The following is a 68182-nucleotide window of genomic DNA, read 5'->3' as shown; positions in this document are numbered from 1 at the left end:
GATAGCGTGTCTCTCTTTATCTCTATCTTAGTCTTCTATCTTTGTAGGGTTACAGAGGATAAGCATACACAAGCACAAAGGATCAATCAATCACGTAGCATCCACAGAAAATACATAATACATAAGTCACAAAAGTGCAAATGCGCAACCAATATAATGCATGCCTATTTCTAGTGTAGGCCATGAGTTCATGCGTCGATTGACTACTCGCAACCCGACGTTACTTGAAAAAACCCACAATATAGCTTCTCACTGAATCAGTCAGCATAGGTATCACATGGGCAGACCCATGTCAAGTCAGATACTGAGGCCACATGGGCGCACTGTGTCAATTAGGCCCAAAATAGTAATAATAAGGCTATAACATAAGTGTGCATTCAGTGAGAAATGGATACCATATGGGCAAACCCATGTCAGTCAGATACTGAATTATTCTTAAAGTGGACATCCCCACACTGGCAAACTCTGTCCGCTCTGTCCGTTTTTCCAAGCTGTATAAGCATCTTAGGACTTAGCTCTATTCTCTGAAAGCATTTCAGCTCTATCTCTTCATTACTCTTTGAGGGACCATTGTCCTCAGTCTTTGGTAAGCTTATGAACCTTTTTATTTTCTATCATCTTTGTCCTTTGTATTCTTTGTGTTCATCCTTTAAGTTCTTTGTCTGTTCATCAATACTACTCCTCCCTTGGCGATTCTCAATTTTTACATTAGGTTTCTTATTCTCTTTTCTCATGATCGTCATGGCGTTCCTTTCTCCCTTCCTACTGTTATGGTTTTTTTAATCTTAATTTATATCTTATTTTCTCTTGACATCCTTCGTCTCTTATTTCCAGTTTCTTTGAAGAATTATGTGCTCTACTTTCTCTCTAACTTCTCTAAAGAGTCTTTTAATCTTTTCTCTTGAAATATTTAGGTTGTCTTTATTCATAATTACTATTTTATCCCTAATTTTTTACTTTCACTATTTTAACTCTAGATTTTCATTAGAATAAGCATTTTCTCCTTAGTTGTTACACCTAATTATTTTTATGCTTATCTCTTACCTAAATCCTAACCTCCCAATTTATTTTCCATCTTAAAAATATCAAACAACTTTGGAATTGTATAAACTTTATATCCACGCAATCACGTCTCGGACTAAGATTTCTAACAACTAATCCCAACTCAAAACTCATTCAGAATTGGAAGTTATGTACATGGGAAGTAATCTATAAACTTCAATTATATTTAGATATTTTAAAAATTTTGGCAGAGTTTCATTTATAAATAGAATGTGCCACAAACTTTATCCCTCAACAATAAACCCTAAACAATTCCCAAACAAGTAGTATGCATATAAAACTAAATATCTTAACAACCTAAATCCACTAACCTATATCTAACCTATCTTAACAACCTAAATTCACTAAAACTAGAAAATTGAGTGTAACTAAATTAAACTAACTAACTAAAATAGTATGCATATAAAAGACTTAAAAATAGTACTCACGCTGTCAAACCATCAGGCCAAATCGTCATCCATACGATGGGAGCTGGTGGAGGGCCATCTAGCTAGGATCCGTGAGAGGATTCCGGTACCGCGTGTCTATCGCTGGAGGCATTATCGTCGTTGAAACAGTGGGTTGCTGAGCAGACAGAGGTGGTGGAGGAGTCCACTCTAGTGAAGCGGCCGGACGACTTCCTGGTTATGAGGGTGGTGCAGCAGAAGGAGCCACGTAGTTGAGGTTAGGGACCATGATGAATGGCTGATCCTCTGGACCCATTTCCTGTGATGTTCCAGGGGTAGTCGGAGTAGAGGATGATAACCGAGAAGTCCCAGGAGTACCAGTAGACACCCTCCCTCTACCACAACCACGAGGCTAATTCGTGACATCTCTACCTGTCGTCATGTCTTCAAAGAGCATACGAATTAAATTTAAATTTGCAACAATTAAATTTCGCTAAAACTTCCAAAAACATAATTCTTTTACTTATAATTAATCAAATTAAAATCTTATAACATTCAAATTTGCAACAACAATTCCCATCATTCTTATTTTTCAATTTCATTGAAAATCTTATAAAAATTTCAAGAAAACCTCCTTTAAAATTCGAAATTCTCCACCTTTCAAGAATTCCATCCAAACCAAATATCTCTCAACCCTACTCAACTTTTCAAATGACAAACAATTTTACTCAACTTAAATTTTCTTGGTTTGTTATCTTTAATTGTCTTTAAGTTATCAATTTTTTCAATTATTAAAGCAACAAACAAGGATTCAAATCCTAATCCACCCACTAAGAAACTTCAGCATGTTACTAATAAATTTTATTAGTAGATCTATTAATCCCTTTTAATCTTTAATTAACTTTCACTCAATCGTTTAAATAAACTTCAAAAACATAAATCATAATACCTAAAGCGGCAATCAACTCGAAAACCTAAATCATAATACTAATTAACGTCTTTTGGATTAAGTGTTTTATTGTTCGATAATAATATCGAAGCCAATCACATTAATCCAAGGGGCAATTTGTTGATCGAAGAAGTATTTTCGATAAAAGTGGGTTGAATCGAAATGAGTTAAGTGTGGTCTCTCGAGAAGACGCGTGTGCGCAGGTTTGAAGTTGAAAGTAATCGGTGCTGAAATAGATTTCGTTTATTTTGTTAATCGAGTAAGCCAAATCGAGCAGAAGATTCGATTCGAAGAGATGAATAAGACCTTCGAAAGAGTTGATTGATTAGTTGTGAAAGTGGAAAGTTAATAGCTTTAATTGCACGAGGAGATCATAGGGAATATCTACAATCATACGGCGGAAACGATTACCAAGGGAGACTGCACTTCAAATTTGAAATGTTGTATTTAATTTTAATTAATTACCAATTAATCGTCAGTTATGTAAAATTAGCCTATAAATATTAGAAAATCTTAGTGAAGAGGGGTTGGAACTTTTCCACAGAAAAAACACTCTAGCACTCTCACATCCCATCAAATTCCTGAGTTTGCAATCGAGTTACATTTTTTGTAAGGTTCCTTCCATCTTCTTCTTTCTTTCATTTCATTTTTCTTGTAAACTTAGCATTTCAATTAATTTTATTTATCAAGTGCTCTTTACTCTCTTTAATTAATTTATCCTTCTGCCTTAAGTCTTTTATGTTGAAGTCCTTAGATCAAATCGAAGGCATTTTATCGTTTTCCTTTAATTTCACTGTAAACTTTTCTTTTTGTTATCTATTTGTTTTCCAAAACTTCAATTTCTAAGTTTTAATTATTAATTTATAGATTTACTATATTTTTATTTTCAAATTTGGTCTAATCGAAGACGCTTTTGATGCACTTTTAGAAAACTGGTACTCGCACAGAGGAGTAGGTTTCGCTCCTAGATCATTAGATATCGAACCACCATCGATTTGCAAAAAATCGACAAAACAAATTGGCACGCCTGGTGGGACAGTTTTAAATCGAAGTGTGTCAAATAAATATTTTTTCAGTAATTTTTAGTGTATGCGATTACGAAGTGGGAAAATCATTCACATGGCTGATGAATTATCGAATGTGAATGGTGGTTCATCCACCAATGATAGCATACCAGTGTCCATACAACAAGCTGGTGTGTCTTCACGTTCAGAAGGTGCAATTGGAATTGAAAGTATAGTCGTTACGACTATTCAAACTGAAAATGTTGGACGTAATACTCGTCCACGTGGTCCTGTGCCACCATATCAACCTCCATTAACTGCTGGTTGGCCCCCTTATGGTCTTCCTCCTGGTTTTATGCCGCCTGTCCGTTTTGAGAATGTAAATGGAGCGAATAATGTTCAAAACCCAGAACATTCCGAGTATTCTCGTGATTATCATGTGGGCTCCACTTCGAATGCTGTGAATTTGATGGCAGTATATCGACAACAAGTGGAGGTAAGTCACAATGACTTGGTCAATTTATTGACTAAGCAAATGACTACAATTTTGAATCCCTTAATAGCTAATCATGAATCGAGATTCGAGCGTCTTACTAGACAAGTCGAGAAGATTGCTCGAATTGTCGATTATGATGAAGGTGAGAGGCATAATGCCCGAGGAAATAACGAGGGGATGGAAAATATTTTTCAAAATGAAAATGATATTCCAAATCGAGAAAATCCCCGCGTGGTCCTCCGAGGTCAAAATGATGATGACGTTATAGCCGGATTGCGTGGTGATCGTTATCAGGTCACTAGAATTATAGAAGAAGTTTTAAATCGGGTTGGGCTGAATGTTGGTTTTATGAATCAACCACATTTTGTGTCTGCATTTTCCCAAGTAGTTCAAATGGCTGAAGTACCTAGAGGGGTAAAGAATCCAAAAATAACCACAAAATTTGCTGGAGAAGTTGGAGAATTAACTACTGAACATGTTGCTCGTTATTTGGTCGAGATCGAGAATTTAGCCAATGATGAAAATTTAAAAATAAAATTCTTTCCTTCGTCATTGACGAAGAATACATTTACTTGGTTCTCGAATCTTAGACCAAATTCGATCACAACATGGAATCAGTTAGAAACTGCTTTTCACGCTCAATTCTATCGAGGTGAAATGAATATAGCAGTTACTGATTTAGTGGCTTTGAAACGTGAAGATGGTGAAACCATTGATGATTACTTAATACATTTCAAAAATGCTAGAAGTTGATGCTATGTGTCATTACCTGAAAATGAGATAGTGAAAATAGCAACTATGGGGTTGGAATTCTATATGCGTAGAAAACTACTTAATGTGCATATTCCTGATTTAGCCCATCTGGCTGAAAAAGTTCGACAGACCGAACTTATGAAAAAAGAAAAAGAAAAATATAGGAGTGAGCAAAGGTCAAAAAGTAAACCGTTCACTCGTACGGAAAAGGTTGCATATGTAACCATGGAATCCTCAGAAGAGGAACTTGATTTTGAAACAGAAGTCGATTTGGCTTAACGTAAGAAAGGTCCTCCATATGTTTTCTCTTTACCGAAAAAGCCTCCTAGTAATGAAAAGTCGAATGATTCAAAACTTAAAAATAGAAAGAAGTATAGTTTTGATATCTTGAAATCTGATCAGATTTTTGATGTGTTGCTTAAGGATAAACAATTGGTTTTACCTGAGGGTAGAATTTTACTTTCCATAAAAGATTTGAAAGGAAAGCCTTATTGTAAATTTCATCAAGCAACTAGTCATTCGACTAACAGTTGTGTACGTTTCAGGGATTTGATTCAAGAGGCAATCATGGAAGGACGTTTGAAATTTGATGATGGCAAAAATGAGATGAAGGTTGATGTAGATCCTTTTGAGGTTGATGCCAGTTGTGTCGAACCCTACTTGGGGGTGAATATGGTCAGCATGGCTTATGATTTCGATGTGGCTCTTGATGATTTTGAGTCACAGGTAAGGTCTGTATACCCTAGAACGGGAGATGGCTTGTTGGATTTCTTGGTTCAGCAGAAGATAAAAGATCAGGATGTATCTCTGTGTCCGCGGTGTAATGCTGTATTTGATGCTGAAGTGGCAGCAATATTTGAAAAAGAAAGGATGAAAAAAGAATTGGCTCATAGGGAGGAGCAAGCACGCCAGAGACAGCCAATTCGACGTATGGAGGGTTCTAGTTCAAAAATCCCTCAGCATGATGTGACTGCACCTTTAAGTCGATCCCAGGCTGTAGGTGTCCAGTGGATTAGAAACTGTTAAGAACTCCAAAGGCGTGATCATCTGTATCGACGTAACCCTCAGTGGGGGGCATCAGGCACCTTCTCAGAATCAGTATGCCTTCAATAGGGTCAAGCCAGAGGTTATCCAAGAGGCAGAGGTGGAGGAAGAAGTTTCAATCGGAATAAGAAACTTCAAATGGAGACAAAAAAAGAGGTGAGCAAGGGGGCAACGCCTTTTGTGCATTCTCGGATTATTTTTTCTTCTGATGGAGAGACTTACCCTAAGAAAATTCCATCACCTGCAAAGATGGAAAAGGGTAAGGTAGTGGCTCAATCTTCTGGGGTCGACAAGCATAAGGATGTTGATGTTGATGAGGAGTATTTTGATGAAGGAGATGATGACATGGTAGGAACGATCTCGATAATTCCCACTGAGTACCTTGGGGAATGCGAGAGTAATCCGGGTGAGGATTATGATCAAGAAGATGAAGGGGCTTTTTCTTTCATTCGCATAGAAGATGAGCCACGTTTCTTTCCTCATCCTACTGAAAGACAAATGTCTCATTTGCGTCCCTTTCATATTATTGTTGTTTTAAACGGGTTCAAAATAAATAAGGTGTTGATTGATGGTGGGGCAGCAATTAGTATTCTACCTGAGAGGATGTTAGAAAAAGTAGGAAAGCATCTTGATGATCTGGTCCCTACAAATATTGCTGTGACTGATTTCAGTGGAACCTCTACACCAGCGAGGGGACTAGTTACTCTGACTATGAAAGTAGGGTCTTCGGAGAGACACTCTGTGTTTGTGGTAGTGCCATCGAAGCTAGTTATAATGCCTTATTGGGGAGAGATTGGATCCGTGGTGTAGGTGCTGTACCCTCAACAGTGCATCAGAGCATGCTTCTATGGACTAAGGAAGGCAAACCTGAAATTGTCAAAGCAGATTTGAGTCTGTATATCGAATAGATGCATGTTGATTTTAGGATTTATAATTGAAAATTGAAGCCTTTAAATGTTGATCGATCTCTAAATCCTTATAATTGTGAAGGTTGTTATTTGACTTCAGAAAGCCTTTCGATAAAGTTGCATTATCCAGACGTGAGTTTCGAACTGACTGGTTGGGACTGTTTCTCTTAAAGACTTTGAAGACTGCACCATGAGTCAGGTTGATGGGGTTCCTGATTACCTGGTAACATTACATAATTATTTAAATAACTTTCAGCTTTTAGAAAATAAAGATGATTCTTCTGATGAAGTTGAATCGGATAGGGTTAGTAAAATTGTTAATGGTAGTGATGAGCGGATATTTTATACGCTTTTTGGGGTTAATTTCATATAGCTTTTAGTATGTTTTAGTTAGTTTTTAGTTTATTTTCATTAGTTTCTAGGCAAAATTCATATTTCTAGATTTTACTATGAGTTTGTGTGTTTTTCTGTAATTTCAGGTATTTTCTGGCTGAAATTGAGGGAGCTGAGTAAAAATCTGATTCAGGCTGAAAAAGGACTGCTGATGCTGTTGGATTCTAACCTCTCTGCACTCGGAATGGAATTTCTGGAGCTACAGAAGCTCAATTGATGCACTTCCAATTGCGTTGGAAAGTAGACATCCAGGGCGTTCCAGAAATATATAATAGTCCATACTTTGCTCAAGGATAGACGATGTAAAATGGCGTTCAACGCCAGTTTCATGTTGCTGTCTGGCGTCCAGCGCCAGAAACACATTACAAGTTGGAGTTCAACGCCAGAATTACGTTACAGCCTGGCGTTGAATACCCAAAACAGCCCAGGCACGTGAGAAGCTTTAGTCTCAGCCCCAGCACACACCAAGTGGGCCCCAGAAGTGGATTTCTGCACTATCATAGTTTACTCATTTTCTGTAAACCTAGGTTACTAGTTTAGTATTTAAACAACTTTTAGAGATTTATTTTGTATCTCATGACATTTTAGATCTGAACTTTGTAATCTCTGACGGCATGAGTCTCTAAACTCCATTGTTGGGGTGAGGAGCTCTGCTGTGTCCTGATGAATTAATGCAAGTATTTCTGTTTTCTATTCAAACATGTGTGTTCCTATCTAAGATATCCATTTGCACTTCAACATGAATGTGATGAACGTGACAATCATCATCATTCCCCCACGAACGCGTGCCTCACAACCACTTCCGTTCACCGTAGAATGAATGAATATCTCTTGGATCTCTTAATCAGAATCTTCGTGGTATAAGCTAGATTGATGGCAGCATTCAAGAGAATCCAGAAAGTCTAAACCTTGTCTATGGTATTCCGAGTAGGATTCAGGGATTGAATGACTGTGACAAGCTTCAAACTCGCGAGTGCTGGGCGTAGTGACAGACGCAAAAGGATAGTAAATCCTATTCCGGGAAGATCGAGAACCTGCAGATGATTAGCCGTGCGGTGACAGCGCACCTGGACCCTTTTCACGGGAAGGATGGATGGTAGCCATTGACAACGGTGATCCACCAACACACAGCTTGCCATAGGAGAACGTGCGTGCGTGAATCAGAAACAGAGGAAAGCAGAATTTCAGAAGACAAAGCATCTCCAAAATTCCAACATATTCTCCATCATTGCATACAAGTATAATTTGTGTTCTGCCCTTCTTACTTTTCACAATTCAAATTAAGAATTATTATTGATATTATATCCTGACTAAGAGTTACGAGATAACCATAGCTTGCTTCAAGCCAACAATCTCCGTGGGATCGACCCTTACTCACGTAAGGTATTACTTGAACGACCCAGTGCACTTGCTGGTTAGTTGTACGAAATTGTAAGAGAGTAATGTGAACATTGACATTACAATTTCGTGCACCAAGTTTTTTGCGCCGTTGCCGGGGATTGTTTGAGTTTGAACAACTGACGGTGAATCCTGTTGCTTAGATTAGGAAAATTTTGTCTTTTGGGTCAGAGTCTTTTATATTCTTTTCAAAAAAAATAATAAAATAAAATAAAAATAAAAATAATATTTTTTCTTAGTTATTAAAAATATTTTTCAAAACAAGTGTTACATTTACTGCCCATTTGGCTAGAGCGTTGGTCTGTGTTCTTGGTAAATTGGGTACCTTCTTTTTAAAATTCTTTTTCAAAAATAATTTTTACATTAAATCTTGTGCCAAACTTCAAGTTTGGTGTTTTCTTGTTGGTTTTTCTTTGGTTTTCAAAAAATCTTATTTTGGTTTTCTAAAAATTTTAAGTTTGGTGTTCTTTCTTCATGTTCTTGTGTTCTTGTGAATCTTCAAAGTGTTCTTGAGTTTTCCTTGTGTCTTATCTTAAAATTTTTAAGTTTGGTGTTCCTTGGTATTTTTCCTCCAAAATTTTCGAAAACAAGGAGCATTAGATCTAAAAATTTTAAATCTTGTACTATCTTATTGTTTTTCTCTCTCCTCTTTAAATTCAAAAATATCTTTTCTCTCTATTTTAAAGCAAATTTTCGAAATTTACCTTTAAAATTCAGATTTTTATTTCAAAATTTAAAACCTTTTTCAAAAATCATCATATCCTTTTCAAAACTTCCTAACCACTTTCTCTCTCCTCATTTTTTTTTGAAAATCTTCACCCATTTTTATTTATTTTAATTTAATTTATTTTATTTTCGAAATAAATAAATAAATAAATAAATAAATAAAAATAATTTTTTTTTACATCATCTCCCTTTCTCCATCATGGATCTAAGTGGAAATGAACAGTCCAGAAGGACTCTGGGGTCATATGCTAACCCCTCTATTGCTTCATATGGGAGTAGTATCTGCATACCCTCCATTGGAGTCAGTAGCTTTGAGTTGAATCCTCAGCTCATTATCATGGTGCAGCAAAGCTGCCAGTATTTCGGTCTTCCACAGGAAGAACCTACAGAGTTTCTGGCACAGTTTTTACAAATTGCTGACACAGTACATGATAAGGAAGTAGATCAGGATGTCTACAGATTATTACTGTTTCCATTTACTATAAAAGACCAAGCCAAGAGGTGGTTAAATAACCAACCTAAGGCTAGCATAAGGACATGGAAACAGCTGACAGAAAAATTCCTGAATCAATACTTTCCTCCAAAACGGATGACACAGCTAAGGCTGGACATCCAAGGCTTTAAACAAGGAGATAATGAATCTCTTTATGATGCCTGGGAGAGATACAGAGAGATGCTACAAAAATTCCCCTCTAAAATGTTTTCAGAGTGGGTTCAGTTAGACATCTTCTATTATGGGCTTACAGAAAGAGCTCAGATCTCTCTAGATTACTCAGCTGGTGGATCTATCCACATGAGAAAGACAATTGAAGAAGCTCAAGAGCTCATTGATATAGTTGCCAGAAATCAGCATCTGTACCTAAGCAGTGACCCTTCCATGAAAGAAGAGGTTAAAACAGTAACTGCTGAACTCAGTCCTGTAGAACAAGCTGCTGAATTCAATCAGCAATTGGACTTTCTAACACAACAGTTAGCCGAATTCAAAGATAGACTACAAGAGACAAGGATGGCTAATATAAATATTGAAGAACAATTGAAGCAAACAAAACAGCAGCTGTCAAAACAAATAACAGAAGAATGCCAAGCAGTTCAATTAAGAAGTGGGAAAACATTAAATACCCCACCTCAAGGCAGCAGGAAGCCAAGAAATGAGCAAACCACCCAAAATCCATCTGAGGCAGTAAGAGCCCAGAAAAAAATAATTCTGGCGTTAAAACGCCAGAATTTGGGTGGAAGGCTGGCACTGAACGCCCAGACCATGCTCAGGACTGGCGTTCAACGCCAGAAACAAGCAAGGAACTGGCGTTGAACGCCCAAAGGAAGCACAGTTCTGGCATTCAGACGCCAGGAACAGCTGAGGAGTTGGCATCTAACGTCACTCCAACTTCCAACCCTAGCATTCAAATGCCAGTGAGGGATCAGACACACACAAGTACTGATGACAACCCCTCTAAAAAGGCTTCTTCAACCACTTCTGTAGGAAATAAACCTACAGCAACCAAGGTTGAGGAATATAAAGCCAAGATACCTTATCCTCAAAAACTCCGCCAAGAGGAGCAAGATAAGCAATTTGCTCGCTTTGCAGATTATCTCAGGACTCTTGAAATTAAGATTCCGTTTGCAGAGGCACTTGAGCAAATACCTTCTTATGCCAAGTTCATGAAAGAGATTTTGAGTCATAAGAAGGATTGGAGAGAAACTGAAAGAGTTTTCCTCACTGAAGAATGCAGTGCAGTCATTCTGAAAAGCTTTCCTGAAAAGCTTAAAGATCCCGGAAGCTTTCTAATACCATGCACATTAGAGGGAAATTGCACCAGGACAGCTTTATGCGATCTTGGGGCAAGCATCAACCTAATTCCTGCATCCACTATCAGAAAGCTTGGTTTAACTGAAGAAGTTAAACCAACCCGAATATGTCTCCAACTTGCTGATGGCTCCATTAAATACCCATCAGGCGTGATTGAGGACATGATTGTCAGGGTTGGGCCATTCGCCTTTCCCACTGACTTTGTAGTGCTGGAGATGGAGGAGCACAAGAGTGCTACTCTCATTCTAGGAAGACCTTTCCTAGCAACTGGACGAACCCTCATTGATGTCCAAAAGGGGGAAGTCACCCTGAGAGTCAATGAAGATGAGTTTAAGTTGAATGCTGTCAATGCCATGCAGCACCCAGACACACCAAATGACTGCATGAAAGTTAATCTTATTGACTCTTTGGTAGAAGAGATCAACATGGCTGAGAGTCTCGAATCAGAGCTGAAAAACATCTTTAAAGATGTTCCACCTGATCTAAAAGATTCAGAGGAATTGAAAGAATCTCTGAAATTTCCTCATGAAGAGGAAAAAGCTCCTAAATCCGAGCTCAAACCATTACCACCATCCCTGAAATATGCATTTCTGGGAGAGGGTGATACTTTTCCAGTGATCATAAACTCTGCTTTAAATCCACAGGAAGAGGAAGCACTAATTCAAGTGCTAAGGACACACAAGACAGCTCTTGGGTGGTCCATAAGTGACCTTAAAGGCATAAGCCCAGCTAGATGCATGCACAAGATCTTATTGGAGGACAATGCTAAGCCAGTGGTTCAACCACAGAGGTGGCTAAATCCAACCATGAAGGAAGTGGTGCAGAAAGAGGTCACTAAATTACTGGAGGCTGGGATTATTTATCCTATTTCAGATAGCCCCTGGGTGAGTCCTGTTCAAGTTGTCCCAAAAAAGGGAGGCATGACAGTGGTTCATAATGAAAAAAATGAACTGGTTCCTACAAGAACAGTTACAGGGTGGCGTATGTGTATTGATTACAGAAGGCTCAATACAGCCACCAGAAAGGATCATTTTCCTTTACCATTCATAGACCAGATGCTAGAAAGACTAGCAGGTTATAATTATTACTGCTTTTTGGATGGCTATTCAGGCTACAACCAAATTGCAGTAGATCCCCAGGATCAAGAGAAAACAGTATTCACATGTCCATCTGGAGTATTTGCTTACAGAAGGATGCCTTTTGGGCTGTGTAATGCGCCTGCAACCTTTCAGAGATGCATGCTCTCTATTTTCTCTGATATGGTGGAAAATTTTCTGGAAGTCTTCATGGATGACTTCTCAGTATATGGAGACTCATTCAGCTCCTGTCTTGATCACCTGACACTGGTTTTGAAAAGATGCCAAGAGACCAACCTGGTTTTAAATTGGGAAAAATGTCACTTTATGGTGACTGAAGGGATTGTCCTTGGGCATAAAATTTCAAACAAGGGAATAGAGGTGGATCAAGCTAAAATAGAGGTAATTGAAAAATTACCACCACCTGCCAATGTTAAGGCAATCAGAAGCTTTCTGGGGCATGCAGGATTCTATAGGAGGTTTATAAAGGATTTTTCAAAAATTGCAAAACCTCTAAGCAACATGCTAGCTGCTGACACGCCATTTGTGTTTGACACAGAATGCCTACAGGCGTTTGAAACTCTGAAAGCTAAGCTGGTCACAGCACCAGTTATCTCTGCACCAGACTGGACATTACCATTCGAATTAATGTGTGATGCCAGTGATCATGCCATTGGTGCAGTACTGGGGCAGAGGCATGACAAGCTTCTGCATGTCATTTATTATGCTAGCCGTGTTTTGAATGATGCCCAAAAAAATTACACAACCACAGAAAAAGAATTGCTTGCAGTGGTTTATGCCATTGACAAGTTTAGATCATACTTAGTAGGATCAAAAGTGATTGTGTACACAGATCATGCTGCTCTTAAATATCTACTCACAAAGCAGGATTCAAAACCCAGACTCATAAGATGGGTGTTGCTTCTGCAAGAGTTTGATATAGAAATAAGAGACAGAAAAAGGACAGAGAACCAAGTGGCTGACCATCTGTCCCGGATAGAACCAGTGGAAGGGGCGTCCTCCCCCTCTATTGAGATCTCTGAAACTTTTCTGGATGAGCATTTGTTCGCCATTCAGGAATTACCATGGTTTGCAGATATTGCAAACTACAAAGCTGCAAGGTTCATTCCCAAGGAGTACAGCAGGCAACAAAAGAAAAAATTAATTACTGATGTAAAGTACTACTTGTGGGATGAACCCTATCTCTTTAAGAGATGTGCAGACGACATAATCCGTAGGTGTGTGCCTAAGGAAGAAGCACAAAGGATCTTATGGCATTGCCATGGATCACAATATGGAGGTCATTTCGGAGGTGAGCGAACAACCACCAAGGTCCTCCAATGTGGTTTCTACTGGCCTACACTTTACAGAGATTCCAGAGAGTTTGTACGTAACTGTGACAGTTGCCAGAGAGCTGGTAATTTGCCTCACAGTTACGCCATGCCTCAACAAGGAATCTTGGAGATTGAGTTGTTTGACGTATAGGGTATTGATTTCATGGGGCCTTTCCCACCATCATACTCAAACACTTATATTCTGGTGGCGGTTGACTATGTATCAAAGTGGGTAGAGGCCATTGCCACACCTACCAATGATACTAAAACAGTACTGAAATTCCTCCAGAAACATATATTCAGCAGGTTTGGTGTCCCTAGGGTACTAATCAGTGATGGGGCACTCACTTCTGCAACAAACAGCTTTACTCTGCCATGGTCCGGTATGGGATTCGCCATAAGGTGGCAACTCCATATCATCCACAGACAAATGAGCAAGCTGAAGTCTCTAACAGAGAACTAAAAAAAATCCTGGAACGGACTGTAAGTACTCGTAGAAAGGATTGGGCACGAAGCTTGGATGATGCTTTGTGGGCTTACAGAACAGCATTCAAGACTCCCATAGGGACCTCTCCTTACCAACTTGTGTATGGTAAGGCTTGTCACCTGCCCATGGAACTGGAACATAAGGCCTACTGGGTAACCAGATTCCTTAACTTTGATGCCAAATTAGCTGGAGAGAAAAGATTGCTCCAGCTGAATGAGCTAGAGAAATTCAGATTCACTGCTTTCAAAAATGCCAAGCTTTACAAAGAGAAATAAAAAAGGTGGCATGACAGAAAGCTGTCATCTAGAATCTTTGAACCAGGACAAAAGGTTCTGTTGTTTAACTCTAGGCTCAAGCTATTTCTCGGGAAACTGAAGTCCCGGAGGAGAGGACCATATGTGATTACAAGTGTATCACCATATGGTTATGTGGAGCTTCAAGATATTGATTCTGATAAGAAGTTCATTGTTAATGGACAGAGAATCAAGCACTATCTTGAAGGCAATGTTGAGCAAGTATGCTCAAGGCTGAGGCTAGATTAAAAACTCAGCAAGGTCCAGCTAAAGACAATAAAGAAGCGCTTGCTGGGAGGCAACCCAGCCAGGGGGCATCACTTCCTCTAAGCATTTTTCCCTATTATTGATTTTATTTGTTTACATAAAGTTCATTGATACTAAGGTAAAGAGTCAATTGTATAAGTTTACAGGGTTACAGAAGGATTCTGCACACAAAACAGAGAAAAAGAGCTCACTGGCAAGAAAATGCCAGTAAAAGTCTGTTTTGGGCATTCAACGCCCAAAAGAAGCATCCACTGGGCGTTGAACGCCAGTAAGGATAGCCATCTGAGCGTTAAACGCCAGAAAGAAGCATCTTCTGGGCGTTGAACGCCAGAAAGAAGCTCCTTCTGGGCGTTTAACGCCAGATTTACAGCGTCCTGGGCGTTCAGAAAAACGCCCAGTGACAAAGGAGTTCCTGGCGTTTAACGCCAGAAAGAAGCAACAGCTGGGCGTTGAACGCCCAGGAGAAGCAGCAGTTGGGCGTTGAACGCCCAAAACATGCAGCGTTTGGGCGTTCAAACGCCAGGATGGTGGGGAGGAGGTAAATTCAATTTTTCTTCATATTTTTCATTTTAATCTTAATTTTCATGTTTCAATTCATGATTTCTTGCATAAACATGTTACAAACCCTGATTTCTAAAATCCCTAATTTCAAAAAAAATCCCACTTTAAAAATATCAAATGTATCTTAATCCATAAGCACAAATCCTTTTTTTTATCCAATTCAACTCTTTTTCAAAAATTTTCAAAACAAATCTATCTCTTTTCACTCAAAAATCTTTTCAACTAATCAATATCTTTTTCAAATCTCCATATTATCTTTTTCAAAAATCCAATTTTATCTTTTTCAAATATCCTTCATATCTTTTCAATTTTAAATTATATCTTTTCTTATCATACTTATCTTTTTTTTTTTAAATCATATCTTCTATCTTATCTTTATCCCTATTTTCGAAAACCCTCCCTCCCTTTTAAAAACCCATTCGGCCTCCTTCCTCTCATCCACCATTCAACACTAGCTCTCTTTCTATCCCTCTCATTTCTTTTCTTTTGCTTGAGGACAAGCAAACCTCTAAGTTTGGTGTGTTTATCCGTGATCACTAAACCATACCCACTAAGATCATGGCTCCTAAAGGAAAACAACCCACTCCAAGAGGCAAGAAAGAGAGTGTTCCAAAACCACTTTGGAATCAAGGGAGGTTCTTAACCAAAGAACATTCAGACCATTACTACAAAATAATGGGTCTAAGATCTGTGATCCCGGAAGTCAAGTTCGATCTGAAAGAAGATGAATATCCGGAGATCCAAGAGCAGATTCGAAACAGGAACTGGGAAGTCCTAGCTAATTCTGAAACGAAAGTGGGAAGGAATATGGTTCAAGAATTCTACGCTAATCTGTGGCAAACAGACAGGCAAAGAATATCTGGAGCTGCCCTCTATGACTACAGGACTGTGGTCAGAGGAAAGATTGTTCACATCCACCCTGACAAAATCAGGGAGATCTTTAAGCTACCTCAGCTGAAAGATGACCCAGACTCCTTCAATAAGAGAATGATGAGAACAAACAAGGGCCTGGATAAGATTCTAGAGGATATATGCATCCCTGGAGCCAGGTGGACCACCAGCACGAAGGGTGCCCCAAGTCAACTCAAGAGAGAAGATCTCAAACCAGTCGCCAGAGGATGGCTGGACTTCATTGGGCGTTCTATATTGCCCACCAGCAACCGTTCTGAAGTCAATATTAGAAGAGCAGTGATGATCCATTACATTATGTTGGGAAAAGAAGTAGAAGTTCATCAATTGATCCCATCTGAATTCTACATACTTGCCAACAAGAACTCCAAGGATGCCAGGTTGGCTTATCCAAGCCTAATCTCTATGCTCTGCAAAGATGCTGGAATAAAGATGGGAATAACAGAGTATATCTCAGTGGAGCAACCAATCACTAAAATCACAATGGAAAAACAACAAATGCAGGATGACCTCATCAAGAGGAGGGCGCAAGAATTCCTACCAGAACTTTCTCAATTTGAATACTGGGAGCATCTTGAGGCATCTGTCACTAAGTTGCAAGAAACCATGGACCAATTAAAGGAAGAACAGCAAAATCAAAACAGCATGCTTTGCAAACTGCTAAGAGAACAAGAGGTGCAAGGGCGTGAATTAAGAGAACTAAAGCATCAGAAACTATCTCTTGAAGGGCGAAGCACCCCACAGACTAAAGAGGCATCTACTTCCCAAAGTCAAGGTTGTTGAGTTTTGATCTTAACCTTAACCCTGTGATAACTTTCTTTTCTATTATTTGAGTTTCACCTTAGGAGTCATATAATGGTAATAAGTATTTATATTTTGATTTTATCCCCAATTAAGCTATAATTTATTTTTCTCATCATCATTAAACATGAATAAAATAGAAAATTTTCTTTAACAAGGAGGCAATAATTTTCGAGTTTTTAATAAAACAAATTCTAATTGTTTACATGTGGTGGCAATGCTTTCTGCCTTCTGAATGAATGCTTGAACAGTGCATATGTCTTTGGAATTTGATGTTCTTGAATGTTAAATATGTTGGCTCTTGAAAGAATGATAAACATGAGACATGTTATTGGTAATCTAAAAAATCATAAAAATAATTCTTGAAGCAAGAAAAAGTAGTGAATACAAAGCTTGCAAAAAAAAAAAAGGATCCAAGGGTAAGTGGCTAAACCAAGCTATCCAAGGAAATCAAAAGGCAAGGGTAATAAAAAGGATCCAAAGCTTTGAGCATCAGTGGATAGGAGGGCCTAAGGAAATCAAATCCTGGTCTAAGCGGCTAAACCAAGCTGTCCCTAACCATGTGCTTGTGGCGTGAAGGTGTCAAGTGAAAACTTGAGACTGAGCGGTTAAAGTCAAGGTCCGAAGCAAAGAGAAGAGTGTGCTTAAGAACCCTGGACACCTCTAATTGGGGGCTTTAGCAAAGCTGAGTCACAATCTGAAAAGGTTCACCCAGTTATGTGTCTGTGGCATTTATGTATCCGGTGGTAATACTGGAAAACAAAGTGCTTAGGGCCACGACCAACACTCATAAAAGTAGCTGTGTTCAAGAATCAACATACTGAACCAGGAGAATCAATAACACTATCTGAATTTTGAGTTCCTATAGATGCCAATCATTCTGAGCTTCAATGGATAAGGTGAGATGCCAAAACTGTTCGGAAGCAAAAAGCTACTAGCCCCGCTCATTTAATTAGAATATGAGCTTCACTCAAAAACTCTGAGATATTATTGTTTCTTGACTCATTTGTATTCTATTTTATTTATCTAGTTGCTTGAGGACAAGACAACAATTTAAGTTTGGTGTTGTGATGAGCGGATATTTTATACGCTTTTTGGGGTTAATTTCATATAGCTTTTAGTATGTTTTAGTTAGTTTTTAGTTTATTTTCATTAGTTTCTAGGCAAAATTCATATTTCTGGACTTTACTATGAGTTTGTATGTTTTTCTGTAATTTCAGGTATTTTCTGGCTGAAATTGAGGGAGATGAGTAAAAATCTGATTCAGGCTGAAAAAGGACTGCTGATGCTGTTGGATCCTGACCTATTTGCACTCGGAATGGAATTTCTGGAGCTACAGAAGTCCACTTGATGCGCTTTCAATTGCGTTGGAAAGTAGACATCTAGGGCTTTCCAGAAATATATAATAGTCCATACTTTGCTCAAGGATAGACGATGTAAAATGGCATTCAACGCCAGTTCCATGTTGCTGTCTGGCGTCCAGCGCCAGAAACACGTTACAAGTTGGAGTTCAACGCCAGAATTACGTTACAGCCTGGCGTTGAACGCCCAAAACAGCCCAGGCACGTGAAAAGCTTTAGTCTCAGCCCCAGCACACACCAAGTGGGTCCCAGAAGTGGATTTCTGCACTATCTATCATAGTTTACTCATTTTCTGTAAACCTAGGTTACTAGTCTAGTATTTAAACAACTTTTAGAGATTTATTTTGTATCTCATGACATTTTAGATCTGAACTTTGTAATCTCTGATGGCATGAGTCTCTAAACTCTATTATTGGGGGTGAGGAGCTCTGCTGTGTCCTGATGAATTAATGCAAGTATTTCTGTTTTCTATTCAAACATGTGTGTTCCTATCTAAGATATCCATTCGCACTTCAACATGAATGTGATGAACGTGACAATCATCATCATTCCCCCACGAACGCGTGCCTCACAACCACTTCCGTTCACCGTAGAATGAATGAATATCTCTTGGATCTCTTAATCAAAATCTTCGTGGTATAAGCTAGATTGATGGCAGCATTCAAGAGAATTCGGAAAGTCTAAACCTTGTCTATGGTATTCCGAGTAGGATTCAGGGATTGAATGACTGTGACAAGCTTCAAACTCGCGAGTGCTGGCCGTAGTGACAGACGCAAAAGGATAGTAAATCCTATTCCGGGACGATCGAGAACCTGCAGATGATTAGACGTGCGGTGACAGCGCACATGGACCCTTTTCACTGGAAGGATGGATGGTAGCCATTGACAACGGTGATCCACCAACACACAGCTTGCCATAGGAGGACGTGCGTGCGTGAATCAGAAACAGAGGAAAGTAGAATTTCAGAAGACAAAGCATCTCCAAAATTCCAACATATTCTCCATCATTACATACAAGTATAATTTGTGTTCTGCCCTTCTTACTTTTCACAATTCAAATTAAGAATTATTATTGATATTATATCCTGACTAAGAGTTACGAGATAACCATAGCTTGCTTCAAGCCAACAATCTCCGTGGGATCGACCCTTACTCACGTAAGGTATTACTTGAACGACCCAGTGCACTTGCTGGTTAGTTGTACGAAATTGTAAGAGAGTAATGTGAACATTGACATTACAATTTCGTGCACCAGGTAGTATGTTTGATTCGATGCTTCCAGTCGAATTTAGTTATGATTTCCCTACTTCTTGTAATGAAACTAATGATGTGAGCCGAACTGCCGATTTAATAGCAGAGGCCCATTGTGTAGAAAATAAAAATAATAATGATTTAGTCGAAAGTCAAGTTTCTTCTATTTCTCATGATTCTATTGATTTTACTTTCGATTGTATTTATGATTTGGAGCCTTTGGGATTTGAAAAATATTCAATTAAAGAGGATGATCACTATAAAGGGTTCGAATCTCAGGATCCTTTAGAAGAAATTAATTTGGGGACTCATGATGACGTTCGAATTACATATATATATATATATATATATATATATATAAAGATCTTATTGATCCTTTTCGAACTGACCTTTTCAATTTGTTGCATGAGTTTAAAGATTGCTTTGCATGGGATTACCATGAGATGTCTGGTCTCGATCGTTCATTAATAGAACATCGATTAGCATTAAAGCCCAATGCTCGACCTGTGAAGCAAACCCCAAGACATTTTGCTCCTGAAATCAATGTGAAAATAAAAGAAGAAATAGAACGCTTGATTAAAGCAAAATTTATTCGAACTGCACATTATGTGGAGTGGGTATCGAATATTGTCCCTGTGATGAAGAAAAATGGGAAGTTAAGGGTGTGTATCGATTTTCGAAATTTAAATAATGCCACCCCAAAGGATGAATATTTTATGCCGATTGCAGACATGTTAATCGATTCTGTAGCAAGAAATGAAATTCTTAGTTTCATGGATGGTTATTTTGGATATAACCAAATCTTTATTGTGGAGGATGACGTAGCTAAGACTGCCTTTCGTTGTCCTGGGTCGTTAGGTACGTATGAGTAGGTGGTTATGCCTTTCGGTTTGAAGAATGCTGGGGCAATATACCAACGTGCCATGAATGCCATTTTTCATGAGTTTATTGGGAAGTTTATGGAGGTGTATATCGGTGATGTAATGGTAAAATCGATTTCTGTGAGTTGGCATATAGACCATTTAAGAAAAGCATTCCTTACTATGAGGAAGAAAGGATTAAAAATGAATCCTTTGAAATGTGCTTTCGGGGTATCGGCTGGAAACTTCTTAGGCTTTGTTGTTAATAAAAAGGGGATAGCTATTGATAAAAATAAAGTAGATGCGATATTAGCATTGTCTGCACCCAAATCAAAGAAAGAAGTGCAATTGTTTTTGGGAAAAGTAAATTACCTTCGGAGATTCATCTCGAATCTTTCGGATCGAACTAGGGTATTCGCGCCTTTGGTGAAATTAAAAAGTGGTTCAAAATTCAAATGGACCACAGAACATCAATTGGCGTTTGATTCGATTAAGTCATATTTATCAAAAGCTCCAATTATAGCGAATGTACGTCCATCTGAACATCTAAAATTATATATTGCAGCATCTGAAAACACTATAGGGTGTATGTTATCCCAAGATGATGAAAATGGGCACGAACGGGCGGTTTATTACCTTAGTCGAGTTCTAACTGATATCGAGACAAGATATTCCCCGATTGAAAAATAATGCTTGTCACTATATCATGCTTGTATGAAGTTAAAATGTTACATGGTGGCTAAATCGGTGAAAGTAATAGCACAAACTGATCTTATTAAATATATGCTAAGTTTCCCTATGTTAAGAGGACGGTTGGGAAAATGGATGCTATCATTAACGGAATTTGATTTACAATATGTTCCGGCTAAGGCTATGAAAGGACAGGTGGTGCACGAAATTGTGATCATCAACAATGGCGCCAAAGACTTGGAGCTCTCAAACATGAATCACACTTTGTCACAATTCCGCACAACTAACCAGCAAGTGCACTGGGTCGTCCAAGTAATACCTTACGTGAGTAAGGGTCGATCCCACGGAGACTGTCGGTTTGAAGCAAGCTATGGTCATCTTGTAAATCTCAGTCAGCCAGATTCAAATGGTTATGTAGGATTGATAATTAAAGATAAATAAAACATAAAATAAAGATAGAGATAGAGATACTTATGTAATTCATTGGTAGGAATTTCAGATAAGCGTATGAAGATACTTTGCTCCTCCTGAACCTCTGCTTTCCTATTGCCTTCTTCCAATCATTCATACTCCTTTCCATGGTAAGCTTTATGTTGGGCATCACCGTTGTCAATGGCTACTTCCCGTCCTCTCAGTGAAAATGTTCTACGCACGCTGTCACCGCACGGCTAATCATCTGTCGGTTCTCGATCATGTTGGAATAGGATCCATTGATCCTTTTACGTCTGTCACACGCCCAACACTCGCGAGTTTGAAGCTCGTCACAGTCATCCCTTCCTAGATCCTACTCAGAATACCACAGACAATGTTTAGATATTTTGGATCTCAAGAATGGCAGCCAATAATTCTAGCCTATACCACGAAGGTTCTAATCTTAGATTAGAAACCCAAGAGATACACATTCAAGCTTGTTTGCATGTAGAACGAAAATGGTTGTCAGCCACGCGTTCATAGGTGAGAATGGTGATGAGTGTCACATAATCATCACATTCATCATGTTCTTGGGTGCGAATGAATATCTTGGAGAAGAAATAGACTTGAGTTGAATAGAAAAACAATAGTACTTTGCATTAATTCATGAAGAACAGCAAAGCTCCACACCTTAATCTATGGTGTGTAGAAACTCCACCGTTGAAAATATATAAGAACAAGGTCTAGGCATGGTCGTGAGGCCAGCCTCCAAAAGCGTCTAAGATAGCATAAGACTTATCAAAGATTCAAAATACAATAGTAAAAAGTCCTATTTATAGAGAACTAGTAGCCTAGGGTTTACAGAAATAAGTAATTAATGCAGAAATCTTCTTCCGGGCCCACTTGGTGTGTGCTTGGGCTGAGCATTGAAGCTTCCATGTATAGAGACTTTTCTTGGAGTTAAACACCAGCTTTTGTGCCAGTTTGGGCGTTTAACTCCAGCTTTTGTGCCAGTTCTGGCGCTTTGACGCCAGAATTCTTAAGCTGACTTGGAACGCCGGTTTGGGCCATCAAATCTTAGGCAAAGTATGAACTATTATATATTGCTGGAAAGCCCAGGATGTCTACTTTCCAATGCAATTGAGAGCGCGCCAATTGAGCTTCTGTAGCTCCAGAAAATCCACTTTGAGTGCAGGGAGGTCAGAATCCAACAGCATCTGCAGTCCTTTTTCAGCCTCTGAATCAGATTTTTGCTCAGGTCCCTCAATTTCAGCCAGAAAATACCTGAAATTACAGAAAATCACACAAACTCATAGTAAAGTCCAGAAATGTGATTTTTATTTAAAAACTAATAAAAACATAATAAAAACTAACTAAAATATACTAAAAACATACTAAAAACAATGCCAAAAAGCGTATAAATTATCCGCTCATCACAACACCAAACTTAAATTGTTGCTTGTCCCCAAGCAACTAAAAATCAAATAGGATAAAAAGAATAGAATATACAATGAATTATAAAAACATCTATGAAGATCAATATTAATTAGATGAGCGGGGCTTTTAGCTTTTTGCTTCTGAACAGTTTTGGCATCTCACTTTATCCTTTTGAAGTTCAGAATGATTGGCTTCTATAGGAACTCAGAATCCAGATAGTGTTATTGATTCTCCTAGTTAAGTATGTTGATTCTTGAACACAGCTACTTTATGAGTCTTGGCCGTGACCCAAAGCATTTTGTTTTCCAGTATTACCACCGGATACATAAATGCCACAGACACATAACTGGGTGAACCTTTTCAGATTGTGACTCAGCTTTGCTAGAGTCCCCAATTAGAGGTGTCCAGAGCTCTTAAGCACACTCTTTTTGCTTTTGGACCACGACTTTAATCGCTCAATCTCAAGTTTTCACTTGACACCTTCACGCCACAAGCACATGGTTAGGGACAGCTTGGTTTAGCCGCTTAGGCCAGGATTTTATTCCTGTGGGCCCTCCTATCCACTGATGCTCAAAGCCTTGGATCCTTTTTATTTTATCCTTTCCTTTTGGTTTAAAGGGTTACTGACTTTTTCTGCTTGCTTTTCTTTCTTTTTCTCTTTTTTTTCTTTTTTCGCATATATATTTTTTTCTGCAAGCTTTTCACTGCTTTTTCTTGCTTCAAGAATCAATTTTATGATTTTTCAGATTATCAAATAACATTTCTCCTTTTCCATCATTCTTTCAAGAGCCAACAATTTTAACTTTCATGAATCAACAAATTCAAAAAATATGCACTGTTCAAGCATTCATTCAGAAAAACAATAGTATTGCCACCACATCAAAATAACTAAACTATTTTAAAATTCGAAATTCATGCACTTCTTTTTCTTTTTCAATTAAAAACATTTTTCATTTAAGAAAAGTGATGGATTCATTTTCATTGCTTTAAGGCATAGACATTTAGACACTAGTGATCATGTAATAAAGACACAAACATAAATAAACATAAAGCATAAAAATTTGAAAAACAGAAAATAAAGAACAAGGAGATTAAAGAATGGGTCCACCTTAGTGATGGCGGCTTGTTCTTCCTTTTAAAGATCTAATGGAGTGCTTGAGCTGCTCAATGTCTCTTCCTTGCCTTTGTTGCTCCTCTCTCATGACTCTTTGGTCTTCTCTAATTTTATGGAGGAGGATGGAATACTTTTGGTGCTCCACCCTTAGTTGTCCCATGTTGGAACTTAATTCTCCTAGGGAGGTGTTGATTTGCTCCCAATAGTTTTGTGGAGGAAAATGCATCCCTTGAGGCATCTCAGGGATTTCGTGGTGAGGAATTTCCTCATGTCCATGAGTGGGATCTCTTGTTTGCTCCATCCTTTTCTTAGTGATGGGCTTATCCTTATCAATGAGGATGTCTTCCTCTATGTCAATTCCAGCTGAATTGCAGAGGTGACAAATGAGATGAGGGAAGGCTAACCTTGCCAAAGTAGAAGACTTGTCCGTCACCTTGTAGAGTTCTTGGGATATAACTTCATGAACTTCTACTTCCTCCCTAATCATGATGCTATGGATCATGATAGCCAGGTCTATAGTAACTTCAGACCGGTTGCTAATGAGAATGATTGAGCGTTGGATGAACTCCAACCATCCCCTAGCCACGGGCTTGAGGTCATGCCTTCTTAGTTAAACCGGCTTCCCTCTTGAATCTCTCTTCCATTGAGCGCCCTCTTCACAGATGTCTATTAGGACTTGGTCCAACCTTTGATCAAAGTTGACCGTTCTAGTGTAGGGGTGTGCATCTCCTTGCATCATGGGCAAGTTGAATGCCAACCTTACATTCTCTGGACTAAAATCTAAGCATTTCCTCCGAACCATTGTAAGCCAATTCTTTGGGTCCGGGTTCACAATTTGATCATGGTTCTTGGTGATCCATGCATTGGCATAGAACTCTTGAACTATTAAGATTCCGACTTGTTGAATAGGGTTGGTGAGAACTTTCCAACCTCTTCTTCGAATCTCATGTCAGATCTCCAAATATTCACCATTTTTGAGTTTGAAAGGGACCTCGGGGATCACCTTCTTCTTGGCCACAACTTCATAGAAGTGGTTTTGGTGCACCCTTGAGTTGAATCTCTCCATCTCCCATGACTCGGAGGTGGAATCTTTTGCCTTCCCTTTCCTCTTTCTAGAGGTTTCTCCGGCCTTAGGTGCCATAAATGGTTATGGAAAAACAAAAAGCAACACTTTTACCACACCAAACTTAGAAGGTTTGCTCGTCCTCGAGCAAAAGAAGAAAGAAGAGAGTAGAAGAAGAAGAAATAGAGGAGATGGAGGGGGCTTATTGTTTCGGCCAAGGGGGAGAAGTAGTGTGTATGTTGTGTGAAAATGAAGGAGTGAAGATGGGTTTATATAAGAGTGGAAAGGGGGGTATGGTTTGGCCATTATGGGTGGGTTTGGGAGAGAAAGTGGTTTGAATTTGAATCGTGAGGTAGGTGGGGTTTTATGAAGGATGGATGTGAGTGGTGAAGAGAATGGTGGGATTTGATAGGTGAGGGGTTTTTGGGGAAGAGGTATTGAGGTGAATGGGTGAAGAAGAGAGAGAGAGAGAGAGAGGTGGGGTAGGTGGGGATCCTATGGGGTCCACAGATCCTGAGGTATCAAGGATATCTCATCCCTGCACCAAGTGGCGTGTAAAAATGCCCCTTTCTGCCAATCCTGGCGTTTAACGCCAGGTTCTTGCCCATTCCTGGCGTTAAACGCCAGTCTGGTGCCCATTTCTAGCGTTAAACGCCCAGAATGGTGCCAGACTGGGCGTTTAACGCCCATTCTGCTACCCTTACTGGCGTTTAAACGCCAGTAAGTGTCTCCTCCAGGGTGTTCTATTTTTCATTCTATTTTTCAGTCTGTTTTTGATTTTTCAATTGTTTTTGTGACTTCACATGATCATCAACCTACAGAAAACATAAAATAACAATGGAAAATAACATAGATAAGTAAAATTGGGTTGCCTCCCAACAAGCGCTTCTTTAATGTCAATAGCTTGACAGTGGGCTCTCATGGAGCCTCACAGATATTTAGAGCAATGTTGGAACCTCCCAACACCAAACTTTAGAGTTTGAATGTGGGGGTTCAACACCAAACTTAAAGTTTGATTGTGGCCTCCCAACACCAAACTTAGAGTTTGACTTTGGGGGCTCTGTTTGTCTCTGTATTGAGAGAAGCTCTTCATGCTTCCTCTCCATGGTTACAGAGGGACATCCTTGAGCTTTAAACACAAGGGAGTCTTCATTCACTTGAATGATCAATTCTCCTCTGTCAACATCAATTACAGCTTTTGCTGTGGTTAGGAAGGGTCTGCCAAGGATGATGGATTCATCCATACACTTCCCAGTCTCTAGGATTATAAAATCAGCAGGGATGTAGTGGCCTTCAACCTTTACCAAGACATCCTCTACAAGTCCATAAGCCTGTTTCTTTGAATTATCTGCCATCTCCAGTGAGATTCTTGCAGCTTGTACCTCAATGATCCCTAGCTTCTCCATTACAGAGAGAGGCATGAGGTTTATGCTTAACCCTAGGTCACACAGAGCCTTCTCAAAGGTCATGGTGCCTATGGTACAAGGTATTGAGAACTTTCCAGGATCTTGTCTCTTTAGAGGTAATTTCTGCCTAGTCAAGTCATCCAGTTCTTTAGTGATCAATGGAGGTTCATTCTCCTAAGTCTCATTACCAAATAACTTGGCGTTTAGCTTCATGATTGCTCCAAGGTACTTAGCAACTTGCTCTTCAGTAACATCTTCATCCTCTTCAGAGGAAGAATACTCATCAGAGCTCATGAATGGCAGGAGTAAATTCAATGAAATCTCTATGATCTCTGTGTGAGCCTCAGATTCCCATGGTTTCTCATCAGGGAATTCCATGAAAGCCAGTGGACGTCCATTGAGGTCTTCCTCAGTGGAGATCACTGCCTCTTCCTCCTCTCCAGGTTCGGCCATGTGAGACGTGTTTATGGCCTTGCACTCTCTCTTTGGATTCTCTTCTGTATTGCTTGGGATAGTACTAGGAGGGAGTTCAGTAACTTTCTTACTCAGCTGACCCACTTGTGCCTCCAAATTTCTAATGGAGGACCTTGTTTCAGTCATGAAACTTTGAGTGGTTTTAATTAGATGAGAGACTATGGGTGCTAAGTCAGAGTGACTTTGCTTAGAATTCTCTGTCTGTTGCTGAGAAGATGATGGAAAAGGTTTGCTATTGCTAAACCTATTTCTTCCACCATTATTGTTATTGAAGCCTTGTTGAGGCCTCTGTTGGTCCTTCCATGAGAGATTTGGATGATTTCTCCATGAAGGATTATAGGTGTTTCCATAGGGTTCTCCCATGTAATTCACCTCTTCCATTGCTGGGTTCTCAGGATCATAAGCTTCTTCTTCAGGGGAAGCTTCCTTAGTACTGCCTGGTGTAGCTTGCATTCCAGACAGACTTTGAGAAATCATATTGACTTGCTGAGTCAATATTTTATTCTGAGCTAGTATGGCATTCAGAGTATCAATCTCAAGAACTCCTTTCTTCTGATTTGTCCCATTATTCACAGGGTTCCTTTCAGAAGTGTACATGAATTGGTTATTTGCAACCATCTCAATGAATTCCTGAGCTTCTGCAGGCGTCTTCTTCAGATGAAGAGATCCTCCAGCAGAGCTGTCCAATGACATCTTGGACAGTTCAGACAGACCATCATAGAAGATACCTATGATGCTCCATTCTGAAAGCATGTCAGAAGGACACCTTCTGATCAATTGCTTGTATCTTTCCCAAGCTTCATAGAGGGATTCTCCTTCCTTCTGTCTGAAGGTTTGGACTTCCACTCTAAGCTTGCTCAATTTTTGAGGTGGAAAGAACTTTGCCAAGAAGGCATTGACTAGCTTTTTCCAAGAGTTCAAGCTTTCTTTGGGCTGTGAATCTAACCATGTCCTAGCTCTGTCTCTTACAGCAAAAGGGAAGAGCATAAGTCTGTAAACCTCAGGATCAACTCTATTGGTCTTGACAGTGTCACAGATTTGCAAGAATTCAGCTAAGAACTGATGAGGATCTTCCAATGGAAGTCCATGAAACTTGCAATTCTGTTGCATTAGAGAAACTAATTGAGGCTTAAGCTCAAAGTTGTTTTCTCCAATGGCAGAGATTGAGATGCTTCTCCCATAGAAGTCGGGAGTAGGTGCAATAAAGTCACCAAGCACCTTCCTTGCATTGTTGGCATTGTTGTTGTTTTCGGCTGCCATGGCTTCTTCTTGTTTGAAAAGCTCTGTTAGGTCCTCTACAGAGAGTTGTACTTTAGCTTTTCTTAGCTTTTGCTTCAAGGTTCTTTCAGGTTCAGGATCAGCCTCAACAAGAATGCTTTTGTCCTTGCTCCTGCTCATATGAAAGAGAAGAGAACAAGAAAGTATGGAATCCTCTATGTTACAGTATAGAGATTCCTTGAAGTGTCAAAGGAAAAGAAGAATAGAAGGAGAAGGTAGAAAGAGAAGAATTTGAACTTATCAAGAGGGATAGAGTTCGAATTGTTGATAGTGGAGGAGTGTTAGTCCTTGAATAAAAGAATGTAAGAAGAGGGGAATAATTTTCGAAATTGAAGTAAAAGATTTTGAAATAATTAAAAGAAATTTTGAAAATTTGATTGATGATTTTCGAAAACTAAGATTGGGAAAGAAATTAAGTGATTTTTGAAAAGATTTTGAAATTAGAAATAAAAAAGATATGATTGAAAATTAATTTTGAAAAAAGATGTGATTGAAAAGATATGATTGAGAAGATATGATTGAAAGTCAAATTAAAAAGAGAAAGTTTTAAAATTAAAGTTGATTACTTGACTAACAAGAAATTAAAAGATATTATTCTAAAATTTAAAATTTGATCCTTCCTTAATAGGCAAGTAACAACTTGAAAATTTTGAATTAAATTACTAATTATAGCAAGGATTTTCGAAAATAGTAAAAAAAATAAAAAAATGGAAAGAAATTGATTTTGAAGAGATATGATAGAAAAGATATGATTTGAAAAAAAATTGGATTAAAACAAAATCTTCCCTCTAGTGTCATCCTGGCGTTAAACGCCTAGAATGGCATCCATTCTGGCGTTTAATGCCCAAAATGCTACCTTTTTGGGCGTTAAACGCCCAGCCAGGTACCCTGGCTGGCGTTTAAACGCCAGTTTTTCTTCTTCACTGGGCGTTTTGAACGCCCAGCTTTTTCTGTTTAATTCCTCTGCTGAATGTTCTGAATCTTCAATTCTCTGTATTATTGACTTGAAAAGACACAATTTTGAAAATATTTTTGAATTTTTTAATGATGAGAAACAATAAAAATGCAACTAAGATCAAATAAACAATGCATGCAAGACACCAAACTTAAAAATTAGACACTAGACTCAAACAAGAGACATAAAAATATTTTTGATTTTAAGATTTTATAAATTTTTTTTTATTTTTCAAAAATTATATTGAAAAGAGAATAAAGAGATTCAAAACTTTTAATAAGAATTTCAGGAATCATGCAATGTTAGTCTAAAGTTTCAGTCTAAAAAGATTAGACATGGCTGGCCAAGTTTCAGCAGGACATTACATTCAGCAGCTAAATTGATGAGAATCAATCAGCTTTTATGATGATAAGAACATCACCTTGAAACTCTAGAATTCATTCTTAAAAATTTTAAAAAAAATAAAAAGAAAAGTACCTAATCTAAGCAACAAGATGAACCGTCAGTTGTCCAAACTCGAACAATCCCCGGCAACGGCGCCAAAAACTTAGTGCATGAAATTGTGATCATCAACAATGGCGCCAAAGACTTGGAGCTCTCAAACGTGAATCACACTTTGTCACAATTCCGCACAACTAACCAGCAAGTGCACTGGGTCGTCCAAGTAATACCTTACGTGAGTAAGGGTCGATCCCACGGAGACTGTCGGTTTGAAGCAAGCTATGGTCATCTTGTAAATCTCAGTCAGGCAGATTCAAATGGTTATGGAGGATTGATAATTAAAGATAAATAAAACATAAAATAAAGATAGAGATAGAGATACTTATGTAATTCATTGGTAGGAATTTCAGATAAGCGTATGAAGATGCTTTGCTCCTCCTGAACCTCTGCTTTCCTATTGCCTTCTTCCAATCATTCATACTCCTTTCCATGGCAAGCTTTATGTTGGGAATCACCGTTGTCAATGGCTACTTCCCGTCCTCTCAGTGAAAATGTTCTACGCACGCTGTCACCGCACGGCTAATCATCTGTCGGTTCTCGATCATGTTGGAATAGGATCCATTGATCCTTTTGCGTCTGTCACACGCCCAACACTCGCGAGTTTGAAGCTCGTTATAGTCATCCCTTCCCAGATCCTACTCAGAATACCACAGACAAGGTTTAGACGTTCTGGATCTTAGGAATGGCCGCCAATAATTCTAGCCTATACCACGAAGATTCTAATCTTAGATTAGAAACACAAGAGATACACATTCAAGCTTGTTTGCATGTAGAACGGAAGTGGTTGTCAGTCACGCGTTCATAGGTGAGAATGGTGATGAGTGTCACATAATCATCACATTCATCATGTTCTTGGGTACGAATGAATATCTTGGAGAAGAAATAGACTTGAGTTGAATATAAAAACAATAGTACTTTGCATTAATTCATGAAGAACAGCAGAGCTCCACACCTTAATCTATGGTGTGTAGAAACTCCACCGTTGAAAATACATAAGAACAAGGTCTAGGCATGGCCGTGAGGCTAGCCTCCAAAAGTGTCTAAGATAGCATAAGACTTATCAAAGATTCAAAATACAATAGTAAAAGGTCCTATTTATAGAGAACTAGTAGCCTAGGATTTACAGAAATAAGTAATTAATGCAGAAATCTTCTTTCGGGCCCACTTGGTGTGTGCTTGGGCTGAGCATTGAAGCTTCCATGTGTAGAGACTTTTCTTAGAGTTAAACACCAGCTTTTGTGCCAGTTTGGGTGTTTAACTGCAGCTTTTGTGCCAGTTCTGGCGCTTTGACGCCAGAATTCTTAAGCTGACTTGAAACACCAGTTTGGGCCATCAAATCTTGGGCAAAGTATAGACTATTATATATTGCTGGAAAGCCCAGGATGTCTACTTTCCAACGCAATTGAGAACGTGCCAATTGGGCTTCTTTAGCTCCAGAAAATCCACTTCGAGTGCAGGGAGGTCAGAATCCAACAGCATCTGCAGTCCTTTTTCAGCATCTGAATCAGATTTTTGCTCAGGTCCCTCAATTTCAGCCAGAAAATACCTGAAATCACAGAAAAATACACAAACTCATAGTAAAGTCCAGAAATGTGATTTTTATTTAAAAACTAATAAAAATATAATAAAAACTAACTAAAACATACTAAAAATAATGTCAAAAAGCGTATAAATTATCCGCTCATCAACAGGTCATTGCAGATTTTTTTGTAGACAATTCGAAAGATCTGAATGACTAGGGGGCAAATATAGTTGATGTAGAAGTCAATTATTGTAAATTGTATTTTGATGAATCTAAACATAAAGATAGCACGGGGGTTGGAATCCTCATTATCTCACCAGAGGGTATTACATCAGAATTCTTGTTCGAATTAAAGTATCCTTGTTCCAATAATGTAGCCGAATATGAGGCTTTGATTTTAGGTTTAGAAATTTTAATCGACAAAGGAGCTTTAGAAGTTCAAATTCTGTGGGATTCACAATTAGTTTTAAAGCAGTTGTCGAAGGAGTTTAAGTGTAATAATGAGACGTTACAAAAATATTTAGTAACTGCTTGGGAGTTATTGACGTCTTTTCGGAAAGTTTCTTTGGTGCATATTCCTCCAATTCATAATGAGATTGCTAATGAGTTAGCCCAAATTGCTTCGAAGTATCAGATTGGTCCGGAAAATATTAAGAAATTATCTAGTATATATCCATCAAATTTTAATACCAACAAATGAGAGAGAGGTGTTATGCATGGATGAATGGGAGGATTTCGATTGGAGAAAACCTATTGCTCGGTATTTGAAAGATCACAATATTGCAGTTGATAGAAAACTAAAGCTATGAGCAATGGACTTCGTTTTATTGGCCGATGAGTTATACAAAAAACGGATCGATAGAAGTTTGTTGAGATGTTTGAGTCGAGAAGATCAAAACATTGCTTTGGGTGAAGTTCATAATGGAATATGTGGTGTTCATCAGGCAGGAAAGAAAATGAGATGGGTGTTATATCGCAATCATGTATTTTGGCCATCTATGATAAAAGATTGTATCGTTTATGCAAAAGCATGTCAAGAATGTCAGAAACATGGTTCGATACAACAGATTCCCGCGGCTGAATTGCATTCGATAATAAAGCCATGGCCATTTAGAGGTTGGGAATTAGATCTAATTGGATTGATTCACCCCCCTTCATCGAAGCAGCACAAATTTATTTTAGTGGCTATTGATTATTTCACGAAATAGGTTGAAGCAGTTCCTTTGTTAGAAGTTGGTCAAACAGAAATAATTGATTTTGTCGAGGAAAATATCATTCATCGATTTGGAATTCCTCAAACGTTAAGTAATGACCAAGGAACTATGTTTACTGGCCAGCAAATTAAAATTTTTGCGGCTTCAAGGAACATTAGTATGGTTACTTCAACTCCTTATTATGCACAGGCTAATGGGCAAGTAGAGGCAGCAAATAAGATATTGATTGGCTTGATTAAAAAGCATATCGGGAATAGGCCTCGAATGTGGCATGAGACTTTAAGTCAAGTGTTATGGGCTTATCGGAATTCACCAAGAGGTTCAACAGGAACCTCACCTTATAAGTTGGTGTATGGTCATGATGCAGTATTACCATTGGAAATTAATTTGAATACCCTAAGAGTATCGAAGCAGAGTGAGTTGCCAGTTGATGACTATTGGAATGCAATGTTTGTTAAATAAATGAGCTAGATTCATAGTGAATCCTGGCACTTGATAATGTAATTCAACAAAAAGAAAGTATTGCTCAAAGTTATAATCGTCGAGTTAAGGAGAAATCTTTTAAGATAGGTGAGTTAGTTTTGAAAGTTATTTTACCAATGGAAAAGAAATCAAAATTTCTTAGTAAATGGTCCCATAACTGGGAAGGTCCCTTTCAAGTGATAGGGGTATTTTCTGGAAATACCTATCAGATTAAAGACATCGAGTCAGGAAAAATGGTTAATTCGATTAATGGGAAATATCTGAAATATTTCTATTGCTGGCAAATATAGAAATTCAACAGGCATAAGTTCAGAAAAGGAGGAAATCATTACAAAAGTAAAATAAAAAATAAAAAGGAGTTCAAGATGCCAATAGTTTTGCCAAATCAGAGCGCAGCTTTGTCCTTTTATTTTCCAGAATCGTAAGCATTTCAATATGCTTGAACTTGTCAGTTTGAATTTTCTTGAGTTATTTTTCATATTCTCCCCACTCGGTATCGATTAAGATAAGTTTCTGGATAAGGAGATGTTGCTCTTGTTGTGCTGCAGCCAGAGGTTTGGCTAGGGTGGCTCGATCTTGGCGTATGGTGGTAAGTTGTTTTTGAAGTTGAGCCAATTCTGCTTCGAGTCTTGCTTCTTCTTGATCATGAAAAGCCTGAACGGAAATAGCATGAGAGATTCTCACATCAAATTCCTCACGAGAGGATTGGATTGGTTGAACAGTTACAAGACAGTTTTCTATTTTAGATTTGGTTGTATCTTCTTCATTTTCAGTTTCCTGAAGCTGAAACTGAGATGCAACGCTATCATTGAGAAGTTGTTTGAATTCTTGGATTGAAGCAGAATATGGTGTGTTGGTTGGGAATTCAAGAGAAGAATTCAAGCAGTCCTCCAGGAGTTTGTTGAGGATTGGATCATTAACCCATGAAGTAGGTGGATGATCCAAAAGTTTGATGAGTGATCGAAGTTGTTCCCGAGTGTCAGGTTCTAATTCGATTGGAGGTCTTAATGTGGCAAGCCTTGAAATTGCTGGAATAGGAACTGGTACTTTGTTTTCTTGGATAATTTTATTTAGAAAAGAAATCAGGTCATCCAAGGTAGCACTAGTTGGAGTGGTAGGAACATTCGATGTCCCTGGTCTTGGTCCCGAAAGGGTTTGGAGTGAAGGATCAGGTTGTAATTCTGGAGGGGTCTCAAAAACCTTAGATCGAGAGGAATCTGAATTGGTAGTGTCAGTGGCTTTAGAAGCAGAATCGGAGTCTGGAACCGTTTGGTTCTCTTCAATTAGTGCAGCTTGATTGTTTGGTGAAATTGATTCAAGTCTATGTGTCTCTTCTGGAGAATGATGCAGAGGATTTTCTGTCAGATCAATCACTTGTGTTGTGTGAAGAAGAGGTGGACAAGTAGCAGGAATTGATTACAGGGATCCTATGAATTGAATTGAATCATGTGATGTGGAGTGCTCTGGGTCATTTTGTTGTTGAGGTATTAGTTGATCGAGAGCTCCAGTGAAAGAAGCCGCCTGGGCAACATTAATGGGCTAATATAAAATGTACACAATTATGAGTTTAAGATTTATTTTTAAACTAAGTAAGAGGTATATAGTGATGGATGTGTTACCTGAGGAATTCTGGACCTTAGTATTAGCTGAGAGCCAGGATCAGAATCGGCTGCATCTTCCGATTGAGAGGAAGCAACGAGAGAATCCTTGTTGGTTAGTTCACTTTCATCATCACTTTCGCTTGATGATTTCAAAACTAGCTGTTAAAAGTTCAGGATCAAACAGTTTTAAAAAATGTATAATAGTAATATTCGAAGGACATTTCGAATTTGAAAGTGGAGTTATGAATAGAAGAATTACTCTGCGAGAAGTTTTAGTATGAGTCCTTCTGATCTTAGGTGGTGGTGGCCGAGCAGCTTCAGCTTTCCTTTTGTGTGTCCTTTTTGGAGAGTTTTCAGTAACAGTTGCTCGAATAGCAGTTTGCTGGATGTCTTCAAAGGTACGGGTATACCTTGAGTAATAAGCGGTCCACCATTCAAGGCAGGATTTGGTGATAAATGAACTGCGTTCATAAATCAAGAAGTTGAAGCGGTCTCTTCATTTTTGATTTTTTAAGAGACAAGTGTTGAAATCTTCCTGAGAGGTCAGAGTAATTTGACAGAACGGTTCACTGTGTCGAGGTTGAGGGGTTGGGATAGCCTGAGTGAATCCCAACTGTCTTGCGATCAAATGAGGAGCGTATAAGGTTATTTTGAACCTTTCCTTCTTGTACTGTGGTAGCCCTATTGGTATTACTTGAACAGCCAATAGATGTGCCCAAGTTCGATTTGCAAGTTTGCTTTTCTCATTAGTGTTTGGAAAGAGGAAACCATCGAGCCAGACAGGACCGCAGTTGCGACGCAAAAAAGGAGTGAAATTGAGTTGATCATTATCAAAATTTCTGCAAGAATGGAAAAGAGAGAAAATAGCCCAAAATTTGTCTTCGTCCGATTGGGCGTTTGGAAAATTGGGTTTGTAATCAGACAAATGAAAACCTTCGATGTGTTATTTTTCGGTGTTGCCCCCTACAGGTTTTATCATGTAGTTTTTGAAAATGGCATTCAGCCATAATTGAAGAAGCCAAAGTGGACCTCCTGTGTTGATTATTTTTTTGTCCTGGAGGTCACAAACAAGTAGGCTAAGTTCTTCGAAAATGTGTCCGAAAAGAAGATTGGCCAAATTGAGAGCTTTTCCTTCATGTAAAAGAGCTGCTAGAGGAAGGAAAAGTTTCGACATTTAAACACTTCGAGAGCAGAACAAAATTGCATTTAGCCAGTAGAATAAAAAGGCTACATGTTCATCATTAGTGATTTCTGTACCATCCTCACCCATATTATGAGCGATGAAGTCACTGTAAGGGGTCTTGAAAGTGACGTTGTATTGATGTTGAGGTTGCATGTCAGGAATGCAGTCTGGAGAATTTATCGGGAGTCCTGTAATAACGGCTACATCAAGGAGAGACATTCCGATCATTCCACAAGGAAGGTGGAAATTATTGGTAGTTCTGTTCCAGAAACATGTCACTGCTCCAATCATCCAAGGATGTGTAGTGAGTGAAAAGTGAGAAAGCCTTAACAGTTCTTGTATTCCTAGGGCTCCCCAGGTAGCACCCTTTGTGGGTTCGAGGCATTGATACCAAGTTATAAAATTGAACCTTCGAGGTTTAATTTTTGGGTTGTTTTGAAAAGGCTTCTGATTAATGAAGTGAGAAATGTTAAAAGCTTGGTTTATCAGTAAATCTTCTCCTTCAACATTAGGGAAGAACGAAAGCTTTTTCTTTGCCTTTTCAAGAGTTTCAATCGGTCCGAGGAAGCAGTGTGTATCTGAACCGATTGTGAAGGGGATTAGAATTCTGGTATCATTGACTTTTAGATGGGGGTCATCAATGATTTTATCGTTGATTTGATTAAGGATGCGAAGGGCTGGCAGAGATGGCGGTACTGTTGCATGGCCTTTACCCTTATCTTGAGTAGCGGCACGAGAGGAAGAACCAGCCATTGTCAAGGAGAATTGAAGGTTGGAGATTTTGTGAGAAAGTTTGGATGCGAAGGAAGTTCAGAGAATAATGAATTCAAGAGATTCAAATAAAGAAGGAAGGGTGAAATTTAATAGTATCACTGTAGCCGTTACTGTAGAAGAAATGCAGATAGAGGTAACTTCGTGAAGAAGATGAAGTGGTGGAAATAGAAAGCGCAAGCCTCGGGAGACGTGTCGAGTGGATCAGTAGTAATGGGGAGTTTAAATGACAATTATTATTGGTTTGAAAATTAACGTCTTTTGGATTAAGTGTTTTATTGTTCGATAATAATATCGAAGCCAACCACATTAATCCAAGGGGGCAATTTGTTGATCGAAGAAGTATTTTCGATAAAAGTGGGTTGAATCGAAATTAGTTAAGTGTGGTCTCTCGAGAAGACGCGTATGCGCAGGTTTGAAGTTTGAAGTAATCGGTGCTGAAATAGATTTCGTTTATTTTGTTAATCGAGTAAGCCAAATCGAGCAGAAGATTCGATTCGAAGAGATGAATAAGGCCTTCGAAAGAGTTGATCGATTAGTTGTGAAAGTGGAAAGTTAATAGCTTTTATTGCACGAGGAGATCATGGGGAATATCTACAATCATACGGCGGAAACGATTACCAAGGAAGACTGCATTGTATTTAATTTTAATTAATTACCAATTAATCGTCAGTTATGTAAAATTAGCCTATAAATATTAGAAAATCTTAGTGAAGAGGGGTTGGAACTTTTACTTAGAAAAAACACTCTAGCACTCTCACATCCCAACGAATTCTTGAGTTTGCAATCGAGTTACATTTTCTATAGGATTCCTTCCATCTTCTTCTTTCTTTCATTTCATTTTTCTTGTAAACTTAGCATTTCAATTAATTTTATTTATCAAGTGTTCTTTACTCTCTTTAATTAATTTATCCTTCTGCCTTAAGTCTTTTATGTTGAAGTCTTTAGATCAAATCGAAGGCATTTGATCGTTTTCCTTTAATTTCACTGCAAACCTTTCTTTTTGTTATCTATTTGTTTTTCGAAACTTCAATTTCTAAGTTTTAATTATTAATTTACAGATTTACTATATCTTTATTTTTAAATTTGGTCTAATCGAAGACGCTTTTGATGCACTTTTAGAAAATTGGTACTCGCACAGAGGAGTAGGTTTCGCTCCTAGATCATTAGATATCAAACCACCATCGATTTGTAAAAAATCGACAAAACAAATACTATGTAATTAAAAATACGTGTAAAATTTTATATTTGATATGCATCAAAATTAAATTAAAAAAAAAAAACAAATGAAAAAGAGAAATGTTGCCCATTTGATGGAGAGGTGGTATTTCCGATGGAGACATACGTGCTTGCCAATAAAGGCCAAAGCAGTCACGCAGCCACACCATACACATACAGCATAAATTCAAACTAACACCTCCTCAGCTTGGCCACCAAATTCCTAATAATATTGTAGAATTATACCTCCATAAATACAGCACCTATAAGCTGGTCCCCCATGCTTCAAACCTCTTCATTCCAAATTCCAAATTCCAATTATGGCCAATTATCATTAGTTGCTTTCTTTAAGACTTGCCTTTCTTGTTCTTTTTCCAGAGCTCGTTGGCTCTGTCTTTAGCTCACTGTTACCCAACCAAGTGCAGCTTTGAGAAACTAGGGGCACTCGAACCCACCAAACAGGTTGAGTCTGAGAGTGGTTTTGCTGAGTACTGGGACTCCAAGAATGACCAGTTTTGTTTTGTGCTGGATAATACATATATTAATTTTATTCTATTCTCGTCACTGAATTTTTTATTCTCAAGGCTTCCTATTTTCTAATTTTCACTGTTTTGTTGACGAGAATTTAAAATAAGAAAGCAATACAAAAATGATATTTCCTTTATGAAACTGGCACAATACCCATCGAATTCTCATGGATGGTTGAAAGAAAAGAGTGAAATGTGAATAGTCATGGCAAAAGTTGCTCAAATCAAGGAAGAATTCTCTACTATCTAACACTCAATAAAATAAAAGGATTTTGTTCTAATGGTTTTAAATAAACACTTAATCGCTGAAAGTTTTCAAATGAGTAAAATATTGTTTTGGTTCTTAAAATTTTTGCCAAAAATCAAAATCATCTCCAACATTTTTTAAAAATTCATAACATCCATTAAAATTTTCAAATGGTTCATTCCATTAAAAATAATCAACTTTTAGACGAATTTGCTCCTCAAACTCACTGCCAACCCCCCTTCTCCTGGACCCATCACTGCCACCCCAGAACTCTCCCGTCGCACCTCTCACTATCCAAGACGACAATAAGCACTCACATCAACAATAAATGAATGTTCATGTGAATGATGCTGCTATATGGCCTAATTCTGGATAAAAACCATTTAGGTCAAAGTAGCCTTTCCTTTTTCACTGTCCATTTCTTTCGGCTTAATGTCCATATTCAAAAAAGAGAGGACTTACCAAAGATATTGATAGAGACAGAATAGATGAGTGCAAAAGATATATTTTAAATATGAGGATTTGGTGGGAATAAAGTAATAATTTGAGAAATATTGAATTTCTCTTGCATAAAGTTTTTCAAGAGGAGAATGCTAAGGGCCAACATCTTAATAGGGAAAAATAAGAGTTCCAAATTCAAGTCAAATCCAAGCAAATATAATGCAAAATTCAATGGAAAACTACATGTAAATTATTAAGAACTAATCTTACTTGCGATTAATTCTTATGGAGAGAGCCAATGTCTTATGAGATATAATATGGTTTGGATTTTCTAGATTTCAAGTTCAAAATTGACATAATATCAAAACTAATTGGGCTCAAATTGCAGACTCACATTATTTGTAATTTGCATAATGATGATATGCTTGAGTGATAATATGAATTTGCATTAATTTTATGAGTATTCTAAAGACGTTGGATAAAAGAATATACATTTATGTTTACTTGCATTTCATTCAGTGTTTTGCCTATGATTCGGATTAAGTATGAGAATTTGAATATAATGTACTTTTAGCAACACAATAGAATATCATGTACTCAACATAATTTAAGATGCAAATTATAATTAATTATATTTTTTATTTTAAAACATTTAAAATTAATCTTAATATAAATAAAAATAATTTAATATATTGAATAAATTAATAAAATAATATAAGTTAACTATTTTTTTTTTATCAATTTCGTTGTGTTTTTCTGATTATCTTTAAAATCACAACTTTTTTTTAGTTTGATCATGAAATAAAATTAGAGTCATTGGTATATACTATTAAAAAAAATTAACACTATGCAATTATATTTGTATATATAACATGTTCCTAAAATTTTATATGCAAAACTTAAGACTCTGTATTTCTTTGTTTATGCCATAAAAAAACATTGTTATTACTTATCATGATCCGTATTGATTTAAAAATTTGAAAATTTTTGTATGTATTAATTTTATATTTAATATTAAAACATGATATATAATTTACTATATTATTTTGCTATTAATGTATGTATGTAGTATTACATTATAAAATATAAAAATTAAAGTAATTATTATATAGCTTAAATGGATGGAACTAAATATAAAAATATATCATAGAATTATATTATTAAATTTTATTAATTTTAATTAGTTATAATAATATAAAATAAGATAGAACTGACTATTCATAATTGAATAGTTTAGGTTGATTAGACTAAAAATAGAAAAACACTCTAAATAAAAAGTTAAATTAACTTTAATATTAAATTCATTAATACGATTTTAATTTTATATAATAGTTAGATAATAGATTGAAAGTAATTTTACACTACAATATACCACACAAACAAGTAAATGACTTAAATTTAAATAAGAAACTTTTTTTATTTATGCATGCATGATAACTCCATGGTCTATAAATGCTTCATGGATAACATATTATACATAGCTCCGAATGATGAGCACTGGAGTTGGAGAGTATGGTAGTTTGTGTCCACAATAGTTGCCTTCTTGCAACGACGCTTCATAGGAAGAAAAAGAATTGTTGTAAAAGCTATCCAATGAAAGAATAATTGATAAACAAATGATATTTTCTTCTAACATATATGGTCTTTTATAGTAGTAAAATAAAAATGGAAAAAATAAAATTTTATATTTTTATATTAGAAATAGAATTTGATATTTATCCTAATAAAATTATTATTATTATTATTATTATTATTATTATTATTATTATTATTATTATTATTATAAATGGGTTACCATTAAAGTAACAACTTGCTATTAATAAAATTAGTGGATAGTGAATAAGAATTAAAATTGTATCAATATAATTAAAATGATTAAAAATACTTTTGATTGATAATTAGCATTAAATATTAATTTTATATAATTATAATAAATATATATTTTTAAATTAGTATAATTATGCATTATTCATTAAAATGATTAAAAATATTTTTGATTGATAATTGATAAGTAATTTAATAATGCATTAAATATTGATTTTATATAATTATAATAAATACATTTTTCTAAATTAGTATAATTATACATTATTCATTAAATGCATTCATTTTGGAGGGAAAATGAATTCATGAGGAATTGACATTTCACTTTCATTAGTTAGGAAAAAACCCTGTTTTAGTATATTAAGTAGATAGATGTTAAATTGAATAAGTCATAATTATTTTTTATTTGGAATTAAATGAGAATAAAATCAGATATTATCTTTTGTTCTTTAGATAATTATCTTTTGGATTTTAGATATATTATCTTTTAGACTTTAGATACTATTTTATTTGAATTTTAAGGTTTAATGAGTGTCACGCTCAAATATAAGTACTACTTTCAGAGTTGAATTTAGCTCAATATATATGATTTGATTTGATTTGATTATTAGTTGAAAATATCATAGTTGCCTATTTTATTCATAAGTTTATTATTTTAATAACTAATAAATTAATCAAATTAATTAATTAGTACACACAATAAATTTGATTTAATAAATTAAAAGAAATAAATTAAAAAATACTAACAGAATATTAAAATAAATAAATTAGGAAATACTACCAAATCAAATTGATATAAATTATAATAAATTATATAATATTTAAATATCTAATCAAATCAATTAGTTGATATAGTTTGTTTATCGTAATAACTTGTATTTCATGCGTTAAAATAAGTAAATTGGGAAACACTCTCAAAAGCATGCCACGTCAGCTCCATCATTAAGTGCAGAAATCCAATTTTTATATAATAAAATAGAATAGATAGAATAGATAGATTAGGCCGAATTTATGAATTGGTGTAAAATTTTTTTGGATTAATCTCTACATACAAGTGTTTTGCATTTACAAGTTTTACAAGTTTGAACGAAACCTACCCATTAAACGCGCTGCTTATGTTACGTGCCTTTTTAACAGAATTTTAAATCAATTCAAATCAATTAAAGCGCAAATATATAACTTACATTTTTCAAAAGATTTCGTTTCTTTTTCCGAGTTTCTTGCCAAATTTGTTGGATATCCTTCGTGCGTTCTCTCTTTGTTTCGTTTTTTTCGATTTTCATGGTTTCTGAAATCAAGCTTTGAAATCGTTTTGAAGATAATGGAACTTCAGAAATACACACAAACGATTACAGAAATACACCCAAACGATTACAGAAAGGATTACAGAAATACACCCAAACGGTTACAGAAATATACCCAAAGGATTACAGAAATACACCCAAAGAATTTAAGAAATACACCCAAAACCAGGGAGAGACAGTATATTTCTTCTTGAAATCTTTTAATGTTTTGATGGTTAAGGATGAGGCACACCGCAAAGACAATCTAGAAGAAAAACCTAGAAGAACAGTAAAACAGTACCTTAAATAATGTTTCTTTCTTTTTTCTAGTTATTTTTTATGGAGATTTGTATATTTTCTTCTTGATTTCCTCTACTCTTCGTGAGGAGTTGGAACGTTTGGGTGTCCCTTGAATGTTTGATAGTTTGCGATTAGATTGAGGAAGAAGAGGAAGAGTGAACGTGTTGTAGAAAGGGTGCATGTTTTTTTTTTTTTGGACTTGAAACAACTTATATAGCTTGTAAACCAAAAAGACTTGTATGTATAACAGACCTCAAACTTTTTTATTATTCTCATGAACTAAGTTAAAAAATTAATTTAATAATCTATATTATAAAAAGGATTTTTTTATAATTTTATTTCTACCAGAAAATAATATCATAAATTCGTATAGATAACATTATGTTCATAAGAAATTGCATACCCTTTAAAGTGAACAGGAATAACAGAAATTGCATACCCTTTCACTCATCCTTTTTCTTTAAATTTCAGGTTTTTAATTCTCTCTAGCTTTTAACCTCTCCTAACTTCGAATTGAATGGATCCTTGATATGTATATAACATATTGTTCATTATTTTACATGCAGTCCTTTCTGCCGTAAGTGGAATCAGTACATCACTGGGTCAAGGTACTTAAACCTTAGTCATGTTTAAACTTACAAATAAAATAGGAATTATAAAATGATTTGATAAATTTAATTAAATCATTATTTAACAAAAAAAAATTTAACTATTAACTTTACATAAAAATAATTAACTTAAGTTTTTATCGATTTACTTCTAAATGATACAGATTTATTTCCTGTGAACTCACTGAAAATTGTTACAAACTTTCAATTAATACTTATATACATATATCTTTCTTTTCCTCTAAATCAGAAGCTGTAGTAGGGATCACTATAGTGATCTTAATTGTCCTATTTTCAATGCAACGATTCGGTACGGATAAAGTGGGATTCTCGTTCGCACCAATTATCTTTGTATGGTTTGCATTTATTGGGGGAATCGGTCTCTACAATTTGTTCAAATATGATATTGGAGTGTTACGTGCTTTTAATCCGAAATATATAGTCAATTACTTCAAACGCAACGGTAAGAAAGGATGGTTATCACTTGGTGGAGTATTTCTATGTATAACAGGTGAGTTGCATCTATATGCCTTGTTTATCAATATTGTTAGTTAAGTTGTATTGTTCTTTAATTCTAATTAAAATTCGTATAATCATAGGATCTGAAGCCATGTTTGCAGACTTGGGTCACTTTAATGTACGAGCAATCCAAGTAAGTAAATAAATAAATTTAAACTTGTCTTTGTGAATATATTCAATTTCTTTAATATTAAATTTTAGAATATACCCTCAAATTCGTTTCAAGGAATTTCAAATTGGATAGTTTGCTTCCTAACAAATTTTACTTATAATAACATTTATTGAATCTAAATTTCTTCTAATAAAAATTATTAAACATTTATTTATTTAATACATATTAAAATTTTGATTAAAAAAAAGTAATTTATTTGACAAGATTATTTTTTGGACTTTTAAAAATAATAAAAAATTATTGAGTTGTAATCAATTTGGATATTTACTCTAAATTCTTGTAAATAAGAGTAATAAGACGTGTAGATCTTAAAAAAATTTGAGATAGACATTCAAATTTTCAGAGAGTTATTTAGTACTTAAAGTTTTTTTAAAAAAAAAATAATCTATAAGTCTAGTGTAAAACTATATTTTTCAAGAAGTAATTGTTAAATTTGTTAAATTATTCTTATTTTAAAAAAAATTTACATAAACGTTATTTTTTCACTAATATCAGTCAATTTTTTATAAACGTTTAATTTTAAATTCTAATTTTTAATTTTTAAACCTCTAAATTTTCCAAAAGATATAAATTTTTAAAAAATAAAAAATGACTAATAATATTAATTAATTAAAAATCAGTTTCTATACTTATTAAAAAAAGTAAAAAAAAATGATAGAAGATTATCAAAATTTATTGATTTTAACTATTACTTTTAACCATCAATCTAATTCTTTTAATTTAATAATCAACAACATATTTTAACCTACATTTTTAAATATTAATAGCCAAAAATAATAAATTATAATGGCACTCTAGTATTTCTAAAAAAAAATTATAGCAAAGTGTGATTTAATTTTCACTAACATACATTATCATTATCACTATCATTAATGGCGCAGATGAGCTTCTCTTTCATTACATGTCCTGCAATATTGGCTGCATATATTGGGCAAGCAGCATTTCTACGGAAGTTTCCTGGAAAAGTGAAGAATACTTTCTACGAAAGTCTACCACGTAAGTTGAGCAATCAGAGAAAATTCCTGGAATTTATGATCATTAGTTAGTAAAGTCCTATCAATCAATTGTCTTATCACATTATTGTGGTTTGTGATGAACATTCAGACTCCATATATTGGCCAACATTTGTGGTGGCTGTTGGTGCTGCTATCATAGCAAGCCAAGCAATGATTTCAGGAGCATTTTCCATCATATCGCAGGCCCTGAGTCTAGGTTGTTTCCCATGAATTAAGGTTGTGCATACTTCTACTAAACACCAGGGTCAAGTGTATATTCCAGAGGTCAACTACATGTTCATGATTGCATGTATTATTGTTTGTGCTGCCTTCAAGACCACAGAAAAAATTAGTCATGCATACGGTAATTAATTTTGCTTATAATATCTATCTAATCATGTTAGCGGCTGTTTTTTTTTTTATTTGCACATAACATTTTTATGAGTGATTTAGCGGCTGTTTTTTTTATTTGCACATAACATTTTTGAATGTCTGCATATATTACTTTGCATTACGAAAAAATTCTAAATACTTTTTATGTGAACGATACAGGAATTGCCGTTATTGGGGATATGATGATCACAACAACGTTGGTTTCGTTGATAATGTTGGTGATATGGAAGAAGAGTATATGGCAAGTTGCTATTTTCATTTTGGTATTCGGTTGCACAGAAGCTCTGTATTTCTCATCTCAGATAACCAAATTCACGGGTGGAGGTTTTCTTCCAATTGCTTCTGCTTTGTTCGTAACAACAGTAATGGGAATCTGGCATTACGTGCACAAAGAGAGATACATGTTTGAGCTCAGAAACAAGGTTTCCAGTGAGTACATAAGAGAATTGGCCGTCAACCCAGACATAAGCCGAGTTCCGGGAATGGGGCTTCTCTACTCTGAGCTTGTTCAGGGGATTCCTCCAATATTCCCTCATCTTATTGCCAGTGTGTCATCCATCCATTCAGTCCTTGTCTTCGTTTCGATCAAGGCCATCCCTGTCAGCCGAGTTGCTTTGGAGGAGAGGTTCCTATTTCGCCATGTCGAGGCTAGAGAGTACCGAATGTTCCGGTGTGTGGTGAGACACGGTTACAAGGATGGACTTGAAGATCCTATCGAGTTTGAATCCCAATTGATACAAAATCTTAAGGCCTTCATTCAACAAGAAAGTTTTATGCTTACTGAGGGGGCTGATGTAGCAGAAAGTAGTGATCAGATGGCACTCAAAGAAGCAGAAGCACAAATATTGCAGGAAGGAACTAAAGTAAGGTCTGCTAATTCTTCCAGCAGAATAATTCCAAACAATAATAACCAAGGCATTGTGTCTCGTGCCTCCTCGGATCCCATCGTTCATGTGGCACCTAACAAGTTGTCCACTTTCTCTGATCCACCCATCCAGGGTGCTGAAGATGAGGTCAAGTTCATAGACAAGGCAATGGAAAAGGGTGTGGTGTATATGTTAGGCGAAGCAGAGGTGGTGGCTCAACCAAATTCATCTTTCCTCAATAAGATAGTTGTCAACTATGTTTATAGCTTCTTGAGAAAGAACTTCCGCCAAGGGGACAAGTTGATGGCAATTCCTCGTAAGAGACTTCTCAAGATTGGAATGACATATGAAATATAACTCTATATTTCAGTGCACATTAGTAGGAATCGCTTGCTCCTTCTCTTGCTCTCTCACATTCACCATTTGATACATCATACATGTAAGGTCATTTTTTTTAGTGTCTTAATATATAGAAATAAAACAATCAAGTATCAAATAATGAATATAACAGAGCAAGTGCCTAAGAATTTCTCGGGGCAAAGGTCTTTGATGATTCACTGAAACATGTCAATAGCCATATAAATCATGTATATCTAGTACATCTGTAACTACTAGCGGCAAAGCTTTTTTTTTGTTGTATCTTAGCCTATGTTTTAATTTCGTTCTAATAATATATATATCATTTAGTCTTCTTTATCTAAATTTTAATTTGTTTAACTAAGATTTAAAATTTATTTATCATGTACCTTAAAAAATAAATGGTAATTATTTGCACTCATATTTAAATTTTTTTTTTCCGAAAGAATAAATCTTTACTGATTAAGGCAACATAGGACTAAGAAAATCCAATGATGCTAAGTTACAAATATGATCAGGAGCTTCTTCTAGCCACAACAAATCAGGACTGATAAAAGCAAGGTTAGCTAAGCCATGTGCAACTCTATTACCCTTCCCTCTTTACATGCAAAAAAATAATTGATCTAAAGCTATGTGTCAAAGTCAGACAGTCAGCTATAAAGAACCAAAATAGTCATCTCCCACCTTCCTATTCTTGAGAGCTAGTATCACCTCAGCATTATCACTTTCAAGAACAATATCCAAAAAACAACAATCTTTAGCTAATTTCAAACCCAAAACACAAGCTTGAGCTACAGCTATGTGAGATTCCACCTCCAAAGTTAACTTCCAGGTCGCTGCAACCAGAATATTCCCATCTGAGTCCTTCTCTACTGCACCCGCACCAGCCACCTGATTCACTACCAACACAGTATTTGTATTCACCTTAATTTGGTTTAGAAGAGGTGGTGACCATGACTTTTGGCACTCCGAAACTTCAGTTGAAATGCTCAGACCAACAGCAATCTCGGTTGTGTTTGCTACGCAGAATTCTTTGAAGCTTTTCTCAGCTAGCTCAATCATTTACAACACATCAATCCTTTTACCTTCAAAAACCAGAGCATTCCTGGATTTCCAAATAGCATACAAACAAGTATAAAACAATTCTCTTTGTTTTTTATCTAGAATTTTCAGCATATTTTCCACCTAGGTTTGGAGACTTACCCCATTTTCAGTCTCTGGCCTTAAGGTAAAGGGAGTCAAAACCCAAAATCTTTGAATGAAATCAGTCCCTAAACAAGTGCATATCTGATTCTTCTCTTCGAAAACATCTTGGACAAAGGGCTAGGCAATTCACACCTCTTCTTTGCAAATTCAGTTTTGTTGGGGAGGGAATTCCTCATCAATCTCCATACAAAATTCAAGACACTTAGGTGAATTTAGAGCTTCCAAAGCACGCTCCAATTTGGTTTTGTGTTTATCATCGCGTTGTTGCTAGCGTTCTATCCTTCACTACAAGAAAAACGCTGAATAAAGAAAGCAAATATTTGACCCAAGCCTTCAAGGCTTCCTCATAGAGGGCAAGTCCTCTTATAGTAGTAGTCAAAAAGGCATAGTCGGTGATTAAATGGAAAGGAAGGAAGGGAAGAGGTAACTCACCACTTAGCTAAAAGAAGCAATCGTCCCTGATCTAGGACCTTGTTTCGGTATAAGGATCAAGCCTTCGAGAGAAAAATCATTAAACATAAATATAGAATATTCATCTCCTGACAGATAGCGAAGAGAGGGGATAAGGTATCGCAGCGGAGCAACAGCCGCGTCCGGATCTGCAGGAGGAAGTAATGCCCTCTATCTAGGTCTCCTCTCGCACAAAGACCAGGTTCTACCACTGCAGGGCTCAATCATGCTAGTTGGGCTATATGCTTCACATATGCCGTTGGGAGTGCTGGCAATAACGACGACGATAGAAAAAATGAAAGCCAACGATCCGCTAAGACTAACGTATCTACAACTCCATCCTCGAGTGGCTGATCCAGTCGATTTAGAAATCCCTTATAGGGCCTTGCTTGATTTCTCTATCTTACTCTTTACACAACAGTTGGAATTAGCGTCAGACGTTAGCAGTGGGTTTATCAGCGGATTTATCGACGGATATGATAATAAATTCGTCGGTAAAAAGGTTACCGTCGAATTAGATTTTTTGACGGTAAATCTGCCAGTAATATTTAGAGGAAAAAAAATTGACGTGAGCATTACCATTGAAATCACCAGCGGACCGGTAAAACTCAATTAATGGAACGCTATGTTTTAGTTATACGAAATGCATTACCATCGCATTTATCCACCGATAAATCCGACGGTTAACCTAATCTAAATTCAAAATGCGCAGTCCTCTCTCCTCACTTTTAAGAACATTCTTCTCTCTCCCCCATTCTCCTCTCTCTTCTCTCTCCCCTACAACTATCTCCGGCAACCCCTCCGGCCACCCTCCGTCAGCGCTGCCCACCTCCATTCTCCTCCAAAGTGTGCGTCAAGTCGCCTGTATTGTGTATCGTTGCCTCAAATGAAGTTGCTCTCATTGTCTCTGCCACTGTTGAAAGAGCTGTCGTTGCCGCTCCCTCTGTCGTCAGAGTTGTGTCTCTCCTCCATCATCCAGGTAGGTTGTACTCATCCCTCTCCCTATTCTATCTTGTTTTAATTTTTTTAATAAAAAACCCTAAACCCTTTTTGCCCTCTCCGACGGTGCGTTCCCTTCCTCTCCCAGAGCTTGAAGCAGCGAGTTTTTCTGTTTGCCACTCTGCGCGCTCTGTCGTTGCCTTGTCGCCGTCTTCTGCCTCTCGTTGCCGTCGCTTTTAGACCTGCTCACCTCCAGCTCCATTCCTTCTGGCATTCAGGTATAGTGTGCGACTCTGTTACTCGATTCAGTTCTTCAGCATCTTGTCATTGATTGTTCTTCTTCAGTTTCTGTTAGTTGTTCTTCTTGTTGCTGATTCTTCTTGTTAATTGTTATGTTGTTGTTGCATAGATGTTCAGTTCTTATAGTTATTGAATTTATTTGCTGTTATTTTTCTTGATTATTTAATTTTTTTGCTAATAATTGTTCAATTCTCGTAGTTATTGTGTTATGATTTTTGTTGATTTGTTAGTGATTATTGTTGTTGCTGTCATTGTTCTTGTTGATTTATTAAATTTTTTGGTAATAATTTTTTATTTCTTGCTAATAATTCTCTTGCTATTTTTTTTAGATGTTATCAATTTTTTTGCTATATAATTATTGAATTTATTTGCCTAGTTGTTATTGTTCTTGCTGCCTACTTATTGTTCTAGCTGTTATTTATTTACATACTAATTGTTGCTTACTTGTTAATCTTGTTTGGATATTTTCTTTGTTATTTGACTTATGTAGACTTGGATGAGATTATATAACACTTTGGTTTATGTATAATTTTTAATTTCAATGAAATTCTAAGGTTTATATTAGAATATAATTATGTTTTGTGTGTTTATTTATATTTTATATATTATTTTATTATAATTCGGTTATTCCAATTGAACTACGGTTGAACCTTTGATTCAGTGAACTAGTAGCTAGATTGAATAATCATTCATTCTTCTAATATGGTGCTAATAAATTGTGTCAGCTAAAGTAATAAGATATCGGTTGTGGCATTTTTTGAGATTTTTCGACGACGAGCTGATGAGGTTTGATGCAAAACCTTGCTGCAGGTTGATGAGGCACACAACTGGGATATACAGTGTTGGTGGAGCCTTAGGATTTTGGGTCCTTTGCCGATTACACTATGATTTATTTTATTCTTTCGTTCCCTTGTTTATGTTTATGTATCTTATTATTTTTCATATGCCTTCCAAGTGTTTGGTAAAATGCTACACTTATCATAATGGTAAGGTTCACCCATTTACAAACATATAATAAATATTTTTTTATTATTTTTTAATGTGTTATTCAATACTTTATGTATGTATTTGCCTGATCCCTTAACGACCCATAGTTAACAATATCACTAGTGAATCAGGAAATAATAAGATCATAATTTTAGTAAATAACGCGAAGAATATAACTCTGAATACTTGGTTACAGAGAGATATGCTTAGCACTACATACCTCGGTCCAAAATTACAACTATAGAAATGAAAAATGAACAAACAATGTAACGCTAGTAGTATCATTGAAAGTTTTTTAGAAGATTATAGCAGTAACAGGTTCAATACATTCTTGTAGCAGTAACAACGTAAAGTGTAAGATTATGGTAACATAACAGGTTCACTATACTAACTCTTTGATTCTTCAACCACACTTGCAATTAGTCAAAAAATTGGTATGAACTTCGGGTAATTAATAAATAATTAGCTAATAGATTAATTATTATTCAAAGATATTAAGAAATTAAATTTTATACTTTGTGGAAGTAGAAATATTTAAAATACGAATTTAGATACTAATTTTAAAAATTTTGTCCCAAAATCGAGCTAACGGGCTGAATCGATCGAACCGAACCGAAACTGGGCCTAAGACCCACCATATAAATACATAACTCAGCTATTCTTCCCTTCATTTACAAAGGAATCATGCTGAAATTGGGAGTAAGGGGAGCAAACAAGAACCCTAGCCCTTGTTTCAATTTCAATCCTCCATATCTTTTAATCCGGAGCTCCGATCGCCGCACTGATTGTGGCCACGCGACCACCGTATCGAGCTCTTCAAAACTATCCAAACAAAGTTGTAAAAAATTTGAATTTTCTCACCTATCTCTTCCTCCTTTCAATTTTCAAATTTTTTGGTTTTGGGCATTGAAAATTATGGTGTTTTGATGTTTAGGATTGAATTAGCTTGAAGAAATTTTTGAGTTTTGGCCAATTAATCCGTGGGTAAGGTTAAAAAACTATTAAACCTTTGTGAATTCTTGGATTTGTAAATCCTATGTTAATTATAGTGATAGTGTATGAATTAGATTGTGTTTCATGTTGAATTGGAGTCCAATTGGTGGTTTGGAACGAAATTTCGGTGGTTGAGCTTGTTGATTTGATAATTGGAGACTTGGAGCTTGTGGAGGAGAGGTTTTTGAGGTGTTTTAGACGTAAGGAAGAATCAGCCAAGGTATGGTTCTAGTTTTTCGTAGTTAATGTATAATATTACGTGAAAACTTAGGCTAATAGACCTTAAGATAGGAATGAATTGAAGAAATTGTTGATTGAATTTTGTGTGTGGTATATGAATTGTGAATGAATATTGAATGAGTTCGTATATGTTGGAGTATGATTTTGATGATTATAAAATGATGATGATTGTTAATTTTGATGATTAATGTTGGATTTGATGAGAAACCAGGAATGCGTTATTAATTACTGAAATTAATAACACTTGGTTAAAAGCTTTAAAATTACTAATAACACTTAGTTAAAAGTTTTAAAATTACTGAAATTTAATCATCCTTCCTTCTTTGGACAATATATTCTATCCTGTTGAGTTTGGAAAACTTGAATTATTATGATGATCAAACATTATTAAAATATTAATTAAAAATAATTAATTTGTTAATTGCTTCCAATTGGTTGTATGATGGATTTGGTTTAGTGTGCAGGTGAAAAATAAAATTATTTCTTGACTCAAGTAATAAAAGCCCAATTTTGTTACTAAACATATTTCAGCCCAATAATAATTGTCCACTTCTAGTAGCTAAATATTAAAAGAAGAAAGATTCAAAGAGGCCCATATCACAAGCCCATGATGAAATAAAATAATTGACCCAAGGTTGAGAGAAGAACCGTTCAGTGATCACAAACCAAAGAGAACTCAAATTGTCAAAGTTATCATTCTTGGTTACTGGAAGTAAAAATCCAATTGAGTTTAATTTCATTAAAAGCATGCTTCGATTACCAACTCCACTTGTTACTGGAACTTAAAATTCAACTTGGTTAATTGCAGACATTGGTAACCGAACTCAAAATTCAATTGATTTAATTACTTGCCTTGGTAACTGAAAAAGAAAATTAAATTGAGTTAATTACATTGATGGTTCCACACATTACTCCACTCCTTCAGTAATGTGAATGGAATTTCAATTCATTTAATTGTTCTTTGAAAAACTTTGTGTCTTCTCTCTCCTCTCTCCTCGCTCTCTCTCTTTCTTTGCATTCTGTCACATCCATCAGAGGAAGAAGAAGAAAGTACAAGTTATCAGAGAAAAGCAACAGTAAGGCTAATGGAAGAAGAAAAGGCTAGGGTGATGGCCTTTGAGAAAAGAAGATCCAAAGCATGGCGTGACTGAGATCTTTTCCACTAAAGGCAAGATGTGGAGAAGAAGCTTCAAGATCTCCATGCCTAAAGTAGAAGCAATCCGTTTCGGTCAGGGAAGAAGATCTATGAGGTGAAGCTCGTTTTCACTTTTGTTCATCCATCACAGAAGGTAGCTATTGTAGCTACGTGGAGGAAGAAGCAAAAATGGAACAAATGGAGCTATCAAGGATCAAGAGTTCATCAAGGGTCAGAATTCTTTCTTGGGGATAAAGTCAAGTGGAGGGCTCAGATTGATGAAGCTTGATGAGAAGGGATGAGAGAGAGGTACATGCATGTTGATTTACTTTCGGTTTTTCCTCTCTCTTCTCTCTGTCCGAACTGGCCTTATGTGATGGAGAAGATATTGGTGGCTTGGTTGAACCAGTTTCAACCTTGGAAGCTTTCCCTTCTATAATAAGGGAGAACAGCCAAGGGTTGAGACAAGGAGTGAGAGCACACGTTTGGGTTCCCATAGCTCTTTGAGCTGTTTATTCTTTTCCTTCATGGCTTTCATTGAATATTTCTTTTTCTCAGTGAGTCTGTCTGTGTTTCATTGGTAAAAGGTAAAATGTGAGATTTTGTAAGAAAAAGCCAATGAGTGGAAAAAGGCAGAGAGTTAAAGAAAAAGCCATTATTATCTCAGAAATTCTTTGTATGTATTTCTATTTTGTTGTCATGACCCTGAGGGGATTCCCTTGCAAGTTGAGTTAGCACTTTGCGGTTGAAAGCTAGATTGAGGTCTAGTCAAGTTTGGGTTGGGGTAGAATCTAGACTTGTTCCCTTGCAAGTTGGGTTAGCACTTTGCAGTTGAAAGCTTGGTAGGTGACCAAGTCAAGTTTAGTTTTGAGGATAGATTCTGGACTTGTCCTGGATTGGAATGGGTAGTTCCTAGGGAAGAATTGGTGTCTGTAATCTGTTTGATTATAGTAAAATTCTGTCACTGTTGTGATGGAGACTGGATGTAGGCTACATTGCACTTAGCAGCTGAAGCAGTATACTTCTGGGTGTGATTCTCTCTTTCTCTTCTACTCCTTTTCTATTTCTGTTCATGGGAGACAAAATTGAAAAATATCTCCTAACCGGTTACGAGATAAAAAGAAAATGTCTCTTGACCTGTTATGAGACAAAAAGCAGAAATATCTCCTGGAGCTATTCTAAAAGGCAGAAAGTAATATTCAGAAAAAGAGGGCTAAGATTTAACCCCCTTTCTCTTAGCCACCGATAACCATCAATTGGTATCAGAGCTTGGTCTCAAAGAGATTAAGCTTCACAGCTTGGAGGAAAAGATCCTGTTGGCGAACTACATGGGTTCAAACACAGTGGCTTATATTCTGACAGAAGAACAGTCCAACGACAGATCTTCATTCTTCAAAAAAAAAAACTTTAACTATTGGAAAGAAAGAATGAAGATCTTTTCTCTGTCAGTGAATTACAACATATGGAAGATAATCATGAATGGTCCTCAAGTCCCTACAAAGGATGATGCTAGTGGTGTTGTCTCTCCCAAAGTCGAAGCAGAATGGAATGAAGATGACAAAAGAAAATAAAAACTAAATGACAATGCTGTCAACATGCTGAACTGTGTAATCAGCTTCAAGGAATACCAGAAGGATTCAAGATGCAAAACAGCAAAGAAAATCTGGGATAAAGTCTGAAGTCACAAATGAGGGCACCACACAAGTAAAGAAAACCAACATTGACATGCTGAGCAAAGAGTATGAGATGTTTTCTATGAAGAAAGGAGAATCAATTGATGACATTCTTTATCATCAGTAATAGCTTGGAAGCTATGGGGATTACTCATTCCGAATAGATGCTAGTGAGAAAAATCTTGAAAAGCTTGACAAGAGAGTGGAAAGTGAAATAACCTGTAATGAGTTGAGAGAAAAATTACTAGCATATGAAATAAATAAAAAAAATAATGATGATACAAAAAAAGGGGGAGAGTGGCTCTTAAATCTTGGACTGAATCATTAGATGATGAATCCAGTGACTGTTTATAAGATTATGAGTTTGCATGTTTTGCTAGGAAACTTAGAAGGATGATGAAACTCAAAGGAAGAAGCAGAGGTGGCAACTCAAAAGAACCAAAAAGGAAAGGACTTATGGCTTCTTGGGAGAATCTCAAGATTGACTCAGATAAGGAAGAAGACTCCGAAGATAGAGCACAAATCTGTTTCATGACTGATGAAGATCAACAAGAAGAGGTAAATTACTATGACTTATCTCTTGATGATTTGCATGTGACTATTGATGATCTCTCTCACCTTTCTGAAACATTGCTAAATAAATACAACAAATGTAAATCTGAAAATGAAGTTTTGAATGCTGAAAATGAGTTTTGAAAGAAAAGGGCGAAGGAGACCAAATGTGCTTTTGATTTCATTAAAGAAAATAGATTTTTTTTAAATCTAAAATTAAAATGTTCAATGGAAAGCACATTATTGATCTCTCTCAAAAACCTGTTGCTAAAAATAAAAGATTAAATGAAATAATCAAAAGTTTGAATCATGATTTAGCAAAATTTGCACATAACTCAAGCAACTTAGACAAATTACTTGCTAATCAAAGAACTTTGTTTGAAAAATCAGGTTTAGGATATGTAATGAAAAATGATGCATTTAAAAAAAAAATCACTTGCAAATTCACAGCATCATCTTCAAAAATAAAATCATCATTTGATAAATCTGGTATTGAATATTCATCTAACATTGATGCTGATTTTGAAAAGCCATATTTTTTTTATAAAAATGCATCTTATTCAAAACCTGAACTTGCTTCAAATAAACTCTGGTCTAGGTTACATCTCTAACAATGAGGATATTTTTAGAAAATTTCTCTTTCACAAAAGAGTCTCACGTTCTAGATACCCATTTGTGTCAAGAAATTATGGTTTAAGGTTTCTGGCAAAAGGAGGTACTAATGTTAGAGATGGATCTTTCAAAAGAAATACACCCTTTTAAAAACCAGAAAATTCCAATCTTTTAATCACCATCAGCATCATATCTTAAAGTGTTTTCAGCAATATGCTCACAAAAATTACTGTTTAAATTGCAATAAATTTGGTCATTCTTCTTCTTAATGCTTTATTGACAAAAGAAGAGTAGGAAATAAAACATATAATGTTATTTGTGATTTTAATGCACTTGAAAAACCAAGAAGGACTAACTTCAAAGGATCCAAAGTAGTTTGGATACCTAAAAGATTTGTGCAGTTTTGTTTAGCATCCAAGAAGAAGAAAGACATGTGATACTTGAATAGGGGATGCTCTAGGCACATGACCGAGAAGTCCACTTTCTTCATCAAGCTTGATAAATTCGATGAAAGTTTTGTGACTTTCGGTGACAATGGTAAAAGAAAAATTTTGACCATAGGTAAGGTCGGTGAGAATTTCTCAACTTTCATTGATGTTGTATTTTGAGTTGATGGGTTGAAACACAATCTTCTATGCATTAGCCAATTGTGTGATTTATATTGTTTGGCTATTCTCAAGAAATTGGAATGCTTGGTTGTGTTTGAAAAATCTGGTGAAAATTTTGTTTGAAGTTAAAATATGCAAGAATGTGTATAGACTAACCTTAGAGGAACTAAAAAGAACAAAATGTAGCTTGTTTTACTTCTTTGGAATAAAAAAAATGGTTATGGTACAAGAAATTGGGACATGCAAATATGTTTTAAATTTCTAAGCTTGTGAAAAAGAATGTGGTTAGAAGTCTTCCTAAAATAAAATTTGACAAAGACATCACTTGTGATGATTGTCAATTGGGTAAACAAGCCAAAAAAAAAATTTCAAACCCAATGATGACATCTCAACCAAAAGAACAGTGAAAATGTTACATATTGATCTTTTTGGTCCTATAATAAGGACTCAAAGTCTTGGTGGTAAGCACTATAGCTTAGTGGTGTTTGATGACTATACTAAGTTTGGATGGATTCTTTTCTTAGCTCATAAGAATGATGTCTTTCTTGATTTTTCAACTCTATACAAAAAGATTCAAAATAAATTTTTTTGAAAATTATTTCCTTAAGAAGTGATCATGGAAATGAGTTTGGAAAACAACACTTTAATGAATTTGGTATTTCATATAATTTTTCATGTTCTAGAATACCTCAATAAAATAGAGTTATTGAAAGGAAAAATAGAGGCCTTCAAAAAATGATTAGAACTATATTTTGGTGAAAATGAAATTCTAAAATTCTTTTGGATTGAAACTATATTTTGAACCAAATCATCATTAGAAAAGTGTTAAAGAAAACACCGGTGTGTTCCATTTACCGAAAGTGAAGCATGGACTCACTTACTTGTATATAAAATTATTGATGAATGGAGACCATGGAACTCCAGTGGCCCAATTGCTGGGTACATTATATTATTAATAATTAAATTAATTAATCTAATTTTGTTTCATTCATTATTGGAAGGACACATTAACACATCCTTATTCTCCTTCCTTCAGGAGAATACATGAAATATTCGCCTAATAAACTATCAAATTATTGATAAAATTTAATAAACTTCCATATTTCACAACTTATCATAGTTACTATACTAACTACTATATGCACCTAAAATTTAATTGGGACCTTATAAATTTATATTTTTTTGTTTGTTTCTATCATTAGTTTGCTTTTATAAATATCTATTGGATAAATTCAAATACTAATATGATAAGATGTGATATGTCACATTATCAACATTTAATCGAATAAATTAATATATGTCTAATAGCAATAATCAAAACTTAAGACTAAGTATAAATCTTAATATGTGCTTCTAGTAAAAATTGTTTTGAAATTATTTAGGTGGCTAAAACTTCTTATTCAGTAATGGCTTGGCTAATGTTAATGTGTACAGGTTTTAAGCTTTGATGTTTTTTGAGTAACCGAATAAAACATTGTTGCTGTTTCTGTTATTAAGTTTTTTGTTTCTATTATATTTATGAAATTGAAATAACTATTGATAGTTGATTTTAATGATTCTAGTATAATTTTGTTGATTGTGCTGTTAAGGCTAGTGATGAAATGCAGGAGCAATTAGAGTTCAAGAAAGTTTAAGATAGTGTGACTTAGCTGTCAAGTTATTATTCAGTATGTTAAAAGTTGATTAGGGAGCCTTTAGCTTTGTTATCATCAGTCTCCCGCTATATAAGCCTAATACTTATTGTAATCGATTAGCACTTTTTACTCATTGTCAATTTTGGTCAATTCAGTTCTTTTTTTCCATTCTTGCTATACTTTTCTATTTTCAAATTTTTCTGCATCACTATTGCTTCTGCAATAACAGAAACTCTGTTCAGGTGCTTCTTTATGTTCTTATCTCATGTTTTGACATAAACCTCATTATGGAACTTTATGAGTGTAAAAGTATAAAAAAAAAGTCAAGTATATTTGTTATGAAGATTTTGGTGAAAATTGTGTTTTGTAGTGATTGTTTGACAATTGATACTTATGTAAATTTAATAACTTTGTTCACTAAGTTGTAATTGAATTGTGATTAACTAGCCTAAATTTATATATTGAATTTATAATTCTTGATAATTTGTATTTTTGATTGGCTAGTTTTGAACTTTGAGAATAGATTCTTAAAGAATTAGTTAATTTTAATTTGTAAATTCTAACTTAATTGTTAATCGGATGAAGATAGTGTTATGTGTTATTTTTTAATTTTGGTTTTCATTGTTTATATTTGCAGGTGTACAAAATTGATGCCAACATGCTAGACTTTATATTGACTGAAATATGCTAGAAGAGTCAATAATTATAAATTCGATATGATCCAATTTTATGTTAGGAAAAAATTGTGTTTAGTTGAATTTGTAGAACTTATTTTATTGTAAAAGAATCTTAATGACATGTAAGATGTTTTAATTATCTATATGATTATATATTATATAAATGTTGAGTTAATGGGATTAGCAAATTAATTGATATATCAATTATTTAATTAAATATTTTAAAATAAATTTTTTATTTTGTAACTAAAAGAATAAAAAATGTTACAAAAGCAAGTAGTATTTTGTAACAAAATATTATGACACAAAAATCTAAATTGTTACGAAAAGTATTTTAAAAGTAAAAAAGTGTTACCACTTTTGTAACAAATTTTGTTTTTTGTATCAAAAAATTTGTTACAAAATATTACTTTGAATTGTAACAATTCCATTTTTTGTTATAAAAACTTTTTATAACGGGACATACTGCAACGGCTCCTTTTTTTGTTACAAATTTCTTTTGTTTTAAAATTTCAATTTTTTGTAACAAATTTTTTTGTTACAAATATTGATTTTTCTTGTAGTGACCATATGAGCTTTGAAAAGGAATACCACCCAATCTTAAGTACTTTCCTACTTTTGGATGCAAATATTTTGTGTTAAACACTAAAGATAATCTTAGAAAATTTGATCCAAAATCTTATAAAGGTGTCTTTGTTGAATAGTCAACCACTAGTAAAGCTTATAGAGTTTACATCAAGGAACATAGAATAAATTGAGGAGTCCATACATATTATTTTTTGTGAGTCTAACTCCATTTCAAGTGTTGCCTAGAAAATTGATGCAGAAAGTAAAACAGAAGCAAATCCTCAAGTGAACCACGCGAATCTCAAATCTGTTCCAGCTGTGGATATCGTCAGTCCAAAAATGGCTCCTGTGAATGAAGGAGACATTTTCATTTTGTCTCCTGACAAAGTCAGAGAATCCAGAACAATGGACTCATCAGAACCTTGCCAAGGTCAAGCTGAAGCCTCAACTCAAAAGTAACGTGAATGGAAGTTCTTAAAGAATTACCCTCATGAATTCATCATTGGAGACCCTTCACAAGACATGACCACTAGATCCTCAAGAAAGAAGCAAATGGAGGCAAACAATGTTGCTTTTTTGTCCCAATTAGAACCTCTCAATTTGAAGCAAGCTCTTGAAGATCCCTCATGGGTGAAAGCAATGGAGAAAGAGCTGGTCCAATTTGAAAAAAAATAAGCTGGATATTGTGATGCAGATTTTGCTGAGATTGTGTGAATAGAAGCAGCATTTCAGAGATTTGTTGTTGTCTTGAACAATCCATGTGTGGTCAAGCAAGAAGCAAGCTACCTCTGTCAACGGCTGAGGCCGAATATATCTTAACTTCCTCTTGTTCTCAATTGACTTGGTTCAAAGTACAACTTGCACATTACAAATTACAAGTCAATAGTATTCCTATGTTTTGTGACAACTTGAGTGCAATAAATCTTTTTTCAAAATCCTATTTTACACTCAAGAACTAAGCACATTGAAGTAAGATTTCATTCCATAAAAGAACATATATGCAAAAGGGAACAATTGACATTCAATTTGTAAAATTGAGAACTATTCTAGGGACTCTTGATTGTTAAGTTTTTTTTTGAATTAAATATGCTTAAATATTTTTCTGGTTGTTTTTGTCTCACAGGTTACAAGGAGACAAAACTGGGTAGATGATGACTCCCTCTAGATTTCATGATATTCAAACTATGTGTTGATAATTTTAAATGAATTTGGATCTGAACTAAATCTTTGGTGGTCAAATGTGTTTATTTAAAACCACCACTAAGCCCAAGAGAAAGTTGTTTTGTTTTATGAAGTTGGTCTCATTGCTTGTTTTGATCACATACACAAAAAGGAGAAGTATTTGCATTCATCTTTTTTCAAGTCAAATAAGTTTCAAATTCTTTTCAAATTTTATTTGATTTGTCAGTTTAAAACTGCCCGTATTGTTTTTAAAATTCAAAATTCTTTTAATCCCATTTTATTAAATTGGTTTGTGTTTTCAAAGAATTTTTGAACATTTAAAGTAGTTATTATGATGACTTCTCATCTTCTCCACTACTCCCATTTTTCCTTACATATAGAATGTTTTTAACTTATATTTTTGAGTATTTTGGTGTCGATCTGAGTAATGAAACCCAAGACAGAATTTTATATCTTAAAGGTAGTGGTGCTGTAAAGGAATCTAAGAAAAAGGGCACAAAGGCAGCCAAGGATGCGATTTTTGAAAGAAAAGGAAGATTCTCCTACAACCAAGGATGAGGGATTTGATGTCTAGCCCAATTTGATGCAACTAATTTCTTATAATCTGTTTTTTATGATACATTTTACAACTTCTGTTGACACTTACACGCATACCTATTTTGCACTTGTGGATTACATATTGAACTATTTTTTTGTGTGCAGGTTTATTATTCTCGATAACAACAGGGGGAGTAAGTATTGTGTGCAAAATAAATTGAAACAGCTATAGTGAAACAGTTGAACTTATGATGCTTGAGACTGGCTGCAATTTTCTTGGTTTTACACTATTATTTCACGCAACTATGAGTATGCATATTGGTCTGATTGTGAATATTGCTTATACTTATTATAGTTTTTGTTTTGTTTTGGTATTTGAGTTTTCTTTTTTTAAGACTGCTCTATGATGTTGCTGCTAAAAAAATGTTTCTGAAACATTGGTTTATCATTATTTTTGCTCTATTTTTGGATTTTAGTTGTTGAACTCTGATTTGGTGACTGTAGCTTGGCTTTTACACTTTTATCTGCTCTACAATTTTTTTGCATATATGGTGAATTTTTTTTCATGCAGGTGTCCCTCCTTAATGAGAAAAGAGGGAGAAAACAGAATGAATTGAAAGGCTGTTGTTTGTTTTTATCTTGATCTATGATGATGATGCTTGAACCTGCAGTTTATAATTTAAATTTACTGCTATTATTATTTAAATTTGTGTTTAAAATCTACAGTTTGCTTTGGTTGTGAATATTATTTATAGCTTAGCATCTGAGCTTGTGAATAAATAGTATTTAATTAACCTTTTGTTTAGCTCTGATTCGTGTAAACCCTGGTTAAATTAGTAGATAATTATTCAATAAATTAGTTTTTAATAAGAAAGATTAGAAACGTGAATATTATATTAAATTAGGATAGAGCTCATCGAAACGAGAATTTTGACACTAATTTTGAGAAAATCGGTCCAAGATTGAACCGAATGGGCCGAACCGGTTGAACTGGATCCAAACCGGACCATCGGTCCAACCAGACCGACCTATTAAATGAACCCACGCATTGCATCTCCCTCATTTCAGCAACGTGACGCTGAAAGCTTGCGTCCAGGGAGAACGAAAACTTCACCGAACCCTTATGGCAATCGTTCGTACGCCGTAACATCTCCGTCCGAGGTCCGATCTCCGCACCGTTTATGGCCACGCGTCCACCGCATTGAGCTCTACATTTCTATCGGAACAATTTCATAGGTAACTTGCTATTTCACCTCAGTCTCCTCTTTCCCCCAATTTTCGAGTTTTGAGAAGGGGTATTGAATTTCTTTGATTTTTGATGTTTTAGGATCCAATTAGCTTGAGGAAAATGTTCACTCTTGCTTATGTGAAGCTTGGGTAAGGCGAGGATTCGATAATTCTATTTTATTTTCATTGAATTTGAACTTTGAGTATTAAATTGGATATATATGTGTTATGAATGTGTATTAGGTTATGAATAAATAATTGGAGTTTGGAATTGTGGATATTGGAACTTGGAGGAAGCTGAGCCTAGTGTTTATTGAATTCTGGAAGGGCTGTGTTTGTTTTGGAAGGGCTGTGTTTATTATAATTAAAGTGCCTTAATCGTTACGTGGGAATCGGCCAAGGTATGGTTTAGGTTTCTTGCATTTAATATATAATGTTCTGTGAAAACTTAGGCTAGATGACCATATGATAAGTTGGAATGCAGGTGTATGTTTAATGTTTAGTAATTTGTCGATGAATATATTTGGTTGAAGTTTATTAGATAATTAGTTATTAATTTTGGATGGTGAATGTTGTTATGTTAATTTGAAGGGAATTATGGTTGAATGTTATTATTGATGAACATGGTTGGTTTGGTGTTTGTTGATTCACTAATGATTTGATGAATTATTGATTTGAGGTATAACTATTGTGGAGGTTGTTGTGATAATGAGGTATTTTGTTTTAGAAGCCTAGGATTAGTGAACTATGATCTTTAGTTGAATTTTGGTTGTTGGATTTAAATATTGTATGAGTATAATTGTTGATCTGAAGTAAATTTATTGTGGTGATTGTTATGATGATGAGGAATGGTATGTTGAATTGAAAAGAAAGCAGGTTTGGATCCGAAAAGGGTGGCAAAGTCCGAGTTTTAGAGGAGATGCTGCCGAAATTTTATAAAAATTAGAGATTTTGTTTATATGATTATTTAAAAGGATAAGTATGATTTTGGTCCCCAAAGTAGAGGCTGAAAATTTATTTCGTCCCCCAACTTTTTTTCGCTCTAAAATGGTCCCCAAAGTTTCAGTTTATTTTAAAATCGTCCTTCGGACGAAAATACCCTCCCCTCCCCTCCCCCCCATCTTCTTCCTCAACACCCCTCTTCTTCCTCAACATTAACGGAAGCAGAAGTAGATGCATAAACGCAGAAAAAAAAAACAACCAACAATGGATAACAACAACAACAATGACAAATTGAAAATCAGAACCATCAACAAATTGAAATCATAAGAACAGCAAGCAGAAGTGGAAGAACAGCAGCAAGAAAAGCTGAACCCAGAAGTTGAACCCAGAACTCAAACAAACAACAATAAAACTCAGAATCATCTTAACTCAGAACTCGAAAAAATCATCATCATCAAAACTCAGAAAATCATAATCTGAACTCAAACAAACAACAATAAAACTCAGAATCATCTTAACTCAAACAAACACCAATATAAGAACAACAACCCAGAACTCAAAATCATCGTCATCGTCAAAACTCAGAACCCAAAATCAAAAAAAACGAAAACCCATAACTTAGAACTCAATCGATAATGGAATAAAAAGAACAATCAAGCAGAACCACCACCACCACCAGTATCATCATAGTCATCATCATCATCAGCAGAAAAATCAAGCAACATGCACTTTAAACAATAATCAACAACCAGAAATTTCACAAAAAATTCAGTTCAGAAGAAGAAGAAGAAATGGTGGTGCTGCTGGTGCAGGGCGGCAGGGAGGCAGGGCGGCGTGGCGGCGAGAAAGAAGAAGAAGAAGAGGAAGAAGAAGAAGAAGAAGAAATTGTGGTGGTGCGGTGGTGCAGGGCGGCGAGGCGGCGGGGCGGCGGGGAAGAAGAAGAAGAAGAAGAAGAAGAAGAAGAAGAAGAAATGGAAATGGTGGTGGTGCGGTGGTGCAGGGCGGCAGGGCGGCGGGGCGGTGGTGGGACGGCGGTAGTGCAGCGGCGGTCCCCCTTCTCTCCCCCTCCTCCCCCCCTCCTCCCCTCCCCCTTTTCTGCGCCCCCCCTTTCTACGCCCCCCCCTTTCTTTCTCTCCCCACTTCTCTGTATCCCTTTCTTTCTTCTGGTGATGGTGCGGTGGTGCAGGTCGGCAGGACGGCGGGGCGGTGGTGCGACGACGGTGGTGCAGCGGGGGTCCCCTTTCTCTCTCCCCTCCTCCTCCCCCCTTCCTTCCCCCTCTGCGCCCCCCTCTTCTGCGCGCCCCCTTCCTTCTCGTATCCCTTTCTTTCTTCTTTTTATTTTTTTATTTTATATTTATTTTATATTTATTTTATTTTATAATTTTTTTAATGAAGGGTAATTTGGTAATAAAAAAAATAAAATTAGTAAAAAGGACGATTTTAAAACAAACTGAAACTTTGGGGACCATTTTAGAGCGAAAAAAAGTTGGGGGACGAAATAAATTTTCAGCCTCTACCTTAGGGACCAAAATCATACTTATCCCTTATTTAAAAAGATTTAGATTCAAAGGTTATATGGTTTGATTTTGAGTTATTAAGAAAATGAGCATGTTTTAAGTTTGATTCATTTAGAAAAGAATGAATTATGTTTTGAATTTGGAACTATTGATGGACGGAATGGGAGGTGTGATAATGAAGGATAAGGATTGAATATGATTGATGTATGATGATGAATGAAATGTGATTGAGAATGATGTGGATATTGATGAATTATAATTGAATTATTTAAATGGCTTATGAATTTGAATGATCTGAGATACGAGGTTCCCTGGGTTAAGTGCCATGGCTTGCCACCACGTGTACCAAGTTGAAAACTCGATACTCTGTTGACCCTACGACGTAAGTGTGACCGGCCACTATATAAATTCCCGGGAATGTTACCCCCATTGAGCAATATTGATTATTTGAGATAAAGCTATTCATAGACTCTTGGGAATGCACGTCGGGGGATAGTCTAAGGACAATTCAGACTTGTCGGGTTGGCTGGATAACCGACAGATGAGCCTCATCAGCCATAGGACAGGCATGCATCATATGCATATTACTTGAGCTACTTGCTTGTGCTTTAATTGGGTATGCCTATATGTACTTGACATGCTAAATGTGTATTTGTTACCTGCAGTAATTGTAATCTTCTTGTGTTTGCCTTTATCTGTCTATTTGTTTGTGAAAATGCATGATGGAACTGGAGGCATGGAGGAATGGTAGTATGGGACTTAGATTTAAGGTTAAGTTAAGTTAGGTTTAAATATCCTTAGTAAACCACCTTTTATGGCTTCTGTTTAATACTTTAAGCTCTACAATCTGAGTGTCGGCGTTCTAGGATTGCCTCTGGCATTCCCAGGACCTTATATATTATGTGTGTGGCACCTTTACCATACTGAGAACCTCCGGTTCTCATTCCATACTATGTTGTTGTTTTTCAGATGCAGGTCGAGAGGCTTCTCGTTAGGTGTCTGGACTCTTGAAGCGAAGTGGTTACTGGGGTATTTTGTTATGCTGTGTTGTATATATATATGTACTTAGCTTTCTAATGAGCGGATAATTTATACGCTTTTTGGCATTGTTTTTAGTACGTTTTTAGTAGAATCTAGTTACTTTTAGGGATGTTTTCATTAGTTTTTATGTTAAATTCACATTTCTGGATTTTACTATGAGTTTGTGTGTTTTTATGTGATTTCAGGTATTTTCTGGCTGAAATTGAGGGACTTGAGCAAAAATCAGATTCAGAGGTTGAAGAAGGACTGCTGATGCTGTTGGATTCTGACCTCCCTGCACTCAAAATGGATTTTCTGGCGCTACAGAACTCGAAATGGCACGCTTCCAATTGCGTTGGAAAGTAGACATCCAGGGCTTTCCAGGATGTATAATAGTCTATACTTTGCCCAAGTTTAGATGACGCAAACTGGCGTTCAACGCCAGCTCTCTGCCCAATTCTGGCGTCCAGCGCCAGAAACAAGTTGCAAAGTAGAGTTCAACGCCCAAACTGGCACAAAAGTTGGCGTTCAACTCCAAGAATGACCTCTGCATGTGTAACATTCAAGCTCAGCCCAAGCACACACCAAGTGGGCCCCGGAAGTGGATTTATGCATCAATTACTTACTTCTGTAAACCCTAGTAGCTAGTTTATTATAAATAGGACCTTTTACTATTGTATTAGATATCTTTTGATCATTTTTAGATCTCTAGACCTCCATGGGAGGCTGGCCATTCGGCCATGCTTACCCTCTATTCACTTATGTATTTTTAACAGTAGAGTTTCTACACTCCATAGATTAAGGTGTGGAGCTCTGCTGTTCCTCAAAGATTAATGCAAAGTACTACTGTTTTCTATTCAATTCATCTTATTCCGCTTCTAAGATATTCATTCGCACTTCAACCTGAATGTGATGAACGTGACAATCATCATCATTCCCTATGAACGCGTGCCTGACAACCACTTCCGTTCTACATTAGATTGAATGAGTATCTCTTAGATCTCTTAATCAGAATCTTCGTGGTGTAAGCTAGAATGATGGCGGCATTCAAAAGAATCCGGAAAGTCTAAACCTTGTCTGTGGTATTCCGAGTAGGATTCAATGATTGAATGACTGTGACGAGCTTCAAACTCACGATTGCTGGGCGTAGTGATAGACGCAAAAGGATAGTAAATCCTATTCCAGCATGATCGAGAACCGACAGATGAATAGCCGTGCCGTGACAGGGTGCGTTGACCACTTTCACTGAGAGGAGAGGATGTAACCATTGACAAGGGTGATGCCTCCAGACGATTAGCCGTGCCATGACAGGGCATTTGGATCATTTTCCCGAGAGAAGACCGAAAGTAGCCATTGACAATGGTGACGCATTACATAAAGCCAGCCATGGAAGGGAGTAAGACTGATTGGATGAAGATAGCAGGAAAGCAGAGGTTCAGAGGAACGATTGCATCTCCATACGCTTATCTGAAATTCTCACCAATGATTTACATAAGTATTTCTATCCTTCTTTTATTAATTAATTTCGAAAACCCCATTACTATTTTATTTCTGCCTGACTGAGATTTACAAGGTGACCATAGCTTGCTTCATACCAACAATCTCCGTGGGATTCGACCCTTACTCACGTAAGGTATTACTTGGACGACCCAGTGCACTTGCTGGTTAGTTGTGCGAAGTTGTGAACCATGGTATTGGCATCATGTTTTTGGCGCCATTACCAGGGAAAGAAAGAGCGATGAATTTTACATAATCAAAGTGTAATCACAATTTCTGCGCACCAAGTTTTTGGCGCCATTGCCGGGGATTGTTTGAGTTTGGACAACTAACGGTTCATCTTGTTGCTCAGATTAGGTAATTTTCTTTTTATTTTGTTTTCAAAAAAGTTTTCAAAAATCTTTCAAAAATTTTTCTTTTGTTTTCGAAAAAATAAATTTAAAATAAAAATGTTTTCAAAAATATATTTTTCTTCAGAATTTTTAAGAATGAATTCTAGAATTTCATGAAGCATGTTAAAGCCTGGCTGGCTGTAAAGCCATATCCAAACTCCTTTGGGATTGGTCTTCAACTAATCACCTCAATGGATGTAATTCCATTCTAAAGCTTGGCTGGCTAGTAAGCCATGCCTGACCCTTTGATTGGAGCTTTAGACTAAAGAGTATAAGATTCCTGGAATTCATATTAAAAATTTTGGAATCTTTATTTTTCTTTTTTAAAATGATTTTCGAAAAAATTAAAAGAAAATACAAAAAAATCATAAAATCATAAAAATAAAAAATATTTCTGTGTTCTTGTTTGAGTCTTGAGTCATGTTATAAGTTTGGTGTCAATTGCATATTCATATTGCATTTTTCGAAAATTCATGCATTCATAGTGTTCTTCATGATCTTCAAGTTGTTCTTGGTAAGTCTTCTTGTTTGATCTTTGCATTTGCATGTTTTCTTTGCATAAATTTTTTTTTAAATATGTTCTTGATGTTCATCATGATCTTCATAGTGTTCTTGGTGTTCATCTTGACATTCATAGCATTCTTGCATGCATTCATTGTTTTGATCTAAAAAATTCATGCATTGCATAATTTTCATGTTTTTCTCTCTCATCATAAAAAAATTCAAAAATAAAAAAAATATCTTTCCCTTTTTCTCTCATCAAATTCAAAAATTGGATTGACTTTTTCAAAAAAATTTTAAAATCAAGTTGTTTCTTATGAGTCAAATCAAATTTTCAATTTGAAAATCTTATCTTTTTCAAAATCTTTTTCAAAAATCAAATCTTTTTCAAATTTCTTAGTTATTTTTGAAAATTCCAAAAATATTTTTCAAAAATCTTTTTCTTATTTTTATATCAAATTTTCGAAATTAACAATAACAATTAATGTTTTGATTCAAAAATTTCAAGTTTGTTACTTGCTTGTTAAGAAAGATTCAAACTTTAAGTTTTAGAATCATATCTTGTGATTTCTTGTGTATCAAGTCATTAATTGTATTTTTAAAAATCAAATCTGTTTTTTCAAAAACTAATTTCTATCATATCTTTTCAAAAATATCTTCTTATCTCACCTTTTCCAAAAATTTGATTTCAAAATATCTTTTCTAACTTCCTAACTTCTTATCTTTTCAAAATTTGTTTCAACTAACTAACTAACTTTTTGTTTGTTTCTTATCTTTTTCAAAACAACCTAACTAACTCTCTCTCTCTCTAATTTT

General features: G+C 35.9%; 2 protein-coding genes, 1 non-coding gene and 1 pseudogene across 4 annotated transcripts; 3 read left to right on the top strand and 1 right to left on the bottom strand.

Moving 5' to 3' along the window:
• Positions 1–27467: 27467 nt before the first annotated feature.
• LOC148554868 (small nucleolar RNA R71) lies at positions 27468–27575 on the top strand. Its single transcript, XR_015888272.1, has one exon. It is a non-coding gene; the product is annotated as a small nucleolar RNA R71 (small nucleolar RNA).
• A 4213-nt stretch (positions 27576–31788) lies between these two features.
• LOC148554867 (uncharacterized) lies at positions 31789–32652 on the top strand. The gene is made up of 2 exons (XM_088490529.1): positions 31789–31959; positions 32185–32652. Exons 1-2 carry the CDS (start codon positions 31789–31791, stop codon positions 32650–32652), a joined length of 639 nt encoding a protein of 212 aa, XP_088346655.1.
• A 3625-nt stretch (positions 32653–36277) lies between these two features.
• Positions 36278–45978, top strand: LOC148554866 (potassium transporter 5-like; annotated as a pseudogene). Its single transcript, XR_015885913.1, has 8 exons — positions 36278–36364; positions 37825–37963; positions 42635–42676; positions 42927–43187; positions 43276–43328; positions 44249–44363; positions 44472–44726; positions 44915–45978. The product of XR_015885913.1 is annotated as a potassium transporter 5-like (transcript).
• A 654-nt stretch (positions 45979–46632) lies between these two features.
• Positions 46633–47040, bottom strand: LOC148554865 (uncharacterized). The gene has a single exon (XM_088490528.1). The coding sequence runs from the start codon at positions 47038–47040 to the stop codon at positions 46633–46635; it is 408 nt and encodes a 135-aa protein (XP_088346654.1).
• Positions 47041–68182: the final 21142 nt, after the last annotated feature.

The sequence above is a fragment of the Arachis ipaensis genome, chromosome B6 (genome assembly GCF_059453495.1).
Source record: "Arachis ipaensis isolate K30076 ecotype BB chromosome B6, ASM5945349v1, whole genome shotgun sequence".
In the NCBI taxonomy this organism is placed as follows: domain Eukaryota; kingdom Viridiplantae; phylum Streptophyta; class Magnoliopsida; order Fabales; family Fabaceae; genus Arachis; species Arachis ipaensis.
Note: the sequence above shows the minus strand (reverse complement) of the source record. Positions and strands in the feature narration are given on the sequence as shown.

Coding starts and splice junctions, on each gene's coding strand:
- LOC148554865 (XM_088490528.1), bottom strand. CDS start 47,040: ATGATTGAGCTAGCTGAGAAAAGCTTCAAAGAATTCTGCGTAGCAAAC.
- LOC148554867 (XM_088490529.1), top strand. CDS start 31,789: ATGGACTTCGTTTTATTGGCCGATGAGTTATACAAAAAACGGATCGAT. Junction 31,960..32,184: donor GGGTGTTATATCGCAATCAT/GTATTTTGGCCA, acceptor TTCACGAAATAG/GTTGAAGCAGTTCCTTTGTT.